General features: G+C 38.0%; 1 protein-coding gene and 1 long non-coding RNA gene across 3 annotated transcripts; one reads left to right on the forward strand and one right to left on the reverse strand.

Moving 5' to 3' along the window:
• The first annotated feature begins 17478 nt into the window (after positions 1-17478).
• Positions 17479-31871, forward strand: LOC143669820 (uncharacterized). The gene is made up of 6 exons (XR_013169073.1): positions 17479-17590; positions 25945-26017; positions 28378-28715; positions 28837-28907; positions 29302-29591; positions 31149-31871. It is a non-coding gene; the product is annotated as an uncharacterized LOC143669820 (long non-coding RNA).
• On the reverse strand, positions 24687-55235 carry LONRF1 (LON peptidase N-terminal domain and ring finger 1). 2 transcript variants are annotated; one of them, XM_077144398.1, is made up of 12 exons: positions 54514-55235; positions 43366-43484; positions 42038-42160; positions 39927-40076; positions 39349-39589; positions 39152-39248; positions 37373-37487; positions 34044-34165; positions 31612-31770; positions 31334-31496; positions 28355-28507; positions 24687-26037 (listed from the first exon to the last, which is right to left on the reverse strand). In XM_077144398.1, exons 1-12 carry the CDS (start codon positions 55217-55219, stop codon positions 25879-25881), a joined length of 2307 nt encoding a protein of 768 aa, XP_077000513.1. In that variant the 5' UTR covers positions 55220-55235; the 3' UTR covers positions 24687-25878. The 2 variants fall into 2 exon arrangements, with proteins under 2 accessions (XP_077000513.1, XP_077000514.1); XM_077144399.1 differs by lacking the exon at positions 24687-26037 and having other exon boundaries at positions 28443-28552.
• Positions 55236-72089: the final 16854 nt, after the last annotated feature.

Raw genomic sequence — 72089 nt, forward strand, 5'->3', positions numbered from 1 at the left:
AATCACTTGAGAGTTCACAAATAGACTCTTCCATCTATGGTCAATTGATTTTTGACAAGGCTGTTAAGTCCACTCAGCTGGGAAAGAATAGTCTCTTCAAAAATGATGCTGGAAGAACTGGATATCCATAGCCATAAAAATGAAAAAAGACCCTTTCTCATACCACATACAAAAATTAACTCAAAATGAATCAAACACCTAGATATAAGAGCCAGGACCATAGAACTCCTAGAACAAAATGTATGGAAGGATCCTTCAAGATCTTGAGTTAAGTGATTATTTCTTAGACTTTATACCTAAACCACAAACAATGAAAGAAAAAACATATGAATTGGACCTCCTCAAAATTAAGAACTTTTGTACTTCAAAGGACTTTATCAAGAAAATGCAGCCTAACTCAATGGAGAAAATGTTTGGAAGCCACAAATCTGATAATGGTTTAAAATCCATAATATATAAAGAAATCCTACAACTCAATAATAAAAAAAACAAACAACCCAATTTAAAAATGGGCAAAAGACATGAATGGACATTTTCTAAAGAGGAAATGCAGGTAGTTAAACATCATATGAAAAGATGTTCAGCTTCACTGTTAGGGAAATGCAAGTTAAAACCAAAATGAGGTATCATCTCAGACCTACTAGAATGGCTGCTATTTTGACAAACAGGAAACTACAAGTGTTGGAGAGGATGTGGAGAAATAGGAACACTCACTTCTGGTGGGAATATAAAACAGTACAGCTGCTGTGGAAGATAGTTTGCTGATTCCTCAGGAAGTTAAGTATAGAATTGTCACTTGATCTGGAAATCCTGCTAATGGGTACATACCCAGAAGAACTGAAAGCAGGGATGCAGACATTTGCACACCGATGTTCATAACAGCATTATCCAATATTGCCAAGAAGTGGGAGCAACCCAAGTGTCTATCAACCAATGAATGGATAAACAAAATGCGGTATATACATACAATGGGGCACTGTTCATCTCTAAGGAGGAGTGAAGACCTGATGAATGTGACGCCTGGATGAACCTTGAGGAATCTTTTGAGTGAAATAAGGCAGACACGAAAGGACAAATATATGATCTTACTAGTATGAACTACTTATAACAAGTAAACTCAGAGTTAGATTTTAGAATATAGGTTACCAGGAGGTAGAATGGAGATAGAAAATGGAGAGAGCTGATGCTTAATTTGTGCAGAATTTCTAATTAGGTTGGTTGTAAATGCTGAAAATAGAAGTGATGGTAGCATAATTAACAGTGCTGAATCAGGTGTGCGAATGTGGGTGAAATAAGAAGTTGAGGGTTGTGATTGTCACTAGAAGGAAAGCTAGAAGACACAACTTGGGCCTGCATAACCCAGTGAGCCCTGTGAGGGATGATGACTGTGATTAACAGTACGCGTATTAAAAAGTTCTTTTATGAACTAGAACAAATGCAAGCTACTATTACAAGGTGTTAATAATAGGGTCGATAAGGGGAAAAATGCACCTAATGCAAATTATGGACTATAGTTAATACAGACTATTTATCAGTTGTAACAAAGGCACCATCTTAATGCTAAGTGTCAAAATAAAGGGGTATAAAGGGTCCGGGATTTATTTTGGGGGCAGTGAAAATGTTCTAAAGTTGATTGTGATGATGAATGAATACACAACTCCGTGGTTAAGCTGAGAGCCACTGAGTGTACATTTTGGATGGACTGTACGGTGTGCGAATACATCTCAATAAAACTGTGCATATAATGCACAATGGCCATCTCTAAGGCTGTAAAATGAGAGAAAATTCTACAACGTTGCTCTTGGAACACGGACCATCCAAAGAGCCCTTCTGAAGCTGAGACCACACGCTGGGTGTTTCGTCTTAACGATGTCTTAGCACCATCTAGTGGTGTCCAAAAGACATAGACCTAGAGAGTCATTCTCATTTTACAACCAATCCCATTTTCGTACTAAGAGTGACAGAAATTAACTTCCGGCTTCTAATTAAAAATAGCAGAATGACCAGATATGTCTCCTCTACCCACGATGATTGCACTAAAGTAAGGTAATGACATTTAAAATGTTCTTAATCTACAGTGATAAAGAGAACCTGAGACAAACTCAGAGAAGACAAAAGACTTCAGCAAATACTTAGGAGAGAGCACAAAGGGTGGTGACCGGAAACCGAGCTGAGGCTGTTCAAGTCAGTGGCCGGCAGAGGGCGATAACTGATGGGAAAGGCACCTACTTGCCTGTAGAATGCCCCAGAGCCTCTGGGCTGAAAGTACACCCTATAAAAGGAGGGAGGAAGCAAGGGGACTGGAAACTGGGAGGTGGATTAAGTCTGCTCTCTATGGGAGGCTGGAGGTTTAGACTCCAGAGGATTTGAACCCAGAGGCTCTGACCTCAGGGACAATGGGCCAGCACAGGCTGAGAAGACAAAGAAAGGACAATGAAGGAAACTCCACACACTGAATTGTAGGTCTCCGACTTCCTTCCCATGCTCTGCTCCCGTGCTCTTCCCTGGAGAGCTTGACCAAAAGGCCTCTCTGGATATGATCATCAGGGAGTCCCCTGGAGAAGGCAGGTTGGAGGTTGATGAGTCATCAGTGAAAACAGCATTCAACCCACCCTGCACACCACGCTCCCCATTTACTTTTTCAGTCACTCTGAAAGATGAATGAATGGCCAGAGGTCATCACACCTTCAGGACAACCAGAGAACTAAATACCTACAAATGGGAAGAGGTGACAATGGAAACAGAAGATTTCCTGAAGGGGGGAAATCTATACTTAATTTTCTCAGAGAGGAAGGTCATTGTGTCTATTTTTTTTTTGATGTTGTTGAGTGCTGTATAGTTGGGGTCACATTGCATTCTTTTTCTATGCGACTGTCCCGTTATTGCAGCACCATTTGTTAAATTTTTTTTAGCTGGGTGGGGGTATGCATGGGTCAGGAATCCAACCTTGGTCTCCCGCACAGAAGGTTACCAACTCTACCACTGCACTACCCTTGCGTCCCCTTATTGTGTCTGTTTAAAAAGTGGAAAGAAGAGAACATTACCTTTGTTAAAAAAGAAAAGACTCTTTGAAATTTACAAAAATGGCCACTGAAATAACAAAATTCACTGTAAGTTTTGAAAGCTAAAGTTGAGAAGATTCCATGAATGTTGAACATATAAAAACAATGTATTTGAAAAAATAGGAAATAAACCTAGTAGCTGAGAACAAACCTAAATGGGGAAAATATCTAATAGGACCTTCAGAAGGAGGGAGGAGAGAAAACAGATTTGTCATTTCACAGCGATGTGTCGCAGCAGGGCCTTTCCCATTTACCACAATGGGTCCTTGGTAGGTCTTTCAATAAAGAGACTCCTGTTATTCTAGTCTGGGAAATATTCTTGGAGAGCTTTCCATGTCAGCAGAAACAGAGCTCATTCCTTTTAAATGCTTCATAATGTTCTATTGTCTAGAACTAAGCAGCATATTTAATTACCCTTTCCTCTCCTGGTGAGCGTTAGGTGTTTTCTCTTTTTTTTGGTATTACAAGCAGTGCTGCAATAAGCATCTGTAACCCCTCTTCTTGCAGATGTTTGGGAATCTCTACAAGAAGCACATCTCAAAGCAAGATTTTTAGATCATAGAATATGAGTATTTTCCATTTAAAATGTAAAGGTTGCTCCTTCCTTTATGTAGTATCGACATTCGTTCTCCCACCAACAGAGCTTCCAGCATCTCCCCAGACCTTAGTCAAAAGTGGATGTCAACAGTCTTTTGTTTTCCAATCTAACACATTTAAAAAATGACATCTCATTATTAATTCGCATTTTTCTGGCTATTATTGGGCCTTACCATTTTTTATTAATCATTTGTATTTCTTATTTTTTAAATTGTTCATTCATATTCTCTCAACATTCGTTATTGGATTATTTGCCTTTTTCTTACCAACTTACAGGAACTCTTTATAAATTCTGGTTACTGATTTTTTTCATTTTGCATGTTACTAATATTTTGTTCTAAGTCAGTTTTATCTTGTAACGTGGCTTAAGATATCTTTGATCACAGAGAAGTGTTTTGCATCTTGCTTAAATAGACGTCCCTTACCACCAAAGGTAAAACATATTCTTTCATATATTCTACATGTTTTTGTGATTATTTTGTGTTTATCACTTTAATTAATCAGAAATCATATATGGGTGCAGTAAAGATCTTACTTCATTGTGCTTTCCCAAGTAGATTCACTGGTATCAACACCTTGTGTGGAATAACCTGGCTTTTTTTTCCTCATTGAAGTGAAATGACTGTGTATCATAGATGTGTGTTTGCGTGTTATGTGTATTCTGGTCCATTCCGTTGATCTAGTTGTCTATTCTTGGCCAATATCACACTTTTAAAAAATCCATTATAGTTTTATCCTATATTTTGCTATCTGATTGGGAATAGGTTTTATAAATGCACTTAATTTGCATTTTTATCCCTTTTTTTCCCCCCCATTGATTGTTGGAGATAATTTCAGTCTGTTAGAACACTCTATTCTCTATGGTTGCTGCAGATGGAAAGGGATGTGAGGGCACAGGGTACCATCTCAGGGACTCGTGTATAATTCTACTGTAGTCCCTCCAATGCACTGTGCCTCCTCCCTCGAAAGCCCAGAGTTTGACTTTATGTTTGAATTTTGCTGAGCCCTCTTTCCAGCGGGGCTGCTGCCCAATGGGGAAATAATCAGCACACAAGAAGACGAGGTAAAAATGCATTGGCAATATATTGAACGATATTCTAGGCATTGTCTCAAAAGAAGGAAATCTGTGTTCCTTATTGGGAGTTCAGATGGGCTTTCCGGAGCTGTGTAGATCCCTCACATTTAGTGACTCTCTGCTTTAATCGGTTTTCCATTTTTCTTGTGAACACAACACAATCCCGTCTACCAAAGGAATGTCTGTACCTTCTATTAACATGGCATTTACCATATTCCTTATAAAATTACATGCCTGGCTTTACTTTCCTAAAGATACACTGTCTTTTTTTCTCACTTTCTGAACTCATTTTCATTATAAAGGGTCTTTTCATCACCTGAAAATTCTTTTGGATGGATCATTGGGATCAAATAGTTACCACCCTACAAATCCCCCCCTGGGTAAGGTCAGCTTGTCCTGTGAACCTATGGCTTTGTCCATTTGACTTAATCATCCTGTATGAGTTTGACAAATGAGCTTCTCTTTGAGGTTACTAGAGATAAAATCTTCACATCTTCCCCGTATCGATTTACCTTAAAATCAAAGATAGCACTAGACATTGTACAAAGAAGATGAATTAATGACTAGTCTTTTTCCTTCTCATCATGCCTAAATCCCAACTATTCTTTTAATGACAAATAGTCTAAGATTTGTTCCCCAATCAGAATTTGGAACAATGGTGAGTTTATGCTTTTTTTTTTTTTTTTTGCCTTTGTGGGATAAATGAAGTATTATGTGCACTGGCAGACACAGTAAAATGAATGACATTTCAAATACTATTTGAGTTTCTTATCTTTTAGGAGCTTGGCAGAATGATCACAAGGATATGTCCCAAAGGAAAAACCATTCCTGTCTTTCTTAATAGTTACAGCTGTTTGCAGAGAAAAACTTGAGGCCTTCTCTCTGCTCTGTCTACAGTTCATCTCTCTCTCCTCCTCACCTGGTTAAACACTATTCACCTTTAAGACTCTGCCTGGAGCCCCTCCCTCCTGGAACCTCACACACCACTCCATTCATCTCCCAGCCCGCCTATGCGTTGAGTGACCATTTGGGGGCTTCCATTAACACCGGGTATATGGCAGTCATTGCTCTTGGCACTGGATTTTAAACACCTGTTTCTCTTTCATCTTCCCCATTACAATAGTCCTGTAAAGGCTGGAAGTTGGAGTCTGTTCTAGTTTGCTAGCTGCCAGAATGCAACACACCACAGACGGCTTGGCTTTTAATAAAAAGGGGATTTATTTCATTAGTTCTTCAGAGGGAAGGCAGCTAACTTTCCACTGAGGTTCTTTCTTACGTGGAAAGGCACAGGATGGTCTCTACTGGCCTTCTCTCCAGGCCTCTGGGTTCCAACCACTTTCCCCGGGGTGATTTCTTTCTGCATCTCCAGAGGCCTGGGCTGAGCTGCGAGTGCTGAGATGAGGTATGCTGAGCTGCTTGGGTTGTGCTACATTGCAGTCTCTCATTTAAACACCAGCCAATAAAGTCAAACGTCACTCATTGCAGCAGACACGCCTCCTAGCCGACTGCAGATGTAACGAGCAACAGATGAGGTGCATGTACCACTGGCTCACGTCCACAGCTACAGAACTAGGTGCCTTCACCTGGCCAAGTTGACACCTGAACCTAACTACCACAGTGTCCTTCATTTTTAATGCCAAGCAGCAGGTGAGGTGCATGCTAGATGTTCATTGCCTGCGTGAAGATGCTGATCAACACACAGATGAAACCCATCTCCGTAAATCCACTCCCGATGCTCTTCGACTTCTCAGATTGTACTCTGAAAAGTCCAGGGAGAGTGGAGCACGGTCTAGCTTGAACTTAGGACGTGAGAGATATCAGGAGTGGGTCACAGGAATGACTGTGACGTAAGCTCACTGGCTTTAAGAGACATCAATGGATGATGACATGGTAATGGATCGGGGAGAAAGTATCATCCTCACCCTAAAACCACAATCTAGTGAACGGTGTTTATGCAGTAAAAGGGGAGAATTTTATAAGTAGGCTAAATAGTGCAGTTTACAGAGACGCATGTATCTCCGGGCCCAGAAGAAGTCTGATTTGATCATTGATTCTCTCTGAGTTTTCATACTTTTACACCAGTGGCAGGAAAGTCTCCACAAGGGTGTGATAAATCAGTAAAAGATTGTGGTGGTGACGGTGAAAACATGTCTTATATGCTTTCTGTATATTTTTGAAATGGTGCCATTTCAGCCAGCAAGAAGTTTCAGATTTGGTGTTTCTTCAAACGTTGGACTCGAAGGTTACAAATTTTGGAATTTTGAGAAGTTCATGGTGGTGATGGGGTTAAGTGTTTTAGATTTAATTGAAGCTGGTTTTTACAAATGAAGCCATGTGGCAGGTGGTGTATTCTTTTTTCCAGGTTTCTACCATTTAGTGTAAAGAAACCTCCAGCAAGCTCTGCTGCCCAAAACATTCCTGGACAATGAACAGAGGTTTCTCATTTATGGGATTGGATATTTGGGATGGAGGAGAGGAAGGATGAGGAAATTTCACTTATTCCTTTCTATATGTCGGTATTATTCAATGTTCTTTTCTTTTCTTTCTTTTTTTTTTTTTGGTATGCCATTATGACAGGGTCACATTTCATTCTTTCTCCACGTGAGTGTCCTGTTATTGCAGCACTGTTTGTTGAATTTTTGTTTGCTTTTTCTTTGTTTGTTTGTTTGTTTTGGGAAGTACCTGGGCGGGGAATCGAACCGGGTCTCCCACATGGCAGGCGAGAATTCTACCATTGAACTCCCCTCGCACCCTTCAATTTTCTTTTACAAGTGTGGATTACCCTTATAGTTATATTAGAACAGACAAAACAATCATCTAGGTGAGTGTAACACAGGTTAGGTCAGCCTAACCCTGAGCAGTGGCTGTGAGACTTTGAACGTTTAAAAGTTTGGGCAGAATTTTTCACTGAATTTTCGAGTCTCTCTGGCCACCACTGGGACACAAGAAAGTAAGTGTAAGTGGAGATATTTATTAGCAAGTCCCCTTATTTTGTTCACTTTTCATTCCAGGACTGTGTGGGCAAATAAAAATGGTAGAACCAGACCTTTCTAAAAGCTTAAGGCATTTAAGCCTGAAGTTCTTCGTCCTGGCCACCAGGTGGCACCTGCAGGTACCTACAAGGAAAGATGTGCTTGAGCAATTAATAGGCCACAGATATTTTTTTTAAATTTGGGAAATTTGACAAATCAGCGGATAAATCCATGAAGAAATGAAGTATAGGTGTTTCTTGGAAGACCAGAAAATTTTATTTTGCTAAGAAATTCTACTTTTTATTCGATTAGGTAAAGGTGGCCTTATGATTTTTATCTGAAGGTCCCTACATCTAAACTGTAAACTCATAACTAAGATTATGGACCATATTTAAGATTTTATTAAGGCTCACTTAATCAAAATATATGGCGTGTATGCATATTCACCTTATTCCAAAGTTTTTGTTTGACTACCCAAGAGAAAGTCAGATATATCTTAGACTTGCCTTTCCCCCTGCGTAACTGAAAAAACATTCATTTCCTTCTGACCTTGGGCTACCTTACAAAACAATCTTCTGTTAATTTAACAGGATATGGCACAAGAACCAAGCCCCCAATCAATTCCTGGCTCTTCCCAATATTTAAGAGTGATTCCCTCCACTAATATTCAGGGTCTTTTTTTTTTTTTCCCCAATGTGTATATGTTGAATTCCAAAAGAGATGTACACAAATGCATTGTTCATAAGCACACACACAAAAAAACCCTGAAAATAACCTAAATGTCTATTGACAGTAAAGGGAATAAATAATGGTGGATTCATAAAATGGAATACTATACAGCAGAGACAATGAACACGCGATTTTTTTTTTTCTTTTTACTTTTTTGTTTGAGCAAGCTATTTTAGTATCAAACCCACCTGTATTTTTTTACTGGCTATGGATATTTTGCCATAAACTTTTGAGTAAGGGAATAACATATTAGGCCTAATGTGAGGTATCTTTTTGTGGTCTGCCCTCTGTGTATAAACCTGGGTGAAATGTATATTTGATTATGGATGCTTCCTTAAAATCATAGCTCTTTCAAATTCCCTTGTAGTTTGACATCACCTTTCCAACCACATCGTGGCCTCCTTCTCCACATCCCACCTTTTGGCCACACTGGAAGAAATTCAGAACTCCCTGAGGTTCTCTGCTGCTGTGTTGATCCCTTTGCAATGTATATTAGTATTTTCACTAGTTTATACAACCATCACCATTATCCTGTTCATCATCCCCAAAAAAGAAATGCCACATCTTTTAGCAGTCACTCCCCATTCTCACCTCCCTCCACCACCTGGCAACAACTTATATATTTTCTGTCTCAACAGATTTGCCTAATATGGACATTTCCTATAAATGGAATCACCCAAATAATTGCCTTTTGAATTTAGTTTCCTTCACTTAGCAAAATGTTTTCAAGGTTTATCCATGTTGTTGTTTGTAGCAGTACTCTATACTTTTTTATGATTGAATAATACTCCATTTTAAGGGTATACCACATTTTGTTTATCCATTCATAAACTGATGGACATATGGGTTGCTTCCTCTTTTTGGCTATGATGAATAATGCTGCAATGAATATTCACATGCAAGTTTTTGCATGAGCATATGTTTTCAATTTGGGGGGCAATATGCCGAGGAGTGGCATTTCCAGGTCATGTGTTCAACTCTATGTTTAACCTCGTGAGGAATTTCTGTACTGTTTTCCAAAGTGTGTGCACCATTTTTTATTTCCACATGCAGTGCATGAGGGCTCCATTTTCTCCATATTTAACCATTTTTGGTTAGAGCCATCCTAAGGAATGTGAAGTGGTATCTCATTGTGATTTTGATTTGCATTTCCCTAAAGACTAATGATGTTGAGCATCTTTTTATGTGCTTGTTGGCCATTTGTATGCCTTCTCTGGAGAAATGCCAATTCAAATCTTTTGCCCATTTTTTAATTGGATTGTTTTTTATTATTGAGCTATAAATATATTGATATATATAAATGTATGTAATCTTCAGTTATGTATTCTAAATATGAGATATGTATCCGATAATAGGATTCACAAATATGTTTTTCCACTTCATGGGTTGTCTTCACTCTGTTGATAATATTGTTTGATGTAGAAAGGGTTTTAATTTTGATGAATTCCAGTTTATTTTTTTCTTTGGTTGCTTGTGCTTTGGGTGACATATCTAAGAATCCATCAGCCAGACCAAGGTCGTGAAAATTTACGCCTATTGTTTTCTTCTGAAATTTTTATAGCTTTAGCTTTTACACTTAGGTCTTTGAACTGTATTTCGTTAGTTTTTGTATGTAGTGTGAAGTAGGTGTCCAAATTCATTTTTGGATTCGTGTTTTATTTATAGGATATCCAGTTGCTCCAGAACCATTTGTTGAAGAGACTCTTATATTCCCCACTGAGTGGTCCTGGTCTCCTGATGAAAGTCAATTAACCATAAGATGTAGAAGTTTATTTCTGAATCCTGAATTCTATTCCATTGATCGATATGCCTATCTTTATGCCAGTACAGCACTGTTTTGTTTACTTTAGCTTTCTAGTAAATTTTGGAATCAGGAAGTGTGAGTCCTCCAACTTTTTTTTTTCTTTAATAAGTGTTTTAACATTTCCATGAATTTTAGGATTAGCATGTCCATTTCAGCAAACAAAAAGCCAGTTGGAATTTTGACAACAATTGCATTGAACCCGCACATCAATTTGGGGAGCGGTGCCATATAAATATTATTGTCTTCCAATCCAAGAACATGGGATATCTTTCTACTTACTTAATTGTCTTTAATGTCTTTCAACTAAGTTTTGAAATTTTAGGTGTAAAAAGTCCTAAACTTTTGGTTAAATTTATTCCTAGGTATTTTATTCCTTTTTGATGCTATTGTAAATGGATTTTTGTTCCTTAATTTTACTTTCAGATTGTTCATTACCATTGTGTAGAAATGTAACTGGATTTGTTCAATTGAGCTTGTATCCTGAAAACTTGCTGAATTTGTTTATTGGATCTAATAGTTTTCTTGTGGGTTCTTTAGGGTTTTGTGTATATTAGATCATATCACCTACAAATAGAGATAGCTTTACTTGTTTCTTTCAATTTGACTGTCTTTTATCTCTTTTTCTTTGTAATCGCCCTGGTTAGAACCTTCAGTTCAGCGTGGAATCAGTGTCGAGAGTGGACATCCTTGCTTTGTTCCTGATCTAAGAAGGAAGGCTTTCCATCTTTCAGAATTAAAAATGATGTTTGCTGTGAGTTTTTCCATGTATGGCCTTCATTATGTTAAGGAAGCTCCCTTCTATTTCTATTTTTATGAAAGTGCTTTTATAAAAAAATGTATTGGATATTTTCAGATACTTCTTCTGCATCTGTTGATATGATCATGTAGTTTTAAACCTTTATTCTGTTAATATGGTGTATTATATTGTTTGATTTTTGTATATTGAAGCAACCTTCCATTATGGGGATAAATCTACTTGGTCATGGTAAATAAATCTTTTCATATGTTACTAGATTTTGGTTTGGTAATATTTTATTGAGGATTTTTGCATCCATATTCATACAAGATAGTGGTCTGTAGTTTTCTTTTCTTGTGATGCCTTTGTCTGGTTTTGGTATCAGAATAAAGCTGATTTTTAAGGAACCTATAAAGAAGAAGAAAACTGTAGCACAAGGCTCTATCATAAATTTAATTCCATTAAAGTAGCTTTTGGAGGTCATTTAAAGAACATTTCAAACATTTTAAATCAAAGTTGACCTAAATTAAGATATAAACTCAGGGAAAAGAAAATGATCCTAGAAAATGAAGTTTTAATTACTCGATATAAAAAGAAGAATAGATTTAAATGAAAAATATAATAAAGGACCTTGAAGAGAAAAACTGAAACAGCCTAAAAAATGAAAAAGAAAATTGAAGTGCTGAAAGGATTAGAGAAAAAGTGAGACATGCAGAAGATAGGGAAAAAATCCAATATAAGAGAATATATTGATAGGATCTAACATGTTCTGGGGAAAACTGAACTATACTGTCCGACTCTGAGCCCTGTGCTAACAAAACAGACTTGAAAAATTAAATGACAATATGGGGGCTCCAGGTAAAAATCTAGGTCACTTAGCAAAAGAACAAAAATCCAGTTGGTATTAGACTTTCAGCAGCAACATAGAAAGCTGAGCAATACTTTCAAAAAAATAGGAAAAAAGCTGAGCTGCTCATTAAGTATCTAGTCCTTAGAAAAGCAGTTTTAAACATAAACTCAAGGATACTGTATTTGTAAGCTCTTCCTAAAGAATCTTCCAGAAGGGGGGGCTTTATCCAATAATCAAGATATGATAGGGAAACAGGCAAAAAACTACCAGTGGTGAGCATGGCATAGATTTAATTGTCTATCTAAAAATAAATAAAGATGGGGACCAGTCTGAGAGAATAATTTATAATTGTTCTATGCTGTAACAAAGTAGAATGAACACAGAGAAAGAAAAAATAGGAGTAGAAAGGGGAAAGCGGAATAAGCTCATCAAGAAAAAACAAGTTTTCATTTAAAGCTGGCAAACCACTTAGATAGCAAAGTAAAGGGGGCCTACAGTTATTATTAAAAAAAAATTGTGTAAATGTAACCAGTAAGAACATAAATATAAACTTCCTAAAAACCAAAAGAAACACAAACATTGTGAACAGCTTGGGTTTTTTTTTTGTTTGTTTTGTTTTTTTTTTTTTGTATGCTATATGGCAGGGTCACATTTCATTCTTTTTCCAAGTAAGTATCCCATTATTGCAGCACCATTTGTTCAATTTTTGTTTGTTTGTTTTTTCTTTCTTTTGGTTGCTTATTTCTTTGTTTGGGAAGTGCCTGGGCTGGCAATCGAACCCAGGTCTCCTGCGTGGCAGACGAGTGTTCTACCACTGAACTATCCTTGCACCCCTTCAGCGTGGTGTTTAATTTTGCTCCTAAAGAAGAGAGAATTGGCCTGTCCACTGGTCTCTCTTCAACTGAGGTTAACAGAGTTATGGTGGAGTCAACTCATACAATCATTTCTGCCCAGGAGAAATTATTCAAACAGATCAGGACATCTTTCCCTTGAAGTAGATACCCACTTACTTCTGGTTTGCCCGCCATTCTCACAAAGAGTGCTCAGAAATTCAAGCAAAAGAAAAAAATTTTTCATACAGAGCTAAAAAGAAGGTAGTAGTATCAGAATGTTCTGTAACGTTGCTTTGAGTAGAGAGTAAGAGTCACAGAATAACTTTGACTGAGCTCAGGTCTCACGGTGTTCTGAAACTTTACTATTTTTTTACTTTAAAATGACCAAAATCGGGATTAATTCAAAAAAGGGGATTTATTCCCTGATTTTGGCAAGAACCTATAACCCTTACTCTAAGCCCAAACCCCAATGTGACGGAAACTCTCGGAAATGCTGACAGGTTGACTTTCTATTTATTCATTAGAAACAGCCTTCGACAAGGCTGGGAATTAGAACAGAAGCAGACCGAGTGAGCTTTGGAAAATGTCAAGATTGAAAGACAGAACAGAAGCAAAATTTTGTATGAACACCAGAAATTCATAAGTCACCAAATTTGGGGGTTGAAGATTGCTATATCGACTTCGAAGTAGGGGATAAGGTGCCAGGAGTTTAGGTGTAGATTAATGAGAGTAAATCCAGAATAAGTGGAAGCAAGCAGGCATGAGGAAGTTCCCTGGGTGACGATAATACCCACATCTGTTTATGATTTGCATGCAGGAGCCAGCCAAATGGCTACGAAAATCAGTCAGCCAGGATCTGAAAAGCCAGAGGGGTTCCCTATTGTGCTGTACTCTCTGTACTGTCCTCACCACCCATGGAACTACCCATTATGTTTTCCTAGTTGGAGAATCTTTTCCCATTAACTCAAATGACAGACGTTATTGAACATGTGCATTAGCTATTTCTCTTCCTAGTTGCAGACTGTAAATGCATGGATTGAGGAATTAGACAGACCTCGATTAAATTCTGGTCCTGCCATTTAATAGTTTTGGGAATCCAAGCAGATCATTTCACACCAGTTTTCTCATGTGAAAAGTGGTGATTATAATACCTATCATAGAGAATTAATCATTTTATATCTATTACAAATATGTTAATATAAGAAGTTATATTAATTAGAATATATACATGTATGTATGTATATAAGAGAAAGAACATATAAAGAGCCTACTATGGTATCTGGTATTTAGGATCCTCAACTATTGCATACCTACAGGCCTGGTTATTGCACCCTCATTTCATTTGCCTCTTACCATCCTATTTAAGAGTTGAGCATTTGCATATAAGCATTTGCATTATTATAAGTATTTGCATATAACAATTCACAGATTGTTCTAACTCCACTGATGTGATATTCTAGAAACTAAAGATATGATTTTTTATTTTCACTCCTGTTCTAGGTTGCTAGCTGCCAGAATGTAATATACCAGAAACAGAATGGCTTTTAAAAAGGGGAATTTAAAAAGTTGCTAGTTTACAGTTCTAAGGCTGAGAAAATGTCCATAGTAGTCTATAGAAATGTCCAATCAAAGGCACCCAGTGAAAGATACCTTGGTTCAAGAAGGTTGATGAAGTTCAGAGTTTCTCTCTCAAGTGAGAAGGCACATGGCGAACGCAGTCACAGTTTCTCTCTCGGCTGGAAGGGCACATGGCGAGCAAGGCATCATCTGCTAGTTTTCTCTCCTGGCTTCCTGTTTCATGAAGCTCCCTGGGAGGCATTTTCTTTCTTCATCTCCAAAGGTCGCTGCCTAGTGGACTCTCTGCTTCTCGTGGCTATGCCATTCTTCTCTGGCCTTCTCTGAATCTCCTTCATTCTCCAAAATGTTTTCTCTTTTATAGGACTCCAGAAATTTATCAAGACCCACCCAAATGGGTGGAGACATGGCATCACCTAATACAGCTTAACAACCACTCTTGATTAAATCACATCTCCAGAGAGATGATCTGATTACAGTTGCAAACATACAGTATTGAATAGGGATTATTCTGCTGCCTTTTACAAAATGGAATTTAGATTAAAACATGGCTTTTCTAGGGGACATACGTCCTTTCAAACCAGCACAACTCCCTTGCATGAGGAGCAAGTAAAACCATTCACCTTGCCATTTTACTTTCTTTTCTTGTCCTTGCTTAGATATGCTCCAGCATGTTATGTTCAGCAATGATTTGCTCTGTATGTTTCTGCATTATTATTCCTTAGTTTCATACCTGATTTGCCGATGACAATAAAATTTACTTCAGGAACCCCCCACACACACCCCAGCTCATCCTTCCTTTGTTCCCACTTTCTTTCCTCCTTCTGCCTTCCCTTCCTTCCTTCACTTGCCTTTTGAAAGAGTCTGACCTGTCTTGCTTCCTTGAAGTATAGCAACTAATTCCAGTAGCATTGGTTGGTAAATAATCAAATCAAGTAGATTAAGGTTTGGGATACATTCAGTGAGTTCTCAGGAAATAAAGTCTCTTTAGCTTTAACAAGGGACTGTCAAAGATTTTTAAGTAGGGAAATGGGATGATTAGATCAGTTTTTTTTTAGAAAGTTTTATTCTTGAGGTGGCAAAGGGGGTAAATGATGCAGGCAAAGGCTAACTGAATAATTCCTGTGAGATAGATGAGATCTTCTAAATAAGCAGTATTCTAATATCTTTGTGTATGTATTCCCTAAAAGAATTTTGAGAAATTATTTTAGTCCTTGCATATTTTAAAGTTGAAGTATACCTTCTTATCGTGAATTTAAATAATAGCAAAACATGCAATTTTCAGTTTAGCATGATAATTGATCCTTTAAAATAAAACTGCAGAAAACTACTTTAAATGCATCCAGTGGAAACTAAATGATAGCAATTTGATTCTTAACAACAGCCATTAAAAATGCATTAACTTGGTTTGCCTAACCCTAACCAAAACCATTCCTGCCAATCTTAAAGAACACCTGGGGCTCTACCTGAGATTCTAAAAAGGTTCCATATACTATGATTACTTTCCAGAAACCTACAACCTCCAGATGGGTTCCTAGGCCAGATAAGTCCTGAAATGCAGAGGGGCCAGCTTCTCCAGAACATCAACTAGTTCCATTCCCCTATTCTATATTATTGACAGCCCTTTCCAACATGAAAAAGTTAGAATGGGCATAGCTGAAATACCATTAAAGATTGGGGAAAAGATCTAAGGAGAAAGTGGAGTTATAACAGAGAAGATAGGATTTAACAAATGACTGTGACTGCTGAATCATTATATTGATATTTCTTTTAGTCTCTAGTGTTTTGGAGAAGCTAGAAGGAAAAACTTGAAATTGTGAAGCTATAACCCATCCCAGACTCTGAAGTCTGTTCTATAACTAATTGCTGTGGTGTGCTTTGAAATTTATTATCTTTTGCATATAAATTATTTTTCACAATAAAATACAAAATAAAATATTTTAAAATGCATGAACTAGCTTTTCTTTAACAGCTAAAAATTTTACATAGTTCCTGGTTAGCCTTTAATTTATATTTCCATTTACTCCTCCCCAAATGCTGATAATGTAAAATATTTTATACTTGAAAGTCTTTTATTGATCATAATATATTTTCTTGTAACAGAAGTGTATTATATATTGAAATTGAAATTGTCTTTATTTCCTGTAACCATAAAGCTTAAAGAGTTTCAACATTTTCTTCTGGATTGAATTTCATTATAATTATTGGTTATAAGCAACTGATCAAAATTATAAAAATACTTTGCAAATTTTGATAGTTATTAGACATAAAAAGTAATATTTTATTGAAATGTATCTCCTAATGGAAAATATAAAGTTTTGTTTTTCCAATTAGTTCATGTATGCAAGGATGAATATTATTTATTTGTTGTATGGGAACACTTTATATAAATTATATTCTTATTTTTCATTTTTATAGATTTAAGCACTGAGAAAAGTTGTTCAAGTATAAGTGCTGTATGTGAAAATGGAAGGAGTTTTGACACAGAAATGCCACTTATTTCTTTGTATTCCTTCTGAATTACATGCCAAAAATCACATTGAGGTATTATCAAATATAATTTTTAATGATCCGTAAGCTCACAACTCAGGTTCACCTTCAATTTTGTTGAAAGCACAAAACTAGAAATCATTTGATTTGCAAAGGATTTTAAAATCCAGTTATTAGAGTCATTCATTTTCTTAACACCAACAACATTTCAAATTGTTCCTTTATTTAATGCTCTGGAAATTTCTTGAGATTGGGAATGAGTGAGACATATATGTTTCCTTTGAAAAGTGAAAGAAAGTGTATTTAAGAGGGGAAGTAAGCAGGGAGTACCACTCCTTCCTTACAGGTGAGTTCTCAGGCAGATCAATTTTAGGGAAAATTACATATAGAAATTGAAACTGTGAAAATAGATTCCCTATTTTTTCCTTATTTTCATATCCATTTTATTTCATATCAAATATGGAATATTCGATCATATCAAATGTTAAATTTTCCCATCTGGGAAACCCCTGGTGTTCTCTCAAATATTAGGGACTCCCAAGAAAATAGGCCAAACTTTTGATGTTGTGGCTTACCCTTGTGAAACTTATTTCTGTAGCAGAGAGACTAAGCTCACCTATGATCATGCCTAAGGGTTGTTTCCAGGAATCCTCTTTGGTTGCTCAGATGTGGCCTCTGTCTCTAAGCCCAACTCTGCAGGGAAGATTATTACCCTCCCACCTATGTGGGACTATGACCTCACATTCAGAGGTGAAAGTCTCCCTGGTAACGGAGGACATAACCCTTAGAATTGAGCCTGGCCCTGGCACCACGAGATCAACAGTGCCTTCTGGACTAAAAGGAGGAAAAGAAATGTAACAAAATAAGGTATCAGTGGCTAAGAGAGTTCAAATGGAGTTGAGAGGCTATTTTGGAGGCTACTCTTATGCAAGCTTCAGCTACATATTGCTAATTGCCATGGATTGCTAAACTCCAAAATCATTCCTGCTAACACTAAAGAACATATAGGGCTCTAACAGAGACTCAACAAAAGTTTAATGTACTGAGTTTATTTTTCTGAAACGTATAACCTCTAGATAGTTCCTAGGCCAGATAAGCCTTGAAACCCAGAGGGGTCAGCCTGTAGAAGAATATCAACTAATTCCATCACCCTGTCCTGTATTGTTGACACCCCTTTCAAGATGAAATGCCCCTATAGATTGGGAGTAGGATCAAAGGAGAAGGAGTATAACAGAGAAGATAGGATTTAACAAATGAGTACGACTGCTGGATCACTATAATGATATTTCTTTTAGCCTTCAGTGTTTTCAAGCAGCTAGAAGGAAAAACCTGAAAATGTGGAGTAGTAACCCATAACAAACTTTGAAATCTGTTCTGTAATTACTTGTTAAAATGTACTTTGAATGTTATTACTTTTTTTCTGTATATGTGTTATATTCCACAATGAAAAACATTTCACTAAAAAAGAAAATAGAATAGATTCCCTTAAAGCCATCCATGCCCACCTATCCCACTGGAAAGACTTGCCTATCTCCTGGGAACATGTGACCCAGTTTGTGGAGCCCAGACCTAAGTTAAGGACAGAGAATGGATGAAGAAAGAAAAGGGCAGAGTCAAAAGATGTAGGAAGAAAATCGACATGATGTTAAGGAAATGGAAGAAAAGAGTGAAACAAGACTATGATGTTTCTAAATGGATGGATAGACCGTTAGTCTAGGAATGTAAACATGCTTTGAACCCATATGTTTTTAAATATGTCAAGTTCAGGGATTTGGGGAACAGTTCAGTGTAAGAAAAAAAAAACTATGTGTTCAGGAGAAAGATCTGAGTTGGAAATATAGATTTGGAAATCACTGTCATTTAAATTTGAAGAGAAGGCATAGGCGTGGTTCAGGTCTCTGGCAGGAAAAGTATCAATTGAGAGGAGTTTTGCAAACCTCTTCTTCCTCATCCTTAGGATGTAAATTCTTTGAAAAATTGGGTTTCTGGTTTCTACCCTTGATTTTTCCAAAGTCCCCAGCACAGCATTTGGGAAATGTGGATGAGAAAATATCCCTTTTATCATTAATAAAGCTGGGTGAGTGATCCCAATTAAGCCTTGTGCCAGCATCTGCACTCATAGACCCCCAGGTCCCATATGACTCTGGATAAGAATTTTGAGATAACTGAGAGCAGCTGAGAGAACTGACAGAACTAAATGAAAGTGGAGAGGACCTTGATTATGATCAGGTGGTTTGCTTTTATTTTGTGGGGTCAACATGGACTAATCCTCTGTCCAATAACATTGGAAAGATAAAGATCTACAATGGAAGTTTTCCAAGGACTCTTGATGACGGTTTACATCTCAACAGCCTCCTTAACTCCTAAAGCAAAGAATCTCCCAAGCAGCTTTCTCTTCTGACTTTTTCCTCCCACTTAGAGAATGGCAAGTCCCGGGATGTACCATATCAATCCCAAAATACTTTTTCTTTGAAAAGTCTCACTTCATCCCAGTAAACTGCTATCCTCATGCGTTTACCATCTTTTGCAAGCTAGTCCCACTTTATCTATTTTCATTAATAGTCACTTGCATTTGAAAGCTCAGTCTCATTTTGAATCTTCATCTCCTCTCACCTCTCAGTCAACTGAGAAGTCCAGTGGATTCTACCCCAAGGTAATCTCTTGCACTGGTCACCAACTTCCCATTTCCATTGCCACTTAGTTGTCGATTTTCCCTACTTCTTGGAAATAATTTCAGAGAGGCTGAGTCTGTTTGCTAATTCAAGCGTGCAAGAAACATTGCATTTCCTTATGTTCTTTAAATAAATAAACCAAATTCTGATTCTGAACACACTGATGGGATGGTAAAAAAAAAAATCCGACTGCTGCCCATTTTTAATAGCTCATCCTCTCTTAAAGTTGTGCGAAGTTCTGGGCTTCCAAAGTGCAAATATGGTCTTTGTTTATGAGTGGTTAACTCATTCCAACTTATAAGGTCCCTTGCATGTTTGGGGACTCTGCTGCTTGCACATCATTCCTTGGGCATGGGGAGCCTGTGGCAACCTGGAATAAAGCCAGCCCCTAAGTTTTGCTAGCTCATCCGGGATCTGGCACTGAACCAGTATGAGGGCTCCCCTCTCTCACAAGACTCACAGACCTCTATCCTCTCCAGTTCTCCGAAATATCCTCTTCTTTGCATTGTTTCTCTTCCCATTTTTCCAGAATTTGCCATAAACCCTTCAAAGGATCCAGGTTTTAACTCAAGACAAGGAAGAGCACTAGATTTTAGGCTACTTCTGCTTCATGCCAGGCCAAACTCCCTTGGGGTCAGAAATTAAAAACCAATTTATATACTACTTGAAACAGTCCTAATGGTGGTGGGTTAATAAGGAGAACACAAAAAATGTCAGTAAGTTATTCTGCCGCATAAACAAATTGTTTCGTAGTATAATCCGAGTTCATTTACCCTACACAAAATCAATGTAGGGTAAATTGTACACAATACATTCAGGCTTATATTCTAAATAACCAAGGAAGGCAGGAGGGTTAGATATTGCTATTTTACTTCCCAAAGCAATTTCCAGGGAAAATTTTAAAAGATGATGTGAATATAGATTTCTAAGACAGAAAGAGTTGTCTCTGAATCATAAAAATGGAAAATAAATCTGAATTCCAGCTTCAAATGTCTCCACTCCTTTTAGTTCAACTAATGGGCAAAGCTATTTCATCTCCGAGTACTTTAATAATTGCTGCAGGCTAGAGAATTGTAGCTAAGCCCCGAAAGCAGTGATAATATTCCCCATCCATCTTATAAACAGAAGTCTAGACTCTATGTCACGACTGTTGCATCTTTCCTGGCCTTTTTTTTATACTGCTCTTTGAGCACTAACTTTATCTAGTGAATGCCAAATTGAATGACCAGTAAATATAGGGTGTCAATGGGCAAAGGTGGTCAGATTTTTTTTTTAATGTAGTTTTCAAATTTTCAAGTTGCATAGCATAGAACTTTCTCCTCTTAGGGATTTCTGTATTCCTACTCTTTCTGTGTTCACTTTTGTTTAATCATTCAGTTGAAGCCCATCTTATGAGCTTCATGTTTACAGATTTTATAGATTTACAGATTTGTAGTTGCTCAATTGAGTATCTACTATTAATCTGCTGTATATCCTATACCCGTTTTCTCTAATCTTTTCTTGAAGAGGAAATGCACTTACATACATGAAAAAAATCTACCCAAACACAAACAGCTAGTTAATAAAGGAGTCAGGATTTACACCCAGTTCTTTGAATCTTACCCCCACCGTCACTCTAAGTGGTATCCATTTACCTATAGTGACCTGGAAAAACACTGTATTTTATCTATGAAGATAATGGTTTGGTTGTTTAAAACATCACCTTTTAAGATCAGTCCACTTAATTTTCTACACTGGACTCATTTTTTTAAAAAATGTTCGTAACTTTAAGAATATTAAGTTTCCTGTGGTTAAACTTTTCTCTAGAATAGTTTTTCATATTGACTCCTCTTCATATTTCCTAATATTGAACAGTGAAAGGACAATGACTAATATCGGGAAGATATTTTTAGAGGTATATGCCTACTCAATTATTTACCATTTTGCTGTTTTCAGTTTCAGACTTTAGGGTTTTTATGTGCCTCAAGCATAACAAAGCTTATCAATATAGCTCTGATGTTCATAAAGGCTTAGTTATATGGGTCAATCTCAGATGCTCAGACCAAGAGTAATGTAGTCACAGATTGAGCATAGCTTTCCTATAGGGAAAATGTAGAGGATTTCTAAAGGAAAACATCACCTGTTCATCTTACCATTTGCATTTTTGCATGCATCTTTCAGTCTTTAATTGTACACATACAGTATGGTAATTATGGTATACCTTAAAATTTTGACTTGCACTTTTCCCAACACATTAGTCTCTTTATTTTCAATGACTGCACAGCACTCATTTAAGATTCCTCTGCTATTTGCAGTAGGCATTGGTTTTTCTAAGTTTTTGCTCTTCTAGAGAATGTTAGAAAGAATAGCTTCATGCCTGTTGATTTTATTTTTTTTGAATTGTTTTTTAAGGCAATTCCTCCAATGTGAGATTGGGTCAAAGTGTAAACATTTTAATGCTCCTAGATACATAGTGCAATATTAATTTCTAAGCAAATTATCAATTATACTGCTCCCCCAAATAGAGGCCTGAACTCAATATAACTATCTCACAATCTTGGTGAGGTGTTTAAAAAAAATGTCCTAATTCCCTAGCTGTAAAATGAACTCATGTGAGAAGTCTGCTGTCAGGGATCAAGTCAATCATTTCCAGACCCTTCACTCATCTGACCTGCTTAGATGATTTAGAACTTGAGGGGGAAGTAAAGTGGAGCAAGACTACCTAGGTTTGAAGTCAGTTTCATCCTATATTAGCCATGTAATCCTTTAATAAATTACTTAATTACTTAGTGTTCCAGTTTCCTCGTCTGTACAATACCTACTTCACAAGGTTCTTCTGAGGATTAAATGTGGCATTTTCCACCATTTGAAACCGAGCATGTATTCTTTTGAAAATACGCCTATATTTTTTTCAACTGCCAAAAAAAAATTTTAAGGATAGATTTCATTTTGGTGAACAGCCAAAAGTTATTTGGAGGCAGGTCGACAGAACAGTTTATGATTAGGGTCACAAATGTCTTACTCTGTAAAAATGTTTAACATTATTTTTTAAAAACTTGGCATTCAACATTGGCTTATGAAAACAATTCAGTCATCTCACTGTTGATCAGTGCCAGACAACTGAGTAATTACTATATGGTTTGCCCTTAGTCCACCTGCACATGCCTCTTTATTTTTTCCCTTTAAATGGATGAATTTCATTCCCATGAAGCGAGCACATTACTTTTATTAGTTTTGAGCTCTGGGAAATTTACTTGTATTATTTATTTCTTTCTTCTCTGCTTTGAACTTTTATTAGGTGGCTGATTTGAATGTATCTTCCATGTCTAAATTTTCTCAAACTTTTACTCTGTTATCTGGAAAGGGCCTATGACTCAGTCTTCCACCACATTAATTCATTGTCTGAATTTAATCTTCTACTCAGCTCATCTGTTGAGCTTATTTCCATGATTCACTGATTGAACAAACTTTTTATTAAATGTCTTATGCCACGGACTGTCTGAGAAACATTTTTTAAATCCCCAGATCTTTTTTTGGAATGCAACATCTTAAGATCTAAGGATATTGATTGTTGTCTCTTTTATGTTTCTTTTTCTCAAATTTCTAAGAGTTGTTTGGGATTCCTATAACATCTTTTTGTTGCTGGTTCCATCAAAGGTAGCCTGCCTCTGTGGGAATAATGGAACTGGCACCTGAGGTAGGTGAGTGGTTTGCTCTCTGCACAAAAAGGCTTCCCAATTTACTGGTTTTGTGGGTCTTTCTGGCCCAGTGTCCACATTCAGTGCTTTGATCTGAGAACAATGGCTTCTGCTGGCTACTGCCTAGCCCAAGTGGGAGAGATGGTTAACTGATCCAGTCACTTCAAGTGGGGCACCCTCAGTTCCGGGCAGCCATGTGCTAGGTTATTGCTTATCTGGAACCACTCCCCTTTGTTTGACCCATTGCCTTTCATTTCTGACATACTGTGCTTTTCTCGTCATCTATCAGATCCTATTTCTATATCTCAGAAATTCCTCAAAAGCATTGGTGAATTGACGAGATTTTGGATTCATAATGCCATTAGTTTTTTTTTTTTTTTTTTTTTTTGGATTTGGGGAGGTAAAGTTATTTGCTCAGTCTAGCCACCTTTATCCAATCTCCCTTCATAACTGGTATTATTTCAGTTCTGCTTGGTGGGAAGCCTATGACCTGGAGCTTAAATCTGTTTGGAACTAGTTGACATTAGTCATGATACTCAATATAGGATTCAGTGCCATAAGCGAAATACAAGAAAAATGCTATGGGAGACTGGATTTCTCCTCACTGGCAGAAGGCGTCCGAGTTAGACCTTGAAGAACAAGAATTGGACACATAGCGTCAGATAGATAAGAAGAGAAAAGTAGCATCTAGCTACTTCGGTTTGAAATAAAGATTTTATGATAGAATTTAGACATTTAAAGTGATAAAGGGGAAAAATGTCAGATAATTTTGCTGGGTTTTTTTTTTGTATTTAGGTACATAGGGAAATTTTTTTTTTAATTCGTTAACTGAGTAATTGTCAGAGCCATTGTCTATCACAAAATTAGGGGTGGTGTCATAATTAAGGCCCATAAATGTACCCATCACATTTGGTATATGTCTTATGTGTGCATGTATATATATGAGGAGAGAGAGGGTGTATAGCCTACTTAATGTCCATTTGTGTGTATGCATATCATAGACGTGTGGATTTAGCACTAAACTTCTACTGCCACCTGATACATATTTTGAGAACTATTTGGGTGAACTACTTGTTTATACTAGCAAGTCACTTTAAACAGGCATTAGTTTTTTATTACAAGAAAGCTTGATGTAATACTTCAGAAACTATTGATAAAGAAGGTAATCGGGGAGGATGGCCCATTCTTTGCACAATGTTTTCTGTAGAACTATTAAAAAGATTCTCAATTAGCACAATTGTGGGGGGTGAAAAGCGGTCCTCTAGAGTCATTTTATGAATATATTTTTAAAATAACAGTTTGTATTAAAAGATAATTGTAAAAATCTTAGCTGGGAATATGGGGCCAGAAATGGTCAACTGTGTGTAACCAAAAAGAGTCTCAAAAGGGGGGATATAGTATGTATGTAAGAAAAAGGTTGAAAATAATGCTTTAGAGGATGTCCTAGGGCCTAAAGCCCCCTTCAGACACTGAATTCTTTGGTCAAAAAATAATCAAAAACATATTTTGAGAACTACAGCTTATATGTCTCATGCCACAAAATAGAAGGCAAAAACTCATGCATTCTTTATCATATATGGTTTGATTCCTCCAATGATCTAAAATCAAAAAAAATTATGAATTTAGCTTTTATTCAAAATTAAATAAGCAAAGGCAAAATTTTTAAGAAACTTTTACAAATGACTTATGTAAAAGAAAGCTAATAAGGACAGTCACAAGTTTGCAACAAATAATTACAAAAGTATCTAGGGCAGCATGAATATAAACCATGCCACGGCATGGTGATCTAATTGTTATCTGAATAAGGCATAACTAACATTTGCACCAAGACCAGAATTTAAAAAACAAACTTTAAAAGCTTAGTTCTACAGTAAGCTTCTTCTTTTCCCCCAAATCCTCAATGGGTTCATACTACATAATTTTCCTTTAAAACAAATACATTGTGTCAGACTATAAATTACACAGATGGGCAGTTAATGTGAAAAGCCCCCTAAAATATACAAACCAACTGGTACTGAATTGAGTTCTGTCTTTACTTTTATGTACAATTAAATGTAAACCATATTTTCACAGTTTTAAGTGTTTTATGAATAGATGCACAGTACCATGTCAGGTTTGCAATTGTTCCTGAAAACTGGCTCGAGGTCCTGCATCTCACGCCTGTCGGCCACTGTGATGCAAGTATTTACATAAATAGGAAACTGTGTCATAGTTAATGGTCAAGACAGTTGAGCAAGAGCAGTATTTCCAACAAAGAGTGATACTCAATACCGTAGTTTACATACTTGTGCAAATATAAGCATTAGGACAGATAAATCTGAGGCAAATTCAATTTGCAAAAACTTGTGTCGCTACTGTTGTAAACTTAGGCAGTAAATGACCATCGGCAAGTTTTGCTCTCTATGGCTTTTTTTTTTTCTTCTCTTTTAAAATTTTAAAGCCAGAGAAAATGCACACACACTACCCAAACACACGCACACGCAGACACACACGCTCACTCACACACCACCTACACAGAGTTATTTCATTTTAGAATATGGTACATAGTGCAACGTCATTACCATGTAGAGGTTTACCACACATTCAGTGCGTGTTTTTCTGTGCAAGTTCTTAGTGGTCTAAATCCTAGTTGAAGGTATTCATTTGAAGAACCACATGATTTGGGAGGTTGAAGGAAAAAAAACAAACAAACAACAGTTTCTTTACATTTCTCAAACCAGCACTAGATGTGCAAAGGCAGCGAACAATCTGGTTGTCAACACGGCCAGATTGGGGTAACTCTTTAAAGGAAGATCCAAGCAGTGAGTTACTTAGATTGGTCTCTAGAAAAATAGGTGAGTATATGCTGTATCTTTGTCAACCGTTCTTTCAGAGACTTCATTGACAGCACTGACAGCTGGTATCGGGGATCTACGGGAAGAACTGCGAGAAGCCACCAACACCAGGCAGGTCCATTAGGGGTTGCCTAAAAATAATCAATATTTTATAGTATTAAAAAGATGGACATTTACATAACAACAACCTTAACCAACCACCAAACACTGGTTATTGAGCACATCACTATGCATCAGGGTTCTATCTCAAAACCTCTTTACATAATAATGTAAAGGCTATTATTATGCCCATATGAGATGAGGAAACTGAAGTTCCAAAACGTAATGCAAATTGTCCAGTATCTCTCAGTTCACATCTAGGAGAGTCATGATTCAAACTAGACCCAACTCTAGAGCCAACATTCTCTCCTTTGCACCACAATGTCTTCAAACTGCTTTCCTCAATCTCAGCGCTACTGGCATTTGGGTCTGATGATTCCCTGTTGTGGGGGGCCGTTCTGTACACTGCAGCAAGTTTAACGGAATTCCTGACCTCTAACCGATAGATGCCAGTGGGATTTCCCTGTTGTGACAGCAAAAATTGTCTCCAGATATTGCCAGATGTCCCACGGGGGGCAAAGCTGCCCTTAAGAGGACTATTCTCTTAAAATACAGATTCAAGCATTAAGAAAAGTTAATCAATATTTAAAAGTATTTTTTTTTAAATTGTGGACTCCTAAGGGAAAAGAATCAGAAAAATGTCTCAGCTTCCAGCTTTTGTGTTCCTGACCAAATCGTAACTTATCAGAAAGCAGTAATAGAGGACTAGAGAATAAAAGGCAAGGCCTAATCTAGAGCTTGAAAGAGATGGGAAAGTAATGTTGACTTTTTCTATAAGGTGGTTTGCATAAGCAAAATTTTATAAGCATAATTAATTTATTCAAGCTCATGCTTATCAAAAGCTATTTCGATTAGGTTCAATCATATTCAAGCATGTGGCAACTGATAACACTCTAGACACAGAATAAGAACTCAATTTCAAGATGATAATGTTGAAATTTCAAGTTCAGGTGAAGGATTCAATTGGAATCAAGACTTCAACTAACATTTGAGCACTGGAAGGAAAGGCAATTTGCATTACGTTGGGACCTATTATCTCTCCATCTTCATTTACCTATTTATGACCATTCTTGCATGAAATCTATCAACTTCTGCCCACAAATTATTTAGTCAATTCAATTCAAGATGCTTATAACTAAAATTTAGTGATTTGTTGAGATTTTCCAGGGCAGGGACTCTTCTTTTATGCCTCTTGCAGTGCTTACTGGACATATCTGCTTACACAGAAAGTCCTGGTACTTATTAGATTAAGCTTAAATGTAAACCCTACACACCTGAGCAAGACCAAAAGAATGATAGTTTCATGTGAAGTGAAGTTCTAAACATGAAGAGACAAAAATGAATTGAAGTGGAGGGGTAAAAAGTTGAGGATAAAAGTTTTTTTTTGTGGGGATACACAGGTAGCTTAGTGGTTAGAATGCCTGCCTTCCATGCAGGAGACCCAGGTTCAATTCCCAGACCATGCACCCCAAAAAAAAAAATTTTTTTTTAAGTGGACATATATTTCATAGTCATCTCTCAATGACTCTCAAGGAATAACAGCAACAGCTGGCTGGCTTGACAGCACAGTTTTCTTGTCATCACACTTTTCTAGATGGTCCCATGTCCCATTTTTAATTTCTTCTCCTCTCTTCCAGAAAATTCTCAGTTAAGAATTTTCTCCTCTCTGGTACCTGTTCCTGCAGGCATCCCACCTGTTCTAGTTTGCTCGCTGCTGGAATGCAACACACCAGAGACGGACTGGCTTTTAATAAAAGGGGATTTATTTTGTTAGTTCTTCAAAGGAAAGGCAGCTAACTTTCAACTGAGGTTCTTTCTTATGTGGGAAGGCACAAGGCTCTGCTGGCCTTCTCTTCAGGCCTCTGGGTTCCAACAACTTTTCCCACGGTGATTTCTTTCTGCATCTCCAAAGGCCTGGGCTGAGCTGTGAGTGCTGAGATGAGGTATGCTGAGCTGCCTAGGCTGTGCTACGCTGAGCTCTCTCATTTAAGCACCAGCCAATTAAATCAAACATCATTCACTGCAGCAGGCATGCAGCCTAGCCAGCTGCAGACGTAATGAGCAACAGATGAGGTTCATGTACAGTGGCTCATGTCCACAGCAACAGAACTAGGCACGTTCACCTGGCCAAGTTGACAACAGAATCTAACTACCACACCACCTAACACCTATTTCCAGCCCTCATCTTTATAAAGTGTAGTAGATACCACTGTCCTAGAGAATATGGTCATGATTCTAAACGTGGGAGTTCAAAACAAATGTGCAAAAAGAAATTTAAAATCTTACTAATTTGGCTATACAAAAAAAAAAAATGACAGACATTTTGAAGCAATTTTAAAGCTATCATACCTGCAGGTTTTCTTCTCTCTCAGGCATTGATCCAAAGTGCTGAAGAATTTGGCTTCGAAATTTGTCTCTTAAATTCTGGAACCAGCTACAGGCTTGAGAATATACTAAATCATGAAGCGCTCTGAGATCCTTGAGCTCATCGTCATTCTCAACCTAGAAATACAACGGTCAATGAGATTCCTGTCTGTATCACCAATTCTACAGAAATGAAAAAATGGTCAGAAAAACGGAAATACCTACTTCAGTGTTGGATTATCAGTGCTATTCTTACATTATATATGCCTTCTATCTCCGCTTTACCTTGTGCCTGTGGGGCCAGACTAAAGGATAGCATGGCCTGAACTCTACTTCACCTGCCTGAGTGAGTAATGCAATCAGTACTAAAGAACCCTACTAACAGCCCCTGACTGGGAGGGCTAGAAAGAGAGGAGGCCCTGGAACAAAATGTCTACACACATTTTGAATTTCTTTTGTCTTTACAGATCAATGGTTTTTGAAGTCAATGGAACTAAAAAGCCAAGATGCTACAATAAAAGGAAAGAGTAGTTCAGTGGTAAGATTCTCACCTGCCATGTGGGAGACCCGGGTTCAATTCCTGGCCCGTGCGCTTCCAACAAAAACAAATTAACCACAAAAAAAAAAAAAATCAACAAATGGTGCTGCAGTAACGGATAGTCACATGGAAAAAGAATAAAATGTGACTCCCACCACACAGCATACAAACAAAAAAATTAAAGGAAAAGGGGGAGGGATGCAGATGACATGGCAGAAGGCAGGTGATGGAAGCCAGGCATAATCACATGCGCTACCAAGGAACTGGGCTAAAAAATAAAATACTTTGTAGTATATCAAAAGATAGAAATTTTACAAGGCTGAACTTCTCCTACTATATAGGGCCACAGCTGTAAAGGCTGTGACTACTGCTGTATCTCTCTCTATGCTTTCAGACTACTGGATCACCAGACGGCAAATGCAAACTTAAGTGCATCAATCTTCCTTAGACCAGCCTAAGATCTACAAAAGAGTATTCTCACAGCATGCAGGGGGGCAAAGCTAAACTCACGTTCTCCAACTTCTATTAATTTATTTAACAAACATATATACCCAACTTACTATGTGCCGTTTCATATACATTAATTCACCTGAATAAATACCAGACCTGACTCAGCCTTTCATACTTCACAATGACTAAGCAGAAAAACAACAGAGACTATGAAAACATCTTGAAATATACGAGGTAAGATATCATATAAGAAACAAAAGAACATACTTTTTACTTTTGAAAGATTTGAAATGAAAAGTAAAACTAAAATTTAAAAACCATGTGCTTTGTACTCTCACAAAATTCATGAAAACAAACCATGGGCTCTAGATAATAAGGAATGATTAAAAAAAAAAGGGGGCTGAGATGAAACGACTGGTTAAGAAGCAGGCAGAAAAAGATTAAGCTGTAAACAAACCTTACTGCAATAATATAACAGAATTTAAAATTTCATCGAAGTACAGAAAGCAGAATTACTACAGTAAGGGGAAAAAAGGTTTTGATATAAAAAACAAATTTGAGAAGATTTTCCAGAATGGACAAGAAAATCATTATATAGTTGAGGAAAACGATGGCAAGGAAAAATTATTACACATTCCTAAAATCACAAAGACATAGAGAACTCAATTTCCTGAACACCAAATCTATAACGTTTTCCAATATGGTATCCTATTGTCATTATGTTTTTATTTATAAACATAGGTATGTATGTTTAGCTCTGTGCCCATGGGATTTTGTAATCAAAGTCAATACATGAAGATGTGAATTTACATAAAACTAAATTAAGGTTTTTTACAAAGAATTCTGCCTTAAGCAATGATTCCATTAACCAAGACAGCCTAAGTCACATATACTGTATCAATCAACTCAAAATTTCAACTCACATAATACTTCTGGCCTATTGCACAAAGCACAGTACTCTCATCACATCTCTATAATAAGACAGGACAGGAAATGTCAGACTAATCAAGTTTATCAGCAGAGAGGCCATATGGAATAATGATAAAACACAGAGTCAGAGAACTGGCTTTAAATCATATTTCTATTATACACAACCTACAGGATCTCAGGCTAATTACGTAACTCTTCTGAATATTATTTTCCTCATATGTTAACTACTTCATAGTCGTGAGGATTCAATAAGTTACTGTTTATGAAAGTACTTAATGCCAGAATATATTCCATAAATGTTAATTGCAATGTAGGAGCCACCTAGATCAATGAACAAATGATAGGATAAGAGCTAAATTTTTATAATGTCTTTCCAAAAGAAATTATCTTTAATTTGATGTCATCAAAATAAGTCATTTTCTGCTACCTAAACTAATTGCAGATGGTAAGTTAGGTACTAGAAACATCAAAAGGGCTACATTAACTCTATCCACGAAATATCACAATAATCCTATCCAAGTAAGATATCACTAATAAGAATACTGACCATGATTTATCTAGCTATATTAGCTTATCAAGCTTATTTCAGGCACAGGAACAATCTTAAGTATCTTTTCATCTTTATGTCAAATTTTAATCTACTGATTGCATTAGCTTTGACTACCAATACATTCAATAAAAAAGGACAGGGATTAACAACCTTTCAAAATTTAAATGGGTTGCAAGTTTAATTTGATAATGCTTTTACTAAATACCTACCATATATTATACAAACATGCGCTTATATACATATGCACGCATGCATTTTCGTCACTGTGCTAAACCTATAGAAAGAATTGAACCCAATTTTCATCTCCCCAGATGTCTTGGAATGCACAAGATTTAAGAGCAAGATAAGAAAAAGCTAACTTGGAGCAGATTCTCCTAAGTGGCAGTGATAAGAGTTTCTGATAGGAAGAACCAGTTCATGTGTCTAGAAAATATATCCCTTTACCAATCTCTGGAATAAAGTATACCAAAGCATCCTGGAAAACACTCTTTAATACCTTAACATCTTCCAGATATTCAATATCTGCAGTGCAGTATCCATCCTTCATTCCTCTTGTTAGAACTCTAAACCGCTTTCCTCCAACTGTATCAACCACAGACCTTCCATCAGGTAAGAAATGGACATGTCGAATTTGTAACATACAACCATAATCTGCAAAACTAAAATTAAAAATCTGATTAGTATTAAAGTTGAAGGACAAGCATGCAGGTTCTCAATCAGATATTCTATGGAAGTTCTGATGTAAATAAAAAGCTTTGGTATACAGAAACCTACCTATTTTGTGTGTCACTGACACACATCCCAAATTGCTTGGTTCCAGTCTGTATACTTCTTCGAATCATCAATCTATATCTTGGCTCAAATACATGAAGAGGGCAAGGCACAGTGGGATAGGCCATAGTGCAAACAAATATTGGAACATTCTTGGTCAAGCTGAAGAAGAGAAGTTTCATTATTATGTATCAGGACATGCATACAATAAAAACAAGTGAATTTTATAATAGTGATGAATTTATGTAAAACAAAAATAACTTCTAAATGAAGCAATTATCATTCTTGACAAGAACAAGTCTCTCCCTTTTAAACTAACACTAATGCAACAGTAATACTAAAGATTAGTTTGTGATCCTCTTATTTTTAACGGTAAATTTGAAAGTTGAGATATCAGCTTTTCGTACAGAGGTAAGTATCTATGAATCAAAAGGTCACTGATTATAACTAATATTTTGATATTAAAAGCCTGTTTAAAAATTATCACAAATATTTATACAAAGTTTACATTTTATAAAAGTATTTCTGAAACATAACATATAGGGTTGTCTATAAAGTATTCTTAGCTGCTCTTAGATAAAAAGGAAAAAATGAGTTCCTACAATAGACAAGAAAACAAATTATGTAAAATTCTTAAATCAAAAAAAGGAATTCTTAGGCATTAAAAAATTTTCAAACTCAATATCAAAACATGGATCATTCAATGATGTAACTTTTTTTTAGATAATTAAAATGACAAATTTTTCATCACCAGATTGGCAAGGGTGAAAAAGAAGGAAAGAACGATAAAGATAATGGCCCGGTTTGGGCAAGGATATGGGAAAGAGGAAGAGAAAAAGTTTCAACAGTGTAACCATGCTAACAAAGAATTTGGCTTCATGTACCAAAAACTTTTAAATATGTATATATCCTTTGAACCAATGATTCACTTTTAGTCATAATTCTATAAGTACTATAGAAATGTTCACTGTACCACTGTGTAAAATACACAAAACTTAGCAAAATTATTACATAAAATCACATGATAAAATATCAATTCTGTGGGAAGACAAATCAGTATCAAGTTCTGTAAAAGAAAGATGGGAAATCTTCTTCTATCAAGGTCACTGGCCAACAGAAGACACTTGATGGGCATTTACTGAAAAAAGAAAAGTCTACAAATACAATTAATTTTTTCTTAGAAAGTGAAAAATAAAAAATTATTGGTTTATATTTTGAAATACAATGAGAACACAAAGTTGCTAAATAAAACAGCATATTAAAAAATTACAATTTTTTTCTTTAGTGTTAAGTTAAAAGAAAGTTAAAGAAAAAAAAAGTTAAGAAATTAAAATCCTAAGAAAGAAATTGAAAGAGACCCAAGTGACTGGTTTGAAAGAGGGAAGGACAAGAAAGGAAGAAGAAAAGTACAAGAGATAGAGGTGTACAGAGCAAACACAACCAGATCCAACCTTTCCAGTCTTGACTAGTCACTATGTCCTCTTTATAATGGTGTGTACCATTAAATGCCAAAGCCACCTCACATTGATTCAGGTTTTTCACCTTCCTGATACTAACTCAATTCTGCTACCAGTCAATACTTTCATTAATTGAAGCTCTGAGACCCCTGCCCCCCAACCACCCCTTTCAATTTCAATCTCAGATCTCAAGGTCCTGCCTCCCTCCAATCCTCTCTGCTTGGTTAAAATTCCCCTGCCAGTCCAGGACATTTTTCTGCAACCTCCCGGCTCCTCCGTTAACCTGCCTACCATGATGCATGAGGGCCACTCACCTCACTGGTACCAGTTCCACCTCTCCATTTCCAATTTCATTGCCTGATATCACCAAAGGAAATTCCTCCCCCACTAAATACTGCTTCAGTGCAAAAAGCTGAGGCAAGACTTCTCTATAGAACATCAGCATGTTACCAGATGAACTTAAAAAAAAATTCTGTCTGTTGAGGGCAGGGGAAGCTGATTAATACTTGTTAAAAATGTGCCTTTGATAGTGTGCCTGTGTGACTGTGAAAACCTTGTGTCTGGTGCTCCTTATATCCAGGGTATGGACAGATGAGTAAAAATATGGATTAAAAATAAATAAATGAATAATGGAGGGACAAAGGGTAAAATAAATTTGGTAGATGGTCAATGAAAGGAAGGGGTAAGGTGTATAGCATGCATGAGCTTTTCTTTTTTCTTTTTATTTCTTTTTCTGGAGTGATGCAAATGTTCTGAAAAATGATCATGGTATTGAATACACAGCTATGTGATGATATTGTGAGCCATCAAGTGTATACCATGTATGTGTGCAGATTTCTCAATTAAAAAAAAGATGGTAAAAAAATATGCCTTTGAGTAGAATAAATTGAACTAAAGACAGGAACCAGCTTGCTGTGAGGTTTCTCCTATTTTAAAGGGTAGTAGTCCATCACTTAATGTTTATGAGAAGAAACTTACTGTGAGAGTTCAGCAGTTTCTTCATCATATATTTTTTTTCTCTCAGACAGCTCATCAGGCAGATACTTCACTATTAATTCTTCCAACAGCTGTGTGACACAGTACCTCCTATCTGCTAGATACTAAAAGACAATATTAATTTACATTCCAGTAGTTTTTTCCCCCTATGGTATAAAACAGGTAAAACAATTTAAGTGAGATATTAAAGCCTTTATTACATATTTATACAGCCAGTTCTGAATTATTTTAATAAGTACAGGGGAACATTACAGTGGTTGATGCTAAACAGACAAGACTGTCTGAGGCTCTGCTCTAGAGCATTCAAGACCCATGGTTGCAACTCAAACCAAGCACAGCACTTAAGACCCAGCTCCTGCTATGATCACAAATCCTTTATTAGCAGCAATCAGTCTTGTTCCTGCCCCTTCCCATACCAAAGACCAATTTCCATAGGTAACTGGTACCTAAAATTATCATAAGTATCTAAACCCAGCTTAACTTAGAAATAAAAATGAGATAAGGAATTAAGAAAAGAATACATTTGCCTGATCTAAGAAGAGCAAAATATTCCCTTTTCTTTGTTCCCAATTTCAGTGGAAATTTGTTCAGACTTTCTTTCCACTACCATTGTCACTATGAGTACTGGCCTTTATCAATTGTTTTTCCTTACATAGTCCACCCCCTCACTCAAAACAAAATGGTACATCTATATAGTTCCCTGAACACTCTGAAAACTTGCTACCCTCACGCAGCTCTGTGTTATTCTCTATTCCACCTGCAAAAAAGCTTCTATCTCATCCCTGCCGAGGAAACCTATTTATCCCTCAACGTCTGGCTCAAATTTTACCTTTGAGTAAAATTTCCGTAATTGTTTTTCCATCCCCCTAAAGTCCCATAGCATTTACTATCTTTACCATAAAAGGCATTTACCATAACCTGTACTGTACTGTATGTCCACATGAATACATAAATCTGTAATTTAAAACTGCTTAGGGCCAGAGACCAGGATAGAGTGTGTACACAGAACTCAGGACAAAGAAAATGCCCAGTACATATTTATTTAATAAAACTAGTGATGGAAAAGCTCTTGGAAGACAATCAAAGGACAAGATTAAAAGAAGTCATCCTTTAATCTGTAGAGGCAGAAAAAATAAAGGTGGGGGGCGTCAATATCCAATGAAGACTAGGTTAAGCAATGTGAGAAGTAGGGAAATTGGTTATAGTAGTGGTTTCCAATTTTAGCATGAATTAAAATATAGATTGCTGGGCCAGTTTCTGATTTCGTGTGTTTGAAGTGGGGTCTTAGAATTTATGTTTCTAACAAGTTTCCAGATGATACAGCTGTATCTGATCAGGGAAACACACTTTGAAGACCACTGGGTTACAGATTCGAGAGGGATGCCCTGGAGCAGATCATCTGTACACAGATAATTTAAGAGTTTATCATAAAATAAATCAAATCACAGACATACAAAAAAGTCCTGTTATCATTTCCTTTAAATTAATAAAGATGTTTTAAAATTTAATACCCCTGTATTAAATCTGGAAAAATAGGGCTTCTCTCACACTTTTGATAGTAATCTAAATTTGTGTAACATTTCCAGGGAAACTAGGCAATTTGACAACTGGTTTTAATAGCTTTACAAATATATGACCATTGATCTAGTCATTCATTTTCCAGGGATTTATCCTAAAAAAAAAGATGCACATATACATTAATTTAAAATGATATTCACTAAATTATGGTACATAAAGAGAGAACAAAACAACTTACATACCCAGCATTGGGGAAATGTTAAATCATTGGAATATTATGCATCTATAAAAATCATGCCTTTAAAATAGATTTAAATCAAATTGACAAAATAAAATGACAAATAGGAAAAGCATAAAACTGTATATAGAGCATATAAATTTTATTTTTCTAATTACATATTCTATTTTACAAATTATAGAACTTCTTCAAAGTTAGGACACAGGATAAACTTATGTTGTTTGAACAATATGTTAGGTATATTTTGAAATAAGAAGCTTAATATATTTTTCTTCAAATTTCAGAGATTTTAAAGGGGGAAATAACTCTAAATTTAAAGCAACGGGTCTAATTGTTAATCTGGGGAGAAAAAGCACAATAAATATGCTAGGGAGTCTCTCAAAAAGTCTAAAACCACAGGAAAAATAGTATATTTAGGGCACTTTACCTGAAAACATTGAGAATATTAGTTGAAAATATAACTAATAAACTCTTAAGAGTAAGTTTATCTGTTTCCTGACCTAGTGAATATTTTGGATATGGTTTTGCACCTTACATCTGAGCTTGCTATGTAAGACACCTATCACATGTAACAATACGCAAAACATATTATAATAACTAAACAGAGTTGTGCTTTCTATATAGGAAATAACTCAATGTGTATTCAATATAAATGGCTTTGCCAACTTTTGATTCATATTTGGAAGACATTTTTTTCTTCAGACGATCCTGACATCAGCAAAGGTGGAATCAATTACCCTAGGCAATGCTACCTTTGCAGCTCAGAATTGTAAGGCTTCCCTTCTACCCTAAAGGATCTCCAGTCATTCAAGCACGATCGATAGGATCTGTGCTACATCAATAACAGAAGACAGCCAGCCAAAATCTGTTTTTCTATCACAGGGTATTAGAGTTGATCATTGACTATATTTAGAAGGGATGTGAGAAGCTGTGCCTGCCTCTCTTCTTTCCTCTGTCACTTTCTAAAGCTGTACTGTCCAGTGTGGTAGTTGCTAGCCACATGCAACTATCCCAATCTAAATTTAAATTAAATTAAATTAAAAACACAGCTTCTCAGTTCGCACTAGCCACATTTCAAGTGCTTAATAGCCACCTGTGGCCAGTGGTTACCATTCTGGTTATCATGGATATAGAGCATTTCCATCAATGCAGAAAGTTCTACTAGACAGCACTGTTCTAAGGGTTCAGGAAGAATAGAATTGGCCTCAAATATGGCCTATTACTGTAGCAAGGGCAGGTTGGTGGGGTTACCCCAATACTGCCATCATGAAAACTGAAAACAGTCCTCACCAAGTATTTGACCACACTCCATTTTTTAAAAATCAAGCACGAGGGGTTGGTTTTCAGGATCTCTCTTCTCCCCCCACCCATCCCCTCCTATTTCAATTTTCTCCAAGACTAGCACATGGGTAATAAAAACAACCTTTTTCGTCACTGGGCACATACAGTGCAATTCATTCTGAACAGGATGATCACTGTCTCCATGGCCGAAAAGAAATCAAACCAAGTTGCTAAATGTAAGACCCATAAATAGATGCATATACAAAATAGTTACCTCTTTTAAGCTCTCTTTGCAAAGGGGACAATATGGTGTATGATCTAAACACCGCTCAAGACAATTCTTACAGAATGAATGTCCACAAGGGGTTGTTACTGGCTCAAAAAACAACCTGAAATCAACCAAAATACAGGTTAGTTTTTACATCAAATTAACTTTTCTTTACATTGGGAAAGCTTGAACAAACTAATAATGGAATCATAACTCTAATCTATATTTAGAGGAGGAAGGACAAGGGCCCAGTAGGCAGGAGGACGAAAGTGATAACAATAAATGCAATATACTCTCCTGAAAGCTTAAAAAGTTGTCCGTACACAGGTCCCCTGCCAAGTGCCTAGACCTATGCTAATATGACAGTTCCCAGCCACACTAGGCTTCTGGGCACCTGAGATGTGACTAATCCAGAGGTGCATAGTAAGTGTAAAATGCACACCCAATTTCAAAGACTAAGTACAAAATTAATAATGCAGAACAGTTGTTAATCACTATAAATTAGCTTTTGTAGAGCCTTTAGAACCTTATTTTATCACCACTTTAAAACTGGTTTTCTTGATAAGCTTATAAAAGCCTAACTATAGTAAATCTATATAAGAATAACCTAATACATATTACAGTTGAATCCTAAAGAAATATTAGGCTTAATATTACATATAAAACTCAAAGAGTACAGAAAAGCTAATTTTTATTTACATTACAATTGTTTTCTGAAACATTGTTAGATGTATAAGGTACTTAAGAAATAGTCTAGTCAAATCCCCCCACCTTGTGGATGAGTAAACTGAGGTTCAGAGTTAAGGGACTTTCTCAGGAATATATCTAATTACCACCACAATTTATGAAACTGGAAAATATTTTTAAACTATCAGCCTTTTAGAATTATAAAAATTCTGCATAATGGAAATCTTTATCAACGTTACTTAAAAATGATTTATGGCTAAAATATATAAACAAGATAGAATCATGTCTATATAATACATAATTAGAATTCTGTCTCAAATGCAATAACATCCTGTTCTAGTTTGCTAGCTACCGGAATGCAACACACCAGAGACAGATTGGCTTTTAGTAAAAGGGGATTTATTTTGTTGGTTCTTCAGAGGAAAGGCAGCCAACTTTCCACTGAGGTTCTTTCTTATGTGGAAGGTACAGGATGGTCTCTGCTGGTCTTCTCTCCAGGCCCCTGGGTTCCAACAACTTTCCCCAGGGTGACTTCTTTCTGCTTCTCCAAAGGCCTGGGCTGAGCTGCGAGTGCTGAGATGAGGAATGCTGAGCTGTTTAGGCTGTGCTACATTGCGTTCTCTCATTTAAGCACCAGCCAATTAAGTCAAACATCACTCATTGCAGCAGACACACCTCCTAGCTGACTGCAGATGTAATTGGCAACAGATGAGGTTCACATACCTTTGGCTTATGTCCGCAGCAACAAGATTAGGTATGTTCACCTGGCCAAGTTCACAACTGAATCTAACTAACACACATCCCTAACTTTTATAGTACTTTACAATTCCCCAGATTCTTTTTCTATTTAAGTCATTTATTTGATTCTTACAACATTGCATGTAGGCTATGCAAACACTTTCTAGATAAGGAAAGCCAAGGTTCAGATAAAAGTAATTCATCCATGGTATTGGGTAGAACTAGGACTTAAATCCACCTCTTTGGATTTTTTATTCAGTATTCTATTACTTTACATAGCCTATTATTGCCTTTATCTATTGCTGAATTTTATTTACATTAATATATAACTTCATCTTTTATGAAATTTTATATACTTACCTCATGCAGAGAGAACACTCAAAATCTGAGACATCTATTAATTCTTCGGGGATGTTACCATAAGCTAAGGAAAATGTACAAACTTCACTGGGAGTTTCTATCAAAACAAAACAGGGTTTTCTTCTTTAGGAAAAAATGTAAAAGCCATTCTGAGTAAATGAATATATTTTACATAAGAGTGTAACAAAATTTTTTACCTCCTTGTTTTTTAAGCTTACTTCTTCCTTCTTCATTTACAATCATGTCCTGTTCTAAAAGAGACAGCTTTCTTTTCAGCAGAGTACCTTTTTCTTGAACAGAGAGTAAAGGTTCTGAGGACACTCTTTTTAAACAATCCTCTCTGGCAGGAATTTCTGTAGAATTTATAGTCTGTGCTGACTGAGCACGGTTTAAGCTTCCTTTGACAGGCTCTGAAGTGACCTCTGTAATTTCTTCATTCTACAAAATTACAACAAACAAATAAACAAAGGTAACTGTACTTCTTTACTTTAAATAACAGAAAATTGCTCCTGTGAAGAACCAAACTGAAATGAAATTTCAAAGCCTTATAATGTTCATGTTAAAAGCATTAAGTAAATGATTTCACCAGTTACTTATACAGAAACTATGTTATAATGAAGTTTAAACAGTCATGTTAACATAGTTGTTCCCACCCAAAAAAGACTGAAACAAACACAATGTTCTAGATACATTCTAAAAGACTAAAAGTTTTCTGACAATCAGGTGACCTAAAATTGTGATTTTAAGTCAGAAGATAATCCTTCTCTGCCCTTACCTGCTCTGAGTTAAGGTCACTGGGAGAGTGAATCTCTTCCATCACTGAAGGAAAACCCGAAGCTTTGTTTTTAACACATGGCAATGAACTCCAGGAAGATTCCTTCAGGCCTTCTTTTAAGTTTTCAGGTGATAATAAATCACACAATATCTTTCGGAGAAATATTATAAAAGTAATGGAAAAAATAAAATAGTTGGTTATGGATAACAATATAAACTTACCTAATATTTAAGAATTTTTACAAAGTTTATGGCAGATATAACAATAAATAAAACTGCCAGAATGACTGATGTCTTGAAAAAGCCAAGGTATGCTAGATACTCCATTTAATGAACAAACATTTAAAAATCTGTATGTGCCTTTACATTTCCTCTATACTCAACAACCCAGCATTCCATTTTTAAGTATTATCCAAAGAGATATTAAAACACATGGCCACAAAATGGCTCATACAAGAATGTTCATAGAAGATTTATTCATCACAGTAAAAAACTGTAAACAACCCATATACAAACACGTGGTGGTTAACCAGTATTTGCGAATACCACCACCAATTGTGATATGTTCACACAATGGAATATTTAGTGAACAATAAAAAAAAGAAAAAAATTGCTGAATACATCTCAAAAATATGTTGAACAAAAAAACACAGTCACAAAAGAGTACACACTGTATAAATCCATTTATACAAGTTCTATATAGACAAAACTACTCTATGGTGACAAAAAAACAGAAGAGCCTGATTTCCGTATCAGGCAGGGTGGGGGACTTACTAGAAAGGAGCTCGAGAGAACTTTCTAGTGTGATGGAAATGTTCTAAATCTTAATTATATGGCTGTATACATTACTCAAAATTCATTTAACTGTAAAACCCATGCATTTTTCTGTATGTAAATTATGCCCTAATTTATGAAAAGCAAATTAGGGAAAAACAAAATATTTCAAAACATCAGTTGTTTTTCACTCACCTGACTTAGCCAACAAACACATATTTACAGAAATAAAAGGATGTCTAACAATATTGTAAATTCTTAAACAGTTTAAAATCTCACAAGGGAAGTAAGACACAGAAGTGGTAAAAAAAAGCAGTCAAAACACACAATAGCAAACAATTACATAAGTTAAATCAGTGGGCTAGCATGGATGTGCAGGCAAACCTCACAGAGGACATATCAGTATCGGCTGCTTCCTAAGGGATCTGGGACCTGAGAAAAATTTCTAAGTTCTCATGCCAGGGTCTACAGGAATCACCTGGTCCTTGTTAAATATGCCCCAATTCCAGAGATTCTGACCCCAAAGGACTCCAGTGGAACCCAAGAATCTTTAACATGTACCCCAAGAGAGTCTAACATAGAGGACAAAAAGCCATACTGTAAGAAACACTGCAAATGTGACAAATAATGTGGCATCTTTTGAGGATAATGAGAAGCACATCACGACTGGGGCAATGGTTTGCAGTATGGTAAATTTTCCCAAAGAATACTTTCAAAGACACTAGTCTTTTCAGGTGATTGCTGAACAAACTTGAGAAAAGCTAAATGCTATTTTCATGCCAGCCTACCAAAATTCTGAGAAGTTCTAGAGAAACCCAATTTTTCCCAAAGTCCTTTGACCAGAGAACTCTTTATTTCGGTTACACCTACTAACAGCACAGAAAACACACCACTTTGGGAAGTAACACATGGAATGGGGAGAAAAATAAGGTTAAGTAAGTTAAGTAAGTTGGCTGAGGCAGTATTGTTGGCTACGCAGAAAGTAAGAAAAGTTTAGACCTGAAGTGGAAAGCAAAAGGCCGTCCGATACAGATTCCTCAGCGGGAACATCCTAACAGCAATGTTTAATTAAGGATGATTAGTTTGGCTCGGCTTGAACAAACTATTAGAGAACCTCTAAATTTAACCAAACAAAAACACTGCATTTAAATATCTGTGAATGAAAGGTTTTGATTCCAGTAAGAATTCAATGCACTAAGTATATGAAATTGAAAACCATACATCAAATTGCTAAGTTTGAATTTTGCACTTCTTATGTTCCTATGCCAACCTTCTAATTAGCATTTTAAAAAATACCTATGTCTTAAACTATTATAGTTTGTAAACTGATTGCCTTACCTTTTCCACTCGTAGCTTGGCAGGTGCAAAATCTTCATCAAGGGCTAAGCACTGAAGAAACAGTTGTAAGGCATCACCTAAAAAACCTGCATCATGGAGTACTTTTCCTTTCTTGAAGTAGACCTTCAATAAAAACACATTAAGAAACTTTTACTGATAGAACTGGTTTTCAAAAATCAGTATCAAATAAAGAAAAATGTATCTGCTCAGAAATGCTGATTTTGAAACTCTGAGTGACTCTGAGGAAGCCAAACGAGTTTAAAGGTAAATCTGCTCACTATCCCCAAGAAGCACTGATGGTAGAACAGAAATCCAAACAATGACTTAACCAAAATTCCACAGCAAGTCAGAGCTGGGCGAGACCAGAAACACCATGTTCCCTCACTTTTAAGACATCACTGGTTTAAAGATTATTGATTTAATAACAGCTCTTTCTTTGGGGGCAGGGGAGTACTATACAAAATATACACTAATTTAGGATGTACATAGATTAAAGAAACATTAAAATATGAGAAACCATTCATCTTCCAATCAAGGAAATATGACAAATGTCTTCTAGGTTATTACGGAAACATGTCTGCCTGTGCACTTTTCATAAATACATTTTCCAAGTTTTAAAGCTCTTCATATAGACCATTTGCTCTCTGATTCTTACTATATATTTGCTTGCTCATACCATTTTCCATAATTTTCAGAGCATCTCTACTATGCAATTCTCAAAGGCGCTGTCTCGAAAGGAGGAAAAAAAAGTCACAGAAAAGGGTAACTTTAAGCTTGAAGAGCATATATGGGGAGAGGGTCTGATTTACCTTGGCAATTTGATAAAAAGTAAACTAAACTGACTGTATAAACAAGCTCTTATGGGGAAGGCAACCTCCTTTGCTCCATCTGCTGTATTAAATCACTATGTAATTATCCAATTCTTGTGATAAGGCCCCAATTTTCGAGCTTCAAGGGCCGCTTCTCTTTCCATTTAATAAACTTCCTTGTTCAACAAAGTCTAATTTGGATCCATCTTCACAATATGGCAAGTTGCATTTCTTTACTTTCAATACAGATTTTGTCTAAAGACAATTTTGTCTAAAATGCTTTCTTTTTTGTTCCTTCAATTCAGTTTCTTCTTCAGTTATGAAACAAAAGATTTCTAATTAAAAAAAACTGTCAGATGATAATGCATCCATTCAAAAGAATGACCCTAGATTTCTAAAATCTCATGTATTTGATTTAAAGAGTCAATTAATATATTTTACTAAAACTTATACTAATCAACGCACGTTCTCTATGGTTGAAATTTAAAAATTTATGCCAATGTAAAATAGCAATTTTACCTCAGGCCAGTTTGGAAGTTGGGCAAGAACTGCATTTAAATCTTCTATGGCTGCTTTAAACTCTTGGAGACCAGCATACGATTCAGCTCTGTAAATTTTTAGAGTCAAGTTGCTGGGTTCTGAAATAAATAATTTATAAAGCTTTTTATTATTTAAAAAATTGTATTGTATAACCCACAAAACATAATAAACTAATGTAAGGAATGAGTTAGTGATTGCAGAATCAATAATCACCAAATTAAAGGTGCCTTGTAGGTGCAACCCAGTTTGTATGTTGAGTTTTATCTGTTATGAATATATCAAATCACCGTGAATAGATTATTTCAACACTCTTTAGCAGAGGAAATAATTTTTAAGATTACTGGAAATACTATTAAAATATGAATTATCACTAAGATAACTTAACTGCTTTCTTAAAATAGGGTATTCTATAAAGATTTTAAAAATGTATGTGTCAGATGTTAACACGGTTTGTCTTTTTATAATACATCTCCTTCACACCCTAATTTCTAAATCTTCATTTATAAAACAACCATATGTGTAACTATTATAGTTGCAATTCCCACTGTGACCAGGTTCTTATGAGGTCCTGAGTCTGAAGGAAATGGGCTCAAAGTAAGCTCTTAAAAGGTCAAAATTTTAATTCCAGCCACCAGTAAGAATTGCATTGGATCATCTCAAATTAAAGATTTCCTTTCAAATATTTCTGAGGAAAAAGGCTCTGCTGATCTTTCACTATGTTCTATGTCTCTCCTTAAGAAACCAAATATCACATGGCATTCAGAATTGCAGATGCTGTTTAAATAGCTGGTTTACCTATGATGCTGAGTTATTTTAGGTAAATAGATTCTGAAGCCAAGTCTAAGCAAGAAGAATCTAAGTATTTCTACAGGTGATATTAACTTGACTCTTCTTTTAAAGCTACTCATCTTTGAAAACTTCAAAAAATCATCCTTATAAATTAATGCAGACAATATAAAAAGGTATTCAATGCAAGAAGAGCATAAAGATTTTCAATGCCTCTTTTAAAATATAAAAACTCCTCAAAAGTCCCTCATTTTTTCTAGTTTTTAAATGACTGCTTTTCTACTAATAACTCTTGCTTTAAGAATTAGACAGGTACTTTTTAGTTGCTTGTACATGAAAACTGAAATTATACTGTTCCTTCAAATGTATACTGATGAAAAATCTTAAAGAAATTAATATTCCACAAAAATATTTCTACTTCCTACATTAAAAAGTCTAGAATCATGCATCTATGTGATGATGTTAAGAATTATTGATTGCATATGTAGAATGGAATGATTTCAAAATGTTGTGTTAATTTCTTTTTTTTCTTTAATTAATAAAAAAAAAGTCTAGAATATTTTGTTTTCTAATACTTATTTCTTAAAGCAATATAACTGGAAACCATTATCTAAGAACAAAATTGTACAGAAATTGAAAGCTCAAGATAATGAGCCAATCGAGAAGTAAGAGCCCTAGCACAGAGCTAGATTCTGTAGGTGCTCAGAAATATTTTACCTTATCCATGTTATTCAAGGTGCTTACAATCTAGTTAGAAAATTTTATTGCAAAACAACATTGTGTCATACTGATTTGGCAGGTACAACTGGAGTCAGAAAAGAAAAAGCAGTGTTTGTTGCAAGTCAAAAAACAGCATCAAAAACTCAGAGCTACAAAGGATTGCTGCTCAAGACATGCAGTTCCTTACCCACAGCTGGGATGCTTTCTACAGAATCCCTGGGACAAAGCCTCAGCCACCCCAGGGATAGAGAGTTCACGATTGCAACAAGAGACCCATTCCACTCTTGGATCCCTGGCTCATTCATTACCATTTTTTCACATACAGCAAGTTCCCATTGTGTCACACTTGACTAGGGGCACATTTGTTGCTGAGTATCACACTCATTTGTCAATACCTTCACTACTCATCCACCTTTATAGAGCTTCTCTAGGGCACCACTGAGGGAAGTGACTGACAATGCTTTTATCTATGGAAAAACTCAATCTACAAAAGTTCTCCACATTTACCAATGTGAGAAAAAATTGGGTCCCCTCTCCTCTCAACTACAGAAACACTCAGGCCACTGAAACCCCTAAAAGGGTGGTCCTCCAATGCTAGTGCATGTTGCGGTAAGAAGACACCCTTTAGAAGAGATGACAAGAGAACTACGTTTAAAATTCTTGCTTCCAATTCCTTGTAGGTAATATTTCAAATGAGAAGGTCAAATGCTAATGGGATAATTTTGAATTACTCTGCTTAATAGGGGAAAATAACCTCATTAGGTTGAGTTCAAATTTCTGATACTTTTTAAAAAAGGGATTAGGGCTGCCCTACTTACTTAAAACCCTATTTAATTCTAAAAAGGACCCAAATGCACTTTTTTTGGACATTTATAGCAAACTTGAGACCCTGTGAACAATCAAATCACAGAGAATCTGCCCTCAGTGTAAACTTTTACCAAAGGCAATGGTGAAAAAAGAAAAAACAGCCATGAGCCCCTGTTGTATCATTAACTCAAGTTTGAAAAGGTCAACAAAATATTTAGCACATGCATCTGTGTCAGGCCCTCTACCTGCCTGGAGGACACAAGAGTGACTGCCCCATCCTCAGGACAGAAGCCCATCTCTCAGTCCACGCCTGTAAATAGCTATGGTGTCTTCAACAAAAGCCTGGACATGACAGACTTTTAATTTGTTGAAAAGGTAAATAAAGGACTACAAGGAAAAATATGTTTGAGGCTAACAAATCGTATTGACAATAACGATTGCGGTACTTAACTGTATGATCTCATCCTAAATCACTTAATATCTCTCATCTTTTTTCCCTGTCTACCAGGCCTAGGGCAGACTGACTAGTTCTTTTATCATAATTTAACTCTTAGATCTCTATCTTCAGTCCTGATTTTTCAAATTCATCAAATTTCAAACTGTCTGCTATAGGGTTCCTCAAACTCAACATGTCCCCACAAAAAAAGAAGCCATCTTTTCATCGTATTCTCTATTTGTGACCTCACTAACTTCCCACATCAGAATCACCCTTAAGTTTACCAATTTTACCTCCTATAATATTTCTCAAATCTGTCCCTCTCTTTTGCAACCCTACTACAAACAACCCTGATTCAGACTCTCAAATCTGTCCAGGACTATTGCTCGCTAACTGATCTCCCCATCTTTAGTTTTACTATCCCTACAACCTCACCACTCAAACGTAAAACATGTATATTTAGTACAGCATACAAGTTCCTCCATGCCTGGCTCTTGCCCATCTCTCGGCTTTCCTTCCGATCATTATCAATCTTCCACTTTCAGTTCCAGTAATATTCAACTATTCATCCTGCCCCATGTATGCTACGCTAGTTCATAGCTCCGTCTTTTGCTCAAAATTCCTTCCCTGTTTGTCATACATTTCTTTTTTGTCTATCCCACCTCCCCTTTGCATAACTTTTCTCATCCAACAAGACTTGCTCACCAGTCTCCTCCCCAATATGCTTTCGTTCGAGCATACCTCCACTGAGCATTCATGGAGATCACGTACAGCCTTCAAGTCAGACTGCCTGGGTTGAAATTCTGGTTCTTCCACTTACTATCTGTACCCTACAGCAAATTATTAAACATCCCTGTAACCTCAGTTTCCTCAGCTTTATAATGATAGTTTTTTCAATTCATTTTTATGCAACACATCATTTACTATGTACTGTTTTTAAGGTTTTACAAATATTAATTTGTACAATCTTCAGGACAATCCTATGCAGTTGGAATTAGGATTAGCCCCATTTTTATAGATAAGGAAACTGAACACAGAGTTCAAGTAACCTGCCCAAGATCATACAGCCAGTAAGTGGTAAAGCCAAGATTCTAACTTAGGCAATCTGGATCCAGTGTTGTTTACTGCTATGCTATGCCAATAGCTGTACTACTGTATCAACCTCACAGGGATGCTTAAGAGAATGAGTTAATGTATGCAAGGACTTAGAACAGGACTTGGCATAGTAAGCATTAGACTAGTGTTTGCTATGAGGATTATGTTCCTCCACTGTAACTGCATATTTACTACAATAATTTAATTTCAAAATACGTTTTTGAGACTAGTTCCCCAATTGGTTCCTGTCTTTATATCCTCAAACCCTGGCTTTGAGAAATATTTGCTGAACTAGAGGAAATTTATTAAAATCTGTCACTTTATACTCCTTAATTCATATCCCCATTTTCTCTTCTCTTGGACGCACTAGTGAATTTGTGAGTCATGAGGCAAATAAAAAAGACTGAAATAAAATTCCACTACACATCTGAGGAAGTTACTCCCAGGCTATTCAAAGTATTTTATAGACTGAAGAGAGGGAGTTTATCTAGAGTCATGATTTCTGTCTTTATCCCAGGCCTTAGAGATTAAGATTAGTGGCAGCAGTTTAAAAGGGGACTCTTTAGTCCACCTTCAAGAAACCTTCTGATTATGAAAGTTATGCTTCCTGTATAAAATTTGAAAAACAGAAAATTAAGAATTAAAAATCATTAAAAAAAATCATTTTTCCCCAACAAGAAATAACCAGTACTGGTGTATAACCTATATATTTTTTCTACATCTGCAGATTATATTTTTTAATATACAGTTTCATAAAATATATACATATTTTATACCATACTGTTTAAACCTCCTTATACATAAATATATATTTATATAAATATAAATATATACATAAATAAATATATATACACATAAATATATATGTATAAAATATTTACGTAAATAGGTTTAAACCTATTTATTTCTCCGTGTAATTAAATATTACTCTATATGCTTTTTAATTGCTACAAAGTATTCTGTACACACAATTTAACAATTTACTACTCTACAATTGAGTTACTTCCAATTCTTGCTAGTATAAAAAGTACTACAATGATTACCTATATGCCTTTATGTATCTGCTTATTTCCTACAAAATTTATGGCTATGTGGAAAGTTACATAGATAAACAAAGTCTTTAATACATTCTGCTAACATGTTTGATTTTTTTTTAACTGTACTAATTTTATATCCTCAGAGCTGTGTATTTTTCTTGTTACCAGGAAAATACAAATGAAAACTAGCATCACTATTTCAATATGCATTTCTTCATTAGTAAGTTTTACCTTTAAACCTGTTTATTTATGGTTATTGGGATTGTCAATGTGTGTGCAAACTTAGAACTTCTCTAGTAAGAAGTAAAAGAAACTTCCCTTTTCATATTCTCGTTTATTTTTCTATTTAAGTGTTTTTTTCTTAAATTTATTATGCCCAGCTATTTCAAAAATTTCAATGGCTAACCAGGACATGAAATTCCTTTACTACTATTACTTTATCAAGTTCATTATGGTAGGATTTGGCTATCACAGTTAAATAAGAAACTTCTAATTGGCAAATTAATAACAGTTAATTCATAAAGTCCAGGAATAGTAATTTGGCATAGTGATTAAGATTTATAAACATCAGATTCAGCAGATCTGGATTCACATCCACTTTGGGTAATTACTCTAATTCACTGAACCTCAGTACCTTCTCATAAAACACTGATGATACCTACATTTAATTTATGTAAGGACTAAATTTAAAAAATGCATGTTAAACAGTTAACACATAGGCCTGGCACATAATAAGTACTTGATAAATAATAGTTATTGTCAATATTTCAAAACAAGTTTACAAAGAAATGAGTTCAGTACTTGATACAAGGTGTTGTAAGAGTATTTTCTACCTCATCTTTTACCCAAATAAACCTTAGCCCAGTGAAAAACATCCACTTTAGGAATCAGTAGCACAGACTTGAGACAGAAGAAAGCCAGGCAAAAAAACAAGAAAAGATGGCCCTATCTTACCAAAGGAAAAAAAAAAAAAACAAGCATCTGTCTTGTATTTCAGAGTACACTTAAGCCATTCATATTTTATAAAAAATATTATATTTTATATTTTTAATATACATTGAAAAATACCTTTGTACGCTGGAAGAGGCAGAATATAATACAAATTCATTTAAAATTTTACTCGAATATTTCTAAGTCTCTGAGAACTATTCCATTAAATAGAAAAAATATTCTGAATAAACACGAGGCTAAGGTACACATAACTAGAAATCTCAGAGAGTTTTGGTAAATTTTGCATTATTCTAAAAATAAATTTAAAAAAAGTGACAGTGTGGAAATTAGTCATTTAAAAAAAGCACTTAATAGTCATTTTATGTAGCCTGTTTTTTCATCTTCTATATTAATAAGAACATGCCATAATAACTGTTATTTATGGTGGCCTCAAGCACTGCAAAAATCCTCAAAGTGCCTTCTGAATTAAATAAAAAAATGAATGTGAAATTTACCACACAAGTTTAGAAGTCAATTAAATGGTAAGCCCCATTTTCTAGAGATTTTCAGCAAGGTACTAATTTACTGCACTTAGAAACTTAAAAATAGTTAACTCTTGAAGGCCAGGGACTTTATTTTGTCCACTTCTTTATTTCCAGCACCTAAAACAATGCCTGGATTATACAGGAAGTGGTCAATAAATACTGAATCTTTAGGATACTTAAGATTTATGCTTCATATGCTCATTTCCAAAAATCAACTTCATGCTTAGAGACAATAATCAGAAATCAGCTTCTGGTTTCATTCTAACTTGTCTACTTAGTTGCATTAAGAAAGTCACTTAAAAATGTTGGAGATTTTTCTTCAATCTGTAAATTAGGGATACTAATTCTTACCCTCCTAACTCTCATGATCTTTTGTGAGGATCAATTAATGTATGGAGGCAAAAATATTTTATGATTTATAAAGCACCATATAAATGCCAATGTTTACTTTTTCAAGTCCTTTACAGAATAAGTTAGGCTATGAGTTATTGGTTAAACTCAGATTTCACTTTAACCTAGTTGAGCTGTTTAAAATATTAAAAACCTCTATTACTTAAATGTATTCAAGATCCACCCATAATATGACATTTTAAAATGAAGCTTTACAGCATCCATATTTTATTGATATATGCTGAAAAATTACTACTATCAACATTTGTAGACTAGAATCAGGATTAAACTTTCCTTCTGGCAGTAAATATTAATGTGGTAGAGAGAAAAGAACAGGACTTGAAATCAGTAGGTCTAGATTTTAATCACAGCTAAATCATCTTATAGCTGTAGCACAACTTTTACATTTTAAAAATATTTTAATTAATATATACTAGGTACTTGTTCTGTGTCAGGCACCATTCAAAGCACTTTATGTTTTTTACTCATTTCTCAATCCTATCGGGTAGATGATATTATTCTTACTTTTCAGATTAAAAACCCAAAACACAGAAAGGTTAGGTAACACTCCAGAAATTAGAGAACAAGTAGAGGACTGCAGTAGTTGCATTCAAAACCAGGTAGCCTGTTTCCAGTACCCACAGCTTTCATCACCAAGCTGAACTGCATCTCTCTCCCTTGGTGCCTCAGTTTCCTTCTGAGGCTAAGCCACCCCACAGGATTCTTTTGTGAAGATTACGTGATACAAAGAATGCAAAAGTACTTAGTAAGCATCAAGGATTATATCATTAATATTAAAGACAAAAATTTCCTTCCCCCAATATTTTAAATAAAATGCCTTTCTTTATAACCTTTATTTTTTAAAAAAAACAGCTTCAAATGAAAATTGAATTTAATATAAAAGTATTATTTTGGGGGAGAGACACATACACAGGGAGGAGGCAACATTAGTGTAAAAATCTATTCAAAACAAATGGAAGAAAATATAACGCAGTGGATCATTTCAACAGATACTTATTAAGCACAAAGATTCAATGCTGAAAAGACTTTTACATAATATCCCTGAATACTAAAAAGACAGAAGTTATGAAACATCTGAGAGTTAATATAAAAGATCAATGGATTAATGTTATCTAATAGACCTTAATGCAACAGTAACTTATGTAATCCAGTGGGAAACTTCTGATTTTGGCAATGGTTTTCAAATTTTCCTCTTTGCGACAAGATTAATCATGGATGTGCGTGGGCTAACTGTAGACTAGATTTTTTTTTTCTAGTTAACAGTACTGAATTGTTTCATTATTAGAATTCTATGAATAAATTATAGTGATTTTTTTCATGATCAAAGTATCATTACATCACTACAACTATACACGTGTATAAACTTCAAATGTCTAATTACCTACCTAACCAATTCTCAAGAAGTTAAAGTGTAATATTGTTCAAATATATTTATGACTCTACTATCAAAAACTTTAATTTATGCTCATAAACTATGAAAAACTTACAATATCTGTAGTGCATAAACTATAGTTTTTGGCTCTAAGATTTTTCTTCTTCCTATTTCACATTAAGAATTCATAGGATATAAAATCTCATCCTTACTAGGGCCATTCAGGCACATTTTCAAGGATGGAATTAATGTCTTCGAAAGACCTACAAAAAGGAGGAAAACATACCCTAATGCGGTAAAAGTTAGAAGGTTTGGGCTGTAGTCTCACAAAAATAGGATTAAGTAGGTGTGCTGGTTAGAATCTATGGTGGACCCCAGAAAAGCCATGTCCTTTAATCCTCATTCAATATTGCTGGGTGGGAGCATTTTGATTGTTTCCATGGAGATGTGACCATCCTAACTGTGGGTGGTAACTTTTGATTAGATGATTTCCAGGGGGTGTATCTCCACCCATTGAAGGTGGAGTTGCTTATTAGAATTGTTTAAAAGAGGAAACATTTTAGAGAGTCCCTTTCTGTAGAGCCACCAGAAGGCCAGCAGAAGCTACCATATTTGCCATGTGCCCTTCCAGCTAAGAGAGAAATGTTGAAGGTCATCAGCTTTCTTGAACCGAGGTATCTTTCTCTGGATGCCTTAAATTGGACATTTCTATAGACTTGTTTTAACTGTGACATTTTCTCGGCTTTAGAACAGTAAACTAGCAACTTATTAAATTCCCCTTTTTAAAAGCCATTCCGTTTCTGGTATATTGCATTCCGGCAGCTAGCAAACTAGAATAGTAGGTGAGTGGGCAAAATTTCCATTGCTAGCCAATGCAAATTTTAAAGAGAGAGAAGTGTAGAACTCTCAGGCCTTTTTTGAAAAATAATATTGTCAATCCAAGATCCAGGATCTTCATCAATTAAAAAAAATTCTTTATTCATAGAACTTTAAACTAGACCTTAATTAGTAAATACACTTCACTGTTTTCCCATGGGCTAGGAAATGAATACTTAAAAAGGACCTAACCTGAGGTTCTAATGATTAAATTAGTAGCTAATACTAAATAATGCTCTCAATACGTTTCATCTTCAATTTTGTACTAGTGTCAAAAGAAATTCTTGGAAATGTATATTAAACATTTTCACTGGGCGAGTTACAAAGGCAGCTTTAATTCCTGAACCAGCAATATTTAGGAAAACAGCCAGTGTGTGGCTGTGAACAAGTTACTTCTCTGCCCTGGTTTCTGCTTCTTCATTTTAAAAATGAAGACCATGGATAGTTGCTAGATAATCTGTACAGCCAAGTCCAGTTTCCCAACTCTTATTCCATTCACCCTGAGAGGTAAAGTTCTCTGCACCAGAATCCTGTACTACAAATTTCTTTTGTTCTAGGACTATCACTCTGTTCAATTTTTTAACTGCCTACTCCTCATACAGATGCTGAAAAAATATGAAAATATGCTGGGTTTGTGCTTTGAACTCTAAAGGTATTTAAAAAACTTGATATTGTCACTAATTCAAAATGAATAAGCTCTTAAGGGAAAGACCCATAACAAGAAACTTCCAGTTACATGGTTTATAAACTTACTTAGTTCCTAACATTAACTTATATTTTAAATGTCTATTTTCTTGGCGATTGTTCCCCCAAGTAATATTTTATACCTATATAGACATTAAAATCTTGAAACATTCTTATTTAATTCTAATTTAGCCTCTTTATTAACAACACCTCTGTCATCTTGGCCTGATAATTCTTTGTTGTGAGGGGCTGTCCATTGCCTTATAGGATGTTTAGCAGCAACACTGGCCTCTACCCACCAGATGCCCACTAGGTACCAACCCCCTCCCAAGTAGCGACCTCCAAAATTGTGCACAGAAGTCGCCAAACGGGGGACGCAAAATCCCCCCTCGTTGAGAACAACCAATTTATTTAAAGGAGTAGCTCTTCACTTCACTCGCGGCCGTTCGACGTTGCCTCCTTCCACAGTTTCAAAACACCTTAAGAAAAGCATGAGTTCTGAAGCAAGAGCGGCGCCCTGGAGGCGAAGAAAGAGACAAAAGACTTGAAAAAGGTTGGAAAGGCAAAAAGAAGCAAGGCACAAAACTCCACCAGAGACTCTTTATCCTTACGACCAACTCAGTGGATTCGAAAACAAGCGCGCAGGTACACATGAATATGACAGAAATTGGACTTGAAATCGGCAGGCTGAACCCTACGAGAGAAGGGGCAACTCTGAAGGCATTTTCAGCCAGGAGCTGAACGTCCCAGAGCAGGTCGGACCCCGCCGGGAGCCCAGCGGCGGGCTGGCGGGCGGGCCTGGGGGTGCGGGCGCGGAGCTCCCGCCACGCCCCCCGACGTCACCCGTTACACAACCCCCACCCCCACCCCAGCTTATGCAATTGTGCCCTCCCGCGGCTTCCAATTGCCTGGGTGACTTTTGTGGGAGAAGGTGGTAAACGTTACACGCCCTGCCCGGGCCGGGGAGCTCTCCCGGCCCCACTATCATCAACCCCATCCCCCCTGCCCGGCCACCCCCACCCCCACCGGCGGGAGGCCGCGGCTGACGACCGGAAAGAGCGCGGGAGGAAGCGAGGGGCTGCCCCGGCTCGCCCGACTCCCACCCCATCCCGCGGCCGCGCGGCCTCGGCCCGGGGCACCGTCCCGCTCCGGACGCGCCCGCCCGAGCGCAGAGCGGCGGGAACCCCGCGCCGGGGCGCCCCTCCCTGCGCCGCGTCACAGTCGGCTCGCAAGGCGATCCCCATTGTGACCGAAGCACTCCCGGGCGCCGCCCCCTCCCACACCCGCGAGGACCCCGACACCCGGCCCACGGGAGGCCTCGGGGAGGCCGGGGCACCTCAGTGGGGCGGAAGAGACTCCCGAGACCCGCTCTGTCGGGGAAGGGAGGGTGGCGGCGGCCCGGCCCGCGCCGCATCCCCGTGCGGTCACCTGCTTGCAGCGCCTCGCAGGCGGCGGCCAGGGCCTCCCGGTAGCGCCCCTGGTGCAGGAGCTCCCAGAGCCGGCCGGCCGCCTGGGCCCGCTCCCGCTGGCCCGGGAACCACTTCTCCGCCAGGTGGTTGAGGACGACGCTGGTCCTGAAGCCCGAGGCGGCGATGGCGGCGGCCGGAGGCGGCGGCCGCGGGGTGGTCCCCTCAGCATCAGCGGCGGCGGGCGGCAGCCGGTCCCGGCACAGGCGGCAGCGGGCGCGGAGCTCTCTCCGCAGGCAGCGGCGACAGTAGCTGTGGCCACAGGGCACGGTCACCGGCTCGCTCAGGAAGCCCCGGCAGCCCAGACAGCTCAGGAGCCCGCCGGCGTCCGCTCCCGCGGCCGGGGCCGCGCTCCAGCCCAGCCCGTGGCGGAGCCGGTAGTTGAGCACCAGACAATCCACCAGGGTGCCGAGGCGCTCGGGCCTGGCCGGGGCCCCGCGGCGCAGCGCCGCCGAATAAGCCTCCAGCGCTCCCTTCAGGTGGCCGCCCAGCGCCAGCAGCTCGCCGCGGCGGAGCAGCAGCTCCCAGCGCTCCGACTCCGCGGCCGCGCGCTCCAGCCGGTCTCCGCTGCCGCCGCCCACTTCCCAAAAGCCGGCCCGGCTCCGCGACCTGGGGGCCATCTCCCGGCTCCCGTCCGGGGAGCTCCTCGCTACTGCCGGAGAAGACATGGCCCCGGGAGGGCCGCGCCGCCGCCGCCGCCGCCGCCCGCCCGCCGCCACGGTCCGGGAGCCTCCGGAGCGCGCGGCTCCCACGCGGCCCGCGGGCAGGGGGGCGTGGCGCGCGGACACGGCGGGGCGGCGCGCGCCCGGGAAGCCCGGGAGGCGGGGCTGGGAGGGGCGGGGCCAGACGCGGGGCGGGGCCTGGCTGGGCTCCGGCGTCCGGGACTCCTCCGCACCGCCCCGCGGCCCGGTTCCGGAGGAGCTTTTCGCTGGCCCCGCCCACTCCAGACCCCCTCCCCGCGAAGGAAGAGAGGTCAGATGATCCCCCAGCGGGGACGTAATTGGCCTCTCCCGGAAGGAAGGGCCCGGCTTGCTGTTATTGAACAAAGCCCAAAGGAGCTCGGAATCTCCGTCTCCCTTGCCTTCTCACGGGACGCACCCCACTTGCCAGGGCCTCTCCTCTTTCTTCTTCCCCAGCCCCTGTTTGGTGGGCGCTCTTCTGAAGCTCAGACAGCTGACCCTCTCCTGACCCACCCGCCTGGGTGGGGACCTGCCCTCTCTGCCTGATGAGTGGGAGGCTGCGGGGTGGTGTCTTGATTGTCAGGTGCAGGTCTGCATTTTCATTAGTTTATGCCCCAAGCTACAGATGGACAGGTAGAGGCGGAGTGCCTAGAGATGCTCAGACTCAGTTGGTGACTTTGTGACTCAAGTCTAGAGTCGGTCAACCTTAGAAACAAACAAAACCCACCCACATTCCTAAGAAGTCTCTCCTTCCAGAGAGCGAGGCGATTTTTCCAGGTGCAAGTTACTGCTCTTTCCTGTTTAAAACCCGTCTTCCACGCCAAAGAGGATGCCCGTTGTCCTTCGCATGCCACAATCACTGCCCCACAGCAGGCTAATGTCTATATTTGTCATTTTAAAAGGGAAAACACCAGGAAAATTGGTTTTCAAATGACAGTTGCGATATCATTACAACTGAAGCAAGGTCCGCAGTTTTGACGTCAGAAGGAAAAATTTATATATATATATATATATATAGGGCTATATTTCCTTTAAACTAGCAGCAGCATTTACAGGTCTCAGTTATAAATAATTATAGTTTTGATTGTAAAGTATTAAATTGCCATTGCTGGAAGTGACTTAAGACAACTTTTAGTCCTTTTTCAAACGGGAATCAATGACCCAGACAGGGAAAGTTATTTGCCCAAAATCACACAGTTAATATACTAACAGTTCTTTTCCCTTTTGTAAATGCATTTTTATTGAGATATATTCAGACGCCATACAATCCATCTGAAGAGTACAAAGGCTTTAAAGTCAGCTCTTATCCCATTATTACAATACTATGTTAATTCTTAGAAAAGTTTTTCATGAATTTCCAAGGTAAAGGAAGTTGCTAGCTGGGATATTAAACTGAGCCTATTATGTGTGAAATTGGCTAACAATTAATATACCTCTTTATCCAGAACAGTTAAGCCTGTTCTGAGTCACACTTGTTTTTCTTATACAATGAGCAAATCAAGTAACTTCAGAGAAGATATAGCTACATTACCCCCAGTGGGGAGGAGAATGAAGAGCTCACCGAGGAAAAACGGAGGCTCTTGTCGCAAAAGAATGCATGGGCAAACAAGTTCATTTATCATGCACATTGTACCTGAAACAAATTGCAGCTATGGTCCAAAAAAACAATTCCTAATCATTTGTGGTGGGAGGTGGTGGGCATGATTAATTCAGGAGCATAACCTTTAATCCTAACCCCCTAAATTACTACCTTCCCTCAATAAGCAGAACAAAGATTTTAGTCAGATGCCCACACACATTTATTGTGGGATATCCCCCCCCCCCCATGTAAAATGTGTGGTTCAGAAAATAATGGGTAGTATCATTTGTCCTTTGGAGTTGCTTTCCTTAATATGACAAATAACCAAATCTAATTCTGGCATAAAATAAAATGGCACAATTATGATAATGTGTGAAAAAGAATGGGACGCTGGGAGGAATCTTGCTCTATTCTCCCTGGCATTTGTGAATGGCTGTAATTCATGTTTGCTGGTTTATACATTTACATAACTTGTTCTCATTTATGTAACTTATTTATGTAAGAGGCTGTACTGCTGCTGTGGCTTTTGTGTGCCGCACAAATTCCCTCTGACTCAGGAAGTCTGGGGCAAAGCAATCACCGGCAGTACAACAGGTCACTCTTCTGTCATTCTGTGTGACAAAAAGGGATATACAGGCACTTTAATGCAGCTTCTCTTTAAATTCAAAGGAGAGAGAGAAATGATCTTTTTTTCACTCATTGTCTAAAATTTAGACTTTGATCTCTGACTCAACCTGCAGCCTGAGATGGAGAAAAGAATCCTGCAATTTAGCCTCTGGACGGTAAGGAGTATGAAGGAGCAAAGAGCTCTCCTCTCTTTTCCTTTTAAGCATTACTTGCCCCTGTCATTCTTTGCTCACGAAATAGTAAAGCTGTGAGACTTGCATTTCATTTCAGTTTTTTAGTGTCTTCTAAAATGAGATCAGTTATGTAAGAGTAAGAAGAAAAACGTATCTGTTTCCTAATTTGGAAACTGCTTATCACCATCATTCCCTGCTTTATCCCAGCTCCACCCCCACACCATAAGGAGACTTTTCCTGATATAGTTAGGTAAACTCCTATTTAATAACATAACACAGTGGTTTTTTTATACATAAGCTAGATTAAGATGTATATTTGAACCTTTTTTTTTTCATGTGGGTGAATTCACCATTTTTTCTTCACATTCTTATCATTAAAAAAGACTGAATTGAAGCTTTAAAGAGCCTTTAAAGAGCCAAGCAAAATGTATGTCTTCACCCTGACTCATTTCGGTTAACAACATTCTACACAATGCACTGAAAACAGTAAAATCTAAAGTTTAATCGGTATATACCCAAACCTAAGATACAGACAGGAGGGGCATTAGAGTCCACCTTCCTACACACACACACACACACACACACACACACACACACACACACACACACACAGACGCGCACACACACACACACACACACACACACATATATATATATGAGAGAATAGAGAGCTGAGAAGCTGCTGGTTTAACAGAAATCCCACTGGGTAGGGAATCTGCTGACCATATTTATGGCTCTAGAATGGAGAGGAGGAAGTCACCTGATGTCTCCTGGCCTCAGTTGCTGCCTGTAAAATGAAGGAACTGTAAAGATCTCTGAAGGTCCCTTCCGCCGCTGGAGGGACGCTGTAGGGATTTTATTGAGCACAATGAGAAGAGGCAGCAAATCTCTCCGACTCTGGAACAGAGCAGCGTAACACCTGATGGGAATGTAAGAGCAGAGGGTGAGGGCTGAGGGCACCAAGAAGCACAGTGTGTTAGCATCCAACCACCCTGCTCAGAGGAGGAGAAACCAATCTCTGGGACATGAATACTTTCAGTCACTGGACAGGGACCACCCCCATTCCCACTCATACTCACCCCCCCCCACTCCCCCCACACTCACATATCTGCTAGCCCCTACTGTAAATCTCTGAGAGGCTGGAGGAAAGCCTGTGGAGGCGGGTTATATAACTTGGGCATTTGGGGGAAAGTTTATGTAAGATGCTAAAAATATACAGTATATGATTGCTCTAACGGTGTTCTAAGTTTTTGAAAAGCCCTAATGAGGACAATCTGTGTAGGTTAAATAGAGGTGATGGGAAGTAGATGGCCAAACCCAATTGCTACAGTGTCTACTCTCTAGCCAAGGACAGTTTACTGTTCATTACTAAAACCTGCTATCCCCACGGGGGAATGCTTTCAAAGTACAGGGACTTACTAAGGGCTCCATTCTTAATTCTTCTTTCCTAATACGCTGAAGAATCTAGAGATTCTAAGTGGGTCATCTAGATTTTCTTGGTGGTCAAATTGATCAGATGAATGTATTTTCCAATATTAAGCTCTTAAAAAGACATAGAGGGCAGGCCACAGTGGCTCAGCAGGCAGAGTTCTTGCCTGCCATGCCAGAGACCCGGGTTCAATTCCCGGTGCCTGCCCATGCAAAAAAAAAAAAAAAAGAAAGAAAGAAAAGAAATAGAGTGGGCAATGGTGGCTCAGTGGCAGAGTTCTCACCTGCCATGCTGGAGACCTGGGTTCAATTCCCAGAGCTTGCCCATGCCAAAAAATAAAATAAAATTTAAAAAATAGAGGAATAACCCCATAAATTATTTTTAATATGTTCTAAGAATAACCAGGAACGAACTCCCCTGGTACTCTCTATCCTTGTTCCTTGGTTGCCCAACAATCCCCACCCCTTACCCTTACCCCCAAATATAAGCTCCTTGAGAGCTCAGACTTCTGCCCATCTTGTTTGCCCATATATCTCTAGGCACTTAGGACACTGAAAAGCGAAAAGATACTAAATAATCCTTGTTGAATGACTCCCCCTGCCTCCAAAAAAAAAAAAAAAAGAAAAAGTAAAAATATCACCTAGTATTATTCTTCATCTTTATTTTTTATTTTTTAGTGACAAATTAATTTATCATTAACACACTAGTAAAATTTATTTTCTCCATTTCTCCTTTCTCTCATAGTCATATCTTGTCTACCAGAAAAATCTTTCTGGTTCTACCTTCAGAATATATACCGAATCTGATGCATTCTTACCCTCCCCTGATACCACCCTGGTCCAAACCACCATCATCTCTCACCTGACTACTGCAACGTCCTCCTAAATGGCCTCAGCTTCTCTCATTACCCCCCTTTGTTCCAGCAGAAACAAAGCAACCAGAGTGATCATCTTAAAACAGAAGCCATGTTCTTCTGCAAAACACAGTATTTGCTTCCTGTTCCATTCAGAAGAAAATCCAGAGTCCTTACCATCCCCAGAAGTCAACTCTGGATCTTTCCCCACTTTCCAACATCTCTGGTTCCATCTCCTGTGGGCTCCCTGATCCTTACTCCTTCTAGATACACAGTCCTCTTCCTTGCTCCACCTCAGAGCCTTTGTCCTTTCCGTTCCCCTTGCCTGGCTGGCATGCTTTCCAACAGATATCCCCAGGCTGCCTTCCTCTCTTCCTTTGGACTTGCATGCACGCATCACCCTCTCTAGCAGAACTTTTCTGGTCCCACTATCTCCCTTTCATGTTATTTCTTTCTATTTTTAGCATTTATCATCAATGTACTGTATATTTAGTTTATCTTGTTTATCTTACCAAATGAATATAAGCTCTATGAGCTCTTTTTAACTAAATTGTGAATGAGAAAGGGGCATTGGTGGTACACGTGGAAATTCTGGTTTTGATGCTTCAGTTCTGCTTGTGATGGTTATGGTCACTTGTGCCACAAATAGAAGGCGGAATAAAGGCTATATAATTAAGGATGTGGAGTGCAAGGTCAAGAGTGGTTTCCTAAGACAAGAGCCAGCAAAATAATTATATTTAAAAGAGATAAGGAGAAATAAAGTTGCAACATCAGCTTACCTGAAAAGGAATAAATAAGCCTGTCGACCAAAGCCAAGTGAATTTCTCTCTTTGGAAAGTTCACAAATTGTGCTGGAAATCTGTGGTTAACACCCCACCCCCATGCCCATCAAATATCTGATAGAGAAACCCTGCCACTGCCTCCCCCACATGTGGTTTTAATTCATTGATGCATTCCCAAGATCATACAACTTGGTTGAACTATCAGCTGGTTTAAAGGATTGAAGCATGGAGTCCATTTTGTCCTGTCTCATTTCAATTCCTATGTAATTTATTTAAAATCTGAATTATTGTGTAAATCATATAGGATTCCAGATTTCAATTCATAAACTGAGTGGTGTAGATAGGGTGAATATGTCTATGGTATTTGCCTAAGAGTTGGGGGAGGTAAGTTTTATGGGTAGAGGGGGTACATCTGGGTTGGTGAAAGAAGGTCAAGCATGGTAAGTAGGAAAGCACACAACCAGGTCAAGCCTGACGATCTGTTTCCCAAGATGGTCCACAGGTTAGTGTTAAATAAAGGAGAGTTGAGGACTCGGATGATGGAAGAGTTCATGACCAGGAGATGAAAATGCACAAATCAGCAAAACTCAAGACAAGGACAGAAGGGTAGGAAAAATGATCAGTTCCATGGTTGAGAAAGTCAAGAGAAAGATATTGAACAAACCAGGTCTCTGTGCAGCAAAGATAATTCATTCAGTGTCTGTCCAGTCCATGCTTGAGGCCAGGCTGGTTTAGGGCATTGGACCAGAGAGAAGGATGGACATTTCTTTCCCAATTCCAGAGGACCTAACTGAGGGAGTACTCTTCCAAACTTGAGTGAAATAGATTAAGTAAACAATATAAAGAACTTCCTACCAGTCTGGAAATTACCAAAAAATAATTTTAAAAATTAGCAAAAGATATTAAATTGTTTTAAACAAGTTTAAGAATGATGGATAATTAAAATGCTAAGGAAAGTCAGATTCAATCAAACTTTTAGGTTAGGCAAGAGAGGATAATGATGCTTTCCTGTAATCCGTTCTTTGACAGTTCTTTCAGTAAGAGAACACTGGGTTGGATGGTCTGGGGGTGGGGGTCTGACCTGGTAGGCCAAATCCTTATGTCTCTACTTAATCAATCCCTTCAATTCCCTTATGACAGTAAACCATACACACATAAAACTTTGAATAAAATGCCTTACAATCAGAAACATCTCGACAAGAGAGCTAACTAAAATGTGAAGTGTAAGAATATAATCCAATACATGTGCCAGTTTATAACGATCCCTACCAGCTCATATGAACCCCCAAACCCCAGCCTCCAATTTAATCTTATTCCAACCCTGGTCTTTTCCAATGAAAATTCTGGACCCAAGACCTTGACTCTGACTCATTTCTTAGGTAACCAAAGAATAGAGGGAACCAAAGCTTCCCCCAAGCACATTTATTCCCAGGGTAATTTTGCTATAAGTACCCCTTTGGCTTCAGAGGATTTATTAATCCAGATATCACTGTATCATTGTCCCCCATCAACTCAGGCTTAGAAGAATTAAGTGTCTCCCACGGAAAGTGCCTTTCCAGATTTAGATCAAACCTCCGAGCAGCAAGGGGCATTTTGTTTCCCCTAAGTGAATTGTAGCCAAGTTTATCTGACTCCAAATATAAGTAGATGATTCACATACAGCCAGCAATGGCTGAGTTTATTAAAGCTTTCATCTTTATCTGTTTACATAAACAGCTCCTTAAAAGAATCCTTTTGAATTGTTTAAATGATAAATCAGAAGTTGTGTGTTTATCTGAGAAAACGGAGCCATTCATATGCTTAGGAAAAGTAGACAACTTCCAAGACAGTGTGCGCTGAGGAACCCTGTGTCGTACGCAGTAATGCCCCATACCGTATTACTTGAGGGTAAGGCGCCTTGCTTCTGTACACACCTGGGCAACCCTGTTTGATGAGGAGTTTGTAACAATTTCTAAAGGTCCTTCCAGCTGAGAGAGACTGTTTTTTGATACTTTTCCAACGGAACACTTAAGGCCATTTAGACACCACACGCGATATCTCGCATTCAGTAATTTTAAAACAAAACGGGCAGGGCCTGCGGGTGCCTGGGGAGGTGGTGTCTACGCATGCGCGACACGCATCTGTCGGTGTCCTTGGCGGTGGTGCCAAGGTTGGGGGAGAGGGGCGGCCTTTGGGGTACGAGGACAAAGTGTTGTGCAGGGGGAGACAACTCACTGGGGCACGGGAGGGTAAGAGGCGCCCCCTCCCCCCCCCCACCCCCCCCCCCCCCCCCCCCCCACCCCGGGAGGTTTTGGCCCAGGTGGAGGCTCAGGAGGAGGAAGATTGCCCATGATGGTCTGGAGTTCACATGGCGGAATCAAAACAGTGAATTCCAGATGAATGGGTGTGTCCCATTCCCAGTGAGCCCCAGACATCTGCGCCTTTTGAAGGGCGTGATGTGGGTCCTGGTTCCCAGGTCATCCTTGGCACCAAAGGCTGAGTAGTGGTGCTGTGCTGGTTTGAAAATATTATGTTCCCTGGAAAAGCCAGGTTTTAATCCTGATCCAATCTTGTGGAGGCAGCCCCTTCTTTTAATTCTGGTTTAAGCATGGGCCAGGAAGATACCATAGGGTGGTATCTTCCAATTAGGTTGTCTCCTAATGAGAGATGTGGCACGCCCAACTGTGGATGTGACCTTTTGGTTAGATGAAAAAGACTCCACCCATTCAAGGTGGGTTTTGATTAGTTTACCAGAATCCCTTCAAAGAAGAAACATTTTAGAGAAAGCTCAGGGCTGACAGGCAGAGCAGAAGTGACAAAAATGACAAAGCCACTTAGAGAATAGTTGCTTCAGAGCTGACAGAGCCAACATGAGGCCAGATATTTGGAGATGTGGGGTCTAGCAGACATTGCCGTGTGCTGTTCCATGAGATGCTAAGCAAGCCAGAATCCAGAGTTGTGTCCCAGCGGAGCTAAGTGAAGGCCCACAGATGCCAAGCAAGGAACCCTCACGGGAAACAGAGGCTGAAAGCAGCAGAGCCCAGGGTCAAAAGACTAGCAGATGCCAGCCACATGCCTTCCCAACTGACAGAGGTGTTCCGGATGGCATCAGCCTTTCTTGAGTGAAGGTAAATTCTTTTTGGTGCCTTAGTTTTAGACATTTTCTTGGCACTAGAACTATAAATTTGTAACTTATTAAGATCCCTTTTAAAAAGCCAGTCCATTTCTGGTATATGGCTTTCTGTCAGCCTTAGAAAATTAATACAGACACCTCACGCCTTCCCCTATTGCTCACTCTGGGACAGAAATGGGACCTTCAGAGGAAAACACTTGTCCACTTGCCAATGAGGCCTGTGGTAAGGAAGGTGTGGAGGCCCCGTCTTGGAAGCAAGAGCCATGAGCAGCAAATCTATGTCATTATGTTACCCACGGCTAACAGCAGCCATGCAGTAGGCATGTTAAAAATCTCCATGAGAGGGTGAACAATGATGGCTCAGTGGCAAGAGTTCTCGCTTGCCATACCGGAGACCCGGGTCCATTTCCCGGAGCCTGCCCATGCAAAAAAAAAAAAAAAAAAGCCTCCGTGAGAACAAAAGAAGTGTAGCAAATAAGGTATCAGTGGCTGGGAGAGTTCAAACAGAGTCGAGAGACTACTCTGGAGATCGCTCTTACACAAGCTTTAGTTAGAAATTGCTACCTATCATAGCTTGCCAAACTCCAACCAAAACCATTCCTGCCAGTCCTAAAGAACACCTAGGGCATTATATAAGATTCTACAAAGGTTCCATGCACTAGGGTAACTTTCCAGAAACATCCAACCTCCAGATGGGTCCCTGGACCAGATAAGTCCTGAATTGCAGAGGGCCCAGCCTCTCCAGAACATCAGCTATTTCCATCCCCCATCCCATATTATTGACAACCCCTTCCAACAAGAAAAGTTTAGAATGGGCATAATCCAAAACACCCCTAAAGAGAGGGAAAAACACCAAAGTTGATGGTGGTGTCAAACAGAGAAGGTAAAGTTTAACAAATGACAATGGTTGCTGAATCATTATATGGATATTTCTTTTTCTCCAATATCTTAGAGAAGGTAGAAATAAAAACCTAAAATTGTGGAATTGTAACCCATACAAACTCTGAAAACTGTTCTACAACTAATTATTGTGATATGCTTTGAAATGTATTGCTTTTTAGTATATATGTTGTTTTTAACAAAAAAGAAAAAAGTCAATTGTGATAAATGCCCAGCTGTATGATGATATTGTGAACCATTGATTGTATACTTTGTATGATTACATGGTATGTGAATAAACATCAATAAAAAATTTTTAAATCTAAAATTAAAAAACCTCCATGGGGAAATTGCAGTGACAACTGTGTGAGGGAGAGTAAACCACATTCAAGTACGCAGTGATTTTTAAGAGGACTTTATCCAGATGAGCAAAGGAGAAATGGTCTGTTTGTACAACCATGTGCAAATGGTGACTGTGGGCATTGTATCCACCAGCCCCAGCCTGGTAATGCTTGACATCATGCTGCCAGTTCACCAGGTCATCAAACATAGTTGAAACCAGGGAAGAGGCCACAAGCCTGCATAGCTAATTAGGCTGCTTCTCTTGAAGTTAAGATAGTCACCCAACAGTTCCACCTGAAACTTGTCATTGGCTGCTCTTTTTACCCTCAGTTGTGTCTCCTTTCAGATGCAAAAGAACTTTTTGCTTATTGGGAAAACCACCTTCACCTCCTGAGACCATGAGTGGAGACTTACAGCTATACCCAGGCCATCTCAGTGGGAACACAATGGACATACCTGTGTTTGAGATAGAAGACAAGAAGAGCCCAGTGGCCAAGGACCTCCATGGAGAAGGGGATGGTGATCAGGTTAGCATCAGGAAACATCCCATAGCCCCCAAAGTGTTTGGAGCCACCTCTCCTGCTTATGGAGGAGGAAGGGAAATTAATCTGACATGTTTCTAGTACATTCCATGTTCTTGGAAGCACACGCTTCTGAAAACTACACCTACAGTGCTTGACAAAGGGAGTGTAGCAGCAGCAGGGATAGGCACCATAGTGGGTGCCGTGGATGTGGCAATCACCGAGTCTACAGATTCAGGGCACATAAACCTAGCACTGGAAGGAGTAGCTTTCATGGATCCTGGAGGAAGCAGAACCATCACGGTCATGGCAGAAGCTTCAGACGTGTCCTCAGAGGTCTTCACGTGGTTGAAGCAAGTACTGCCTGTCGGCAGGAGCTGCCAGCCTCTCTCCAGAGGGTAGCACAGTTGTGATTGCATGGGCAGGGATAACCAGCAAGCCTACCACAGAAGCAGTCAAAGGCGCAGTAGTGGGACTCCTTGTCTCAGCCATGCAGAGTGAAGGTTACATGAGTGAACAGGATGGAAGCCAGGGAGCGTCCTAGCAAGGAGAGTGAGAAAGGAAAAGAACAGAACTCTCACTAGATGGCATTCCAATCACCCTAGAGGAGGGGAGACATATCAGCTATAATGTTTTCCTTCCCTGATCCTTTGCCCTGCACTGCAACTTCTAAGAGTGATAAAAAGAAAAATAGTCCAGAGCAGATCAGGGAACTGAGGACACAGCTCCTCCCCCAATAAAAACAACAACCTCAGCCCTACCATGCAGGAGTCAAGGTTACCTCAGAAGTTGGTAAGGAACCGATCTACAGGCAGAACTGGCTCTTTCGTCATAAACTTCAAAGCCATCTTGCTGCAGATGGTAGAGAGGGTGGACATCAAGTCCAACCCAGTGGAGGAGAGCCGCATGGAGTCCATCATGCAGACAGAAGGGTCTGGCAAGTGGCTGGAGATCATATCAGAAACTTGGACCATATCAGAAACCAAGAAGACATGAAACCTTTGAAACCCATCAAAAAAGGAGTCAGAACACGGAGATCCAGGTGTTTCCAGCTTAGATTGCTTTAGTTTTAAATAGATAGATAGATAGATAGATAGATAGATAGATAGATAGATAGATAGATAGATAGATAGAATAGATTCTAAGAATGAAAATAAGGAAGAACATCAAGCAAGCACATTTCAGAGGCACATCTCTTTTCTTTTACCATGAAATGTTCATATGTTGGTGAGAAATCTGTGGTAGGTAGAATCAGAAGACACCTGCCTTCCTCAGATTGAAAGCATATTTGATGGGCCTGCTCTGGTCAGCAGAAGCCTCTCTTTCCTTCCTTCCTTTTCTCCATAATGCACTAGTGATTCTTAAACTGTCGTGGACTTAATCATCTGAAGTGCTTTTTGAAATGCTGACCATTTTGCCCTAGACAAACCAAGCCAGGATCTCTTGGAGCAGAACCATCCCAGGTGATTCTGATAGAGATGATCCAAGAACTGAACTAGAATAGCACTGGTGTGTGGCCCAGTGTGAGACTTGACCTTGAGAGTCATCAACCCTTCATTGTTGTCAGACCTGCTATATGAATTTGTTATCAAATATTGAAATAAGAGGTTACTATGTGCCAGACCCTGTTTTAGGTGTAGTAATTTTGAACCTCTCAACCTTCTAGAAGCTCTGATTTCTATAATGCTGAACACAGATCTTCCTCATTCTTTTTAGCTGCTGCCTAGTGTTCCATGGCATGGGTGCATGCTATATAACCATTCCTTCTAAGGGGAAGAGGATGCGATGAAGAGGGAGACAATGGCCTTCTTTATTATTATTAGTTTGATAATTACCTTTGTAGATAAAGGACATTAACTAATTTTCCAAAATTTCTTAATGTCGCCAACAATATAAATAAATATGCCACAAGATAGGTGAGAAAAGAAAACTGTTTTTCAATAGGGATTGGGGGGTTGACTGTAAAATGGTGTCTCCATAGGTATGCAGAAGTTAAAAAACTATTTTAGTAAATTATATTCACCTCCGGAAAATTCATTTGCTCTGGGTTTACACCAAGAGAATGAGGAGAGTCAAAGTGTTGACATGTTGTATCCATTAAAAAAGAATCTTTGTTAAAATGAAATGTTGTGTAAATAAAATTTTGCATGTTATTTTAGAAAGAGCGTTAGAAATCAAGTATTTTTTCACAGATGTAAAGACAGCAAGCAAAGGAGATTTATTTGTATGTTTTATTTATTTATTTTTGTATGCTACATGGCGGGGATCATATTTCATTCTTTTTCCATGTGAGTGTCCCCTTATTGCAGCACCATTCATTGAATTTTTCTTTGTGTTTTGTTTTTGTTTCTCTGTGTTTTGGGTAGAGCATGGGCCAGGAATCAAACCTAGGTCTCCGACATGGCAGGCGAGAATTCTAATACTGAACTACCCTTGCAGCCCCGGATGTTTAATTTTTATGATAGCCTTTTTATAGTAGAGTGGTGGTTAAATTATGACTTGTAGGCCAGCAGCACGATGACTATAAGGACCACTGGTTATTATGGTTGATAGTAAAGCCCAGAAATCACTCAGTCCTGGGTAAAGGAGGTCATCCTAATCTATCAGGAAGCAAACTAGGCAAATGCAAGATGCAAAGCCTCTCACCTATTTCTGTGTGAGTTAAAAGCATGATAACACCTATAGTTTACTTTCCAAAAAAGAAGAGCTAAGCTCTCAGGGTCATGCAGGAGATCAAGGTTGTCATGGCATTTGTAGCATGGCTTCAGAGGAAAGGATGAGTGGAAAAGAAAGGAAGAGAGGGGAGGAAACTATATCAATCAGTGTTCTGACCCAATGGAACATGTTGATCAGGGACACATGAGCCTGTCAGGATTTCTACTTGGTGATGATTTCTACACTGTGGTGTGTCAGGTGACAAGGCAATTAAAGCTCTGCAAGCTCAGTAAAAGTTATATAAAGGCTGACCTGGTAGGTGAGACCAGCAAGTGACAAGAAAGAGGGCTTGGACCTACGGAAGGCAGCACTGTGGTTCAGTGGTTGGACTCTGTCCATGTTTGGGACAGAGCTTCAGGGCATCTTAGAATGCTGACACTGAAGCAGACAAAGTCTTGTTGACCAATCATCAAATGCAACTGGGTGTTCTGTTATCATAGTAGCTACCTATTTCTTAGCTGTTTGAGCCACACGCTGGCACATTTTTTCCTTTAATCCACTTAAGTATTTTTTTTTTAGATGGGTACCCTTATCCATATTTTACAAATGAGGAAACTGAGGTTTAGGTGCATTAAGTAACATGTTCTAAGTTGCTTAGCTAGTAGGAAATGGAGCCTGGATTCAAGAAGCAGAATAGAGATGGATCCATGAAATAGGGAGTCACAATCCAGTTTATAAAAATGGGGTAAACACACATCTGCACTATGTATTTTGATGCCAGCTTTCCAAATCAGTTGCAGTTTATCATAGAAACTTATTGAAGTTGTATTTGATGTTTTATATAAACCACAACCTAAAAGATGCATGCTCTGAAGGGCATTGATCAGTAGCCAGCATCATTCTGCATTTGGTTGGGTGTTTATTTTATCCTTCCTTACATAAGCATGTTTGTTACATAACATCAATACCCAAAGCAGTTGCCAAATGATATTACTAACTGATGGGAACAGGGAAGTACTGCAGAGCTCAGCACGCCAAGGCAGTGCTTCTTTCTAATGGTATCTAGTACTAAGAAACTACTCACCTTAAACCACATACCAGCTGTCTCTCTGTAAACAATTCATTTAATTTTACTGCTTCTTTTGGATATATTGTAGGTAGTCTTTAGTTCCCATTTGTTATTTAGGTTTTTATTGAAGGAACTATAAAATCTTTTAAAGTACAAAAAACCCACCTGACAGAATACCTGGTCACCTTCATAAAAGTCTTTTGTATGAACTCATTGTAATGAGGTATTTTAAACATAAGGATTTATAATGGCATTTGCAGAGTTTAATATTAGGTCTGAAGGGTTCACTTGAAAATGATGTGCCTTCTGATTGATTTGAGTTACATTCATGACAAGTATGTTAGTTCAGAAAAGTTTGTGGGTTTGGGGAACACTTTATTCCATAAACTTGCTGATTATAAGATCACTTTAATCACCTTCTCCACTCCAGCACTTACCTTAATTATTATTTATGTACACAACACAAAAACGCAGCTATCTGTACATATCTTCTGTGTAGGCTTTAATTTTCTTTGACTCCTGTTACATTGGAAGGCTTTTTGTGTGTGTGTGTAGATGTGTCTTCTTCCTCTACAAACCTGAAAAGCTCATATAGAATATTGTAAAACTGTTAGTGGGCAAACAAAATTATTCTGACCTGCAGTAAGTTTCAACTCAATTGACAATATTATATAGTCCTGGAAGTATCTTTTAAGAATGAAACCTAAATGACTTCTCCTCGATACAAAGTTATCACTTGAGTGGTATCTTGTCTTAGAGTAAAACACTTTCAATGACTTGTTTCTGTAATTGAATGGCCATATGCTCTCCCAAGAGCCCACGCTATAAAAGGGCAATCCAACATTGAACATTTGTCTGGAAGGAGCTTACAGTATCTAAGCGTTAGATAGTTTAAATGTATATCCTATTTCTAGATTATGCTAATTTACCTGCTTTTGTATCCATTTTTTCCACAAAGACCCCATCAGCCACATTTCATTTTCTCAAACTCAGGTGTATAAGTATTTCTAGTGCTTATCTATCCATTAGTTACTTTAGAGATGGTTCTTATTTTAAGAAAATCAGACATATAAAAGTCTGAACTTCCCTTGTGGTTAAATTGGTAGAGTCGGTTTATGTTACAATTGCTCTACACTTCACAGAAGGAACCTCTTTGATACAACAGGGAGCTTTCGTCTATTCTTTCTAAAAATATTATTGAGCATTCACTAAGGGCCAGTGCACTACTAGATGCTTTGGTTAAGACAGTGAGTGAGACAGTCACTATTTGTATGGAACTTGCAGTTTTCTGAGACAAATACTAACCAAACAATCCAGCAAATGGGGCATGGTGCCATGAAGCACATATTGCTATGCCTGAAAATCTGACAGTAGGAAACTGATTTAGGTTGAGGTGGTCAAAGAAGGCCTTATTCAAGAGGTGATGTTGAGATGAGATGGATTGAGGGCTTTCCATGCAGAGGGCTCAGCATGGGCACAGAACTTAAATACGGTAGAATTAAATATGACTGAAAGTTTTATGTGACTGAAGAATGATGGTGACGAATATGTGGAATGAAAAGGAATTGGAGAAGAGTCAAGTTCTAGACCATTAAGGCAAATGGAATTTGGATTTTGCTTCAGGTAAAAGGAAAGCCACTGAAAAGTTTTAAACAGGGGACTGACAATCTGATTTATATATATATTTTTTCATGGGCAGGCACCGGGAAGTGATTTATATTTTTGAATGACACTCTGGCTATCATAGAGTGTGGTTGAAGGGGAAAATATAGAAGGAGGGAAAAGAAATACTAAACAAAGTACTTTCCTCTACTGTATGTAAAAATATATTTGGCTTAACACAATGTACATAATGTTTTTCAGGGGTAAAAATTAAAGTAAAATAAATGCAGCACAAATGTATCAGTTCTTGAGGTTTTTACACATGAATTTAACTTTTTGACTATTTTTTTATTCCTCTCCACTGATTCACTTTCCTTTGTATTTTTCTTGACTATATAGTGGATGTTTATTTGACCAGTGAGATAAATTTATGATAAAGCTATTTGAAAACTACAAAATTATTCATTGCAATATATTTCTACTGCTGTTATTTAAATATCAACTGATAAAAATATCTTAATCAATCCTTCACTAGCTGAAAAGAGGTTCCAAAATTACTGATTGTTGTCTTACGATCAAAAGTTGATACTGTCCTTTTCTCCATCTTATTCAAATTATCCAATTCTTCCCTGACTGATGGACATGACCCCTAGAGGTCAAGAAAGAAGTTCCTACAGAAGGGACAAATCATTGGTATAGCCCACATACTCCAAAAGTTGTCTTTCCAATACCAGAAAATTTTAAACCTTTGCATCAAAAACAAAAACATCTGCATCATCAGAAACCAAGGACTGACAAAACACAACTGATTACCAACAGTAAACTTAAATTTCTATTGATAAAAATGTCCCAAGGCAATCAGATAAGTCCTGAAATGTAGAGGGCCCTACCTCTCCAGAACATCAACTGGTTCCATCCCCTTATCCCATATTATCGACAGCGCTTTCTGACAAGAAAAAGTGAGGATGGGCATAGCCCAAATACCCCTAAGAGTGGGAGAAAGATCAAAGGCATTGGTGGAGTTATATAGGGAAGTTTGGCTTTAGCAAATGAGTATGAGTGCTGAATCATTATATTGATATTTCTTTTAGTCTCCAGTACCTCAGAGAAGCTAGAAGTCAAAACCTAATATTGTGGAATTGTAACCCATAGCAAACTCTGAAATCTGTTCTACAACTAATTGTTGCAATGTACTTTGAAATCGATTGCTTTTTTGTATATATGTTATTTTTCAC

Source organism: Tamandua tetradactyla, chromosome 26 (genome assembly GCF_023851605.1).
Source record: "Tamandua tetradactyla isolate mTamTet1 chromosome 26, mTamTet1.pri, whole genome shotgun sequence".
Classification (NCBI taxonomy): Eukaryota; Metazoa; Chordata; class Mammalia; order Pilosa; family Myrmecophagidae; genus Tamandua; species Tamandua tetradactyla.

Coding starts and splice junctions, on each gene's coding strand:
- LONRF1 (XM_077144398.1), bottom strand. CDS start 55,219: ATGTCTTCTCCGGCAGTAGCGAGGAGCTCCCCGGACGGGAGCCGGGAG. Junction 39,249..39,348: donor TAAGCTTAAAAAACAAGGAG/GTAAAAAATTTT, acceptor TTGTTTTGATAG/AAACTCCCAGTGAAGTTTGT. Junction 26,038..28,354: donor AGAGAGAAGAAAACCTGCAG/GTATGATAGCTT, acceptor GATTATTTTTAG/GCAACCCCTAATGGACCTGC.